General features: G+C 47.9%; 2 protein-coding genes across 2 annotated transcripts in view; both read right to left on the reverse strand.

The window, feature by feature from the left end:
* neflb (neurofilament light chain b) overlaps window positions 1–507 on the reverse strand; it is a 4,156-nt gene extending 3,649 nt beyond the window's left edge. The window contains exon 1 of the mRNA XM_060856668.1: window positions 1–507. This exon is cut by the window's left edge and continues 536 nt beyond it. Within this exon, the coding sequence (XP_060712651.1) occupies window positions 1–490 (490 nt within the window). The 5' untranslated portion in view covers window positions 491–507.
* A 43,977-nt stretch (window positions 508–44,484) lies between these two features.
* LOC132836910 (matrix metalloproteinase-21-like) lies at window positions 44,485–58,724 on the reverse strand. The gene is made up of 6 exons (XM_060856477.1): window positions 58,097–58,724; window positions 55,930–56,069; window positions 52,962–53,103; window positions 51,322–51,579; window positions 48,989–49,161; window positions 44,485–44,781 (listed from the first exon to the last, which is right to left on the reverse strand). Exons 1-6 carry the CDS (start codon window positions 58,722–58,724, stop codon window positions 44,485–44,487), a joined length of 1,638 nt encoding a protein of 545 aa, XP_060712460.1.
* Window positions 58,725–60,948: the final 2,224 nt, after the last annotated feature.

The raw sequence follows: 60,948 nt of genomic DNA on the forward strand, positions 1-60,948 counted from the left end.
TGGCCTCCAGGTGCTCCCGGTCGCTCTGCGCCGCCTGCCTCTCCTGCCGCGCGTCCTCCAGCGCCAGCCTCAGCTCCCGCAGCTCCTGCTCGTAGATGCCCTTGAGGCGGGAGGGACCCCCTTGCTTCTGGCGGAGCAGCGAGAGCTCGGCCTCCAGCACCTTGTTCTGCTGCTCCAGTTCGTGCACCCTCTCGATGAAGCTGGCGAAGCGGTCGTTCAGCTCCTGCAGCTGCGCCTTCTCCTGGGTCCGCACCGCCTTGAACTCGCTGCTCACCGCGCTCGCCTGGCTCAGGTCGAAAGTGTCCAGGGCGGACGAGACGCTGTGCGCCTTCCTGGCGGCCAAGGCCGGGCCGGAGTAAGCGCCGTACACCGCTTTCACGTTGCCCCCGAAGTTGCTCCTGAAGTGCTGGACAGCTCCATAGCTCCGGGGCCCCGCGCTGTCCCCATAGCGCCTTCGGTGGAAGTACGACTCGTAGCTGGCGGTGCTCATGGCTGGTGCTGGGGCTGTCCGCTTTCGGCTGTGCTCCGAGAGAGCTGCACGTCCCCCTATTTATACCAGACTCAAGCCCTCCTCCCTTCCCCTCCCCTCCTGATGCTGCAATACCATCCTTCCAAATCTGGCCACCCCCACTGTGCCTGGGAGGCTGCAGCTGCTCCTCGCCAACTTATCCCAGACAGTCTTCCTTTTTATTATTTTTCTTTTTTATTGTTTTTTTTCTTTCTGAAGGGGAGGGAATCTCCTGGTTCTATTTTTTTATATACTTCCCCCACACTACCACCTAACTGCAGTAGTGCTTATTTTCTTCCCCAGTACCCATGGTGTGTGTGTGTGTGTGTGTGTGTGCAGGTGTGAGACACAGTGAGAGACACAAAGTGTATGAATCTTTATTCAATTTCCACCACCAGCAAAAATAGGAAAACACCCGAGTGGCCAGTGACGAGCAGTGCCCTTCACATCAGAGGGCAATGCTGTGTGATCAAAACAGTGAAGGGGAGGGCAGGGACTAAATCAGAATAGAGTTGGAGGGGGAAATAATGCACTCCACTCCCTGCGGCGCCCACCTCTCTCTGAACAACTCCAGGGTGTTGGTGGACACCACGTGCTCCCTCTCCAAGGACATCCAGGCTCTCAGACAGTCTTCCACACAGGAGGAAGAGGCCCTTCTGTCCATCGAATCCCTACCCCACCCACCAATCCTAATAAAGGCAAATGACTGCGGATGCTGGAATCTGAAACCAAAAGAGAAAAAAATGCTGGGAAATCTCAGCAGGTCTCACCTATAAGGAGAGAAAAGAGCTGACCCTTAGTCAAAGCTTAAATACAGGGAGAAACAGGGAGGGAAGGGTCAGTGAGACTCGAAACGTCAGCTTTTTTCTCTCTTTACAGATGCTGCCAGACCTGCTGAGATTTCCCAGCATTTTCCCTTTTGTTATCAATTGTAATACTCTCTCCCAGTGCCCCCCTCCCCAAGCCTTGTCTGCCATTGGCCTTTCAAGTGGTCACTCCTTCAGGGTTCCTGCCTCTACAACTTTTTTTTAGGCAGCCCACCATCTTTTGGAGGGAAAAGTCAATGCTCCTTGCTTTCAAACGGCGCTCCTTAATTATTGACCATCCCTCCCTGACTAGGGGGAAGATGGTTCACTTCATCCACCGTGTCCCACCGTACTCTGTACACCTCAATAAAATCACTCCCCACCCTTCCTGGCCAGCCCTCTCTGCTCTATGGAAAACACCCCCAGGGTATCCCAGTCTCTCCTGGTAGCTGAATCGCTCCAGCCCTGTGCAGCATCCTGGTAAATCTCCTCTGCACCCGCTCTTATCGTGTTAAAAATCACACTAGCTACTTGGTGAAGGAGCAGTGCTCCAAAAGCTTGGACTTGCAAATAAAACTGTTGGATTATAACCTGGTGTTGTGTGATTTTGTCCAACCCAATCCAACACTGGTACCTCCAGAACATTCCCACAGTGTGGTGACCAGAACTGTCTAGGTGTGGTCTAACCAAAATCCTGGACAGCTCCAAAATAGTCTCCCTTGTTCTGAATCTATGGACCCTGGTGCTGTTTGCTGCCTGTTTCTTCTGATGAACTGACTTCTTACTTTCTTATGTTCAACTCCAAATATCTTTTGCTGGTGTTGTTTTGCAGTATTTCTTTGTTGCCTGAATGGCACTGCCATAAGTGTGCTCCTATAAGGGTAATTGCCAGGCCTTCAGAGCAGGAGGCTGTTGGTTGCTGAGTCTTAGATTCAGGAAAATTTCAACTGAGGTGTTTGAAAACCTGTAAAGAGATTCCATACACTCGTGAGAGAAAGAGTCTACTTTCTCTGTTCTGAGAGCAAGAATACTGGGACCTTAAATTCAGGAATGGGGAGATCAAGGATGAATTCGTCATAGAGAATCCATAGAAAACCAGCAATGGTCTCTCTCTCTCTCTCTCTCTCTGCCCTGAGAGGAATCTACTGGGGTCCTCCAAACTGAATAGAATCCAATTGGGTGGTGGAGGGGAGATAGATCTGAATGACAAATTACGGTCACTGCATCAAGTATCAGAGTACGGAGGTCATGTTTCAGCTATACAAGACATTTGTTAGGCCACTTTTGGAATACTGCATTCTATCTCATCATCCTTCTTTTGGAAAGATGATGTTAAACTTGAAAAGATTAACGGGTCTTTTTCCCCAAGTAGGGAGTCGAGGGAATAGTTTTAAGATGAGAGGGGAAGATTTTAAAAGGGATGTAAGGGGGCAATATTTTCACACAGACAGTGTATGGAATGAGCTGCCAGAGGAAGTGGTGGAGGCTGGTACAATTACAACATTTAAGAGGCATCTGGATGGGTATATGAATAGGAAGGGTTTGGAGGGATATGGGCCAGGTGCTGGCAAACGGTACTAGATTCATTTAGGATAGCTGGTCAGCATGGACCAGTTGGATTGAAGGGTCTGTTCCTGTGCTGTACATCTCTATGATTCTATGACAACCTAACCACAAGGTCTGGCTGATTCATGGAACAGACTGAGTGATTCTAACCCCTCCCCTCCACCCCCCATTTCCACCATTACAATAAGCTTGTGTTGTCTAATAAATATTTCAGCCATTTCCATCTTGCTGTTGGAGTTTCTGTCCTGCCAAATCAGATGCTACTTGAGAATGTTATATTGGGAATGGGGTTTGACTGCTTCATGAAAGGGCCAAACTATCCCAGGCTTCCTGAACCAATGAATTTAAAAACCTGACTCATGGCATTTCACAGAGAAAACCTGTTCCTTGCCTCCCAAATGTTGTAGAGCCCAGTGAGCAGACCAATTGACAATGTTGAGAGGTGTGGACGGCAACAGTATTGACAGGCAAGGGTTGCTGCCAGATTCCTATGGTTTGTACTACAGCAGAGATTTCAGAACCAACCTTGTGAAATGAGGGGCCTAAGAAAAGGCAGTCTGACCAGTTATAGACAATCTGATCCTGAGGATTAGATTAGATTACTTACAGTGTGGAAACAGGCCCTTCGGCCCAACAAGTCCACACCGACCCGCCGAAGCGCAACCCACCCATACCCCTACATTTACCCCTTACCTAACACTACGGGCAATTTAGCATGGCCAATTCACCTGACCCGCACATCTTTGGACTGTGGGAGGAAACCGGAGCACCCGGAGGAAACCCACGCAGACACGGGGAGAACCTGCAAACTCCACACAGTCTGTCGCCTGAGTCGGGAATTGAACCCAGGTCTCAGGTGCTGTGAGACAGCAGTGCTAACCACTGTGCCACCGTGCCGCCCACGGTGTGGCAGGGGTGTCTGGGAGAGAAGTGGAAAGACCAGGTTTGGTACACAGACTCACCAGTAATGCACAAGCCTTGTAATTCCAGGCTACTGGTCAGATCAGAAGAAGCCCAGTTCTGTGATTAGCTTATAGTTGTATTCAGAAGCGAATGAGTCAGAAGCCTCCTGTATCCAAATAGCTACTGCATCATGAGTGAGAGCTGTTGTGAATATAATTAAGGATGCATTAAACTGGACCATCAGCACTTACACTGAATGCTGATAAGCAGCTGCACTACTGGAGAGGGGCAAAGACCACTTTTACACTGGGACTCCCTTTAAACTACCAAAATCTTGATAAACTTTTAGCTGGGTGAGAATTTGCAGGGGAAAGATGAAGGGCATAAGAACTGAACCAGCTGGGGCTAGAAAAGTGTCTCAATGCCGTGTACCTTGGAGAAGGAAATGGTTGGTGCAGAGGACCAATTGTAACCCAGTCTATCCCCTCAGCCGTGTCAATCATTCACTGAGTGTGTGTAGCTAGCTTTCCACGTGCCTCTATGCTGCTTCTGCATGTTACGGCCAAACAGATTTGAGTTGACTGTCACCATCATGCGGACAATATGATTCTGGACTGAGGTTACCACTTTTATTTATTGTTGTTGGTCTTGGTTTGGCAGTGGCATTGGCTGGGCCAGCATTTATCACTCCTCTCTAATTATAGAGCCCTACAGAATGGAAACAGACCCTTCGGTCCAACTCATCCATGCTGACCAGATATCCAAAACCAAACTGCATTCCATTAGCCAGCATTTGGCGCATATCCATCTGAACCTTACCTATTTGTGTACCTGCTCAAATATCTTTTAAATGTTGGATTTGTACCCACCTCTACCACTTTCTCTGGCAGCTTGTTCCACATACACACCACTCTCTGAGTGAGAAATAAAGTTGATGATGGATTCTCCTACAGTCGCTGTGGTGTGGGAATACCCACAGAATGGTAAAGACGTGATTAGGGGTTCCAGGATTTTAGTGCAAATAGGTGTGACATTACACTGGAATCTGGTTAATCAGGAGTCAAGAGCTAATAGGAAAGGAGGAAGCTTGGCTCTGAGAGGCTTCATAAAATAGACATTGAATTAATTTAAATCTGAAGTGCAGAGGCTCTCACTGGTATGGCAGTATATCTTGGCAGCTACTATTGGAAGCAAGGGAAGTGCACTGGAATTTACAAATGTGTAAGAATTAACTGGTCTTTATCCAGTAGCACTCAATCAATGAAATACTTTGTTGAAACATTTTTGTCCCTGTGACATGTACTACGTTCCTCAATGGAAAGGAGGAATCAAGTTTCATGCATTGATGGCACTCTCAATATAGTTCTTAATACATTAAACCCCCATTACATATGGAACACAGGTTTATTTGTTCCCTTTTGGAGCTACATATCTCTGTCATGTCATCCCTTTAAGAAGAGCTCAGTAAATGTTGTGAAAGAGTCCTCGTTAGAAGTCATTCAACGTGAAGTTACATATTCAGGAGTGTTTACAATCTGCAGGTATTCTTCAGTCACTATTTCAGGGAAAATCAAAGGAGCATAAAAACACTTGTATGTTCATGCAGTGAAGGGGTGAAGTACAAACCAATTTGTCTCTTTTTTTTAACAAAAACAGAAGTTGCTGGAAAATCTCAGCAGGTCTGGCAGCATCTGTGGAGAGAAATTCGAGTTCACAATTTGGATCTGGGTGACCCTTACTCAGAACTGGAAGTCTGAGCTCTGAGGAAGGCTCACCAAATCTGAAATGTTAACTCTGATTTGTCTCCACAGATGCTGCCAGACCTGCTGAGCTTTTTCAGCAACTGTTATTTTTGATTTTGATTTACAGCATCTGCAATTCTTTTGGATTTGATTTTGTGTCATCGGGTCTTGTGTTGTCTGCTCATTATTTGCTCATGGATTTGGACACACACCAATTTCTATTTAGCCTTAACCTGAAGATTTAGAGGCCAGTATCTTGCCCATTTTCCCAGTGTGCATTGCTGCTTTGCAGTGGTTGCTGTCAATGTCATGGAGAATGGAAATCAGCAGGAGAGACAGAACTTCTCTGAGGTCATTGAGTACCAACAAGCCTGTCTCTCACCAATGAATCTCAGCACCCAATAACTTGCCGAATAAAGAGACCTTGGTGTACAGATTGATAGCTCCTTGAAGGTGGAGTCTCATGTAGACAGAGTAGTGAAAAAGACGTTTGGTATGCTTCCCTTTATTGGTCAGCGCATTGAGTACAGCAGTTGGGAGGGCATGTTGCAGCTGGACAGGACATTGGTTAGGCCAATTTCGGAATACTGCATTCAGTTCTGGTCCTGCTGCCCTATGAAAAATGTTGTTAAGCTTCAGGAAAAGATGAACAAGGATGTTGCCGAGCTGCTATTGGAAGAGGCTGAATAGGCTGGGGCTATTTTCCTTAAAGTGTCAGAGACTGAGGGGTGACCTTTTATTGGTTTATTAAATCATGATGGGTATGAACAGGGTGGAAAGCCAAGCTCTTTGTCCCAGTGTAGGGGAGCCCAAAACGAGAGGGCATAGGTTTTAAGTAAGAAAGGAAAGGTTTAAAACCGAACTAAGGGACAACTTTTTCATGCAAATGGTGTTGTGTGTATAGGATGGGCTGCCAGAGGAAGTGGTGGAGGTGGACAAAACTACAACATTTAGAAGGTGTTTGGATTGGTATATGAATAGGAAGGGTTTAGAGGGATATGGGCCAAATGCTGGTAGGATCTTGATTAGAGTGGTGCTGGAAAAGCACAGCGGTTCAGGCAGCGTCCAAGGAGCAGGAAAATCGACGTTTCAGGCAAAAGCCCTTCATCAGGAATACAGGCAGAGTGCCTCCACCTCCGAGCTTACTTTCACAATCAGGATTCCCACCCACCTTCCAAGGACCCCTTCGCCCACCTCCAACACACTGCATCCACCTGGACACCCCGCACTGGCCTATTACCCATCTTTGACCTCTTTACTTCCAACTGCCTCTGGGACATTAACCACCTCAAACTGTCTACCCCCCTCCCCCACTCCAACCTCTCACCATCCCAACACGCAGCCCTCCAATCCCTCTGCTCCAACCTCACCATCAAGCCAGCGGATAAAGGGGCCGCAGTGGTAGTCTGGCGCACTGACCTCTACACCGCTGAAGCCAAACGCCAACTCGAGGACATCTCCTCCTACCGCCCACTCGACCATGACCCCATCAACCATCATCTCCCAGACCATACAGAACCCCATCACCTCAGGAGATCTCCCACCCACAGCTTCCAACCTCATAGTCCAGGAACCCCGCACTGTCCAGTTCTACCTCCTTCCCAAGATCCACAAGCCTGACCACCCTGGCCAACCAATTGTCCCAGCATGCTCCTGCCCCACTGAACTCATCTCTATATACCTCGACACTGTCCTATTCCAGGAATGCCCCACATACGTTCGAAACACCACCCACGCCCTCCACCTCCTCCAAGACTTCCGTTTCCCCAGCCCCCAATGCCTCATCTTCCCCATGGATATCCAATTCCTCTACACCTCCATCCGCCATGACCAGGGCCTCGAAGCTCTCAGTTTCTTCCTCTCCTGATGTCCCCAACAGTACCCTTCCACCGACACTCTGATTCATTTCAATGAACTGGTCCTCACCCTTAACAATTTCTCCTTCGAATCCTCCCACTTCCTCCAGACCAAAGGCTAGCCATGGGCACCCGTATGGGCCCCAGCTATGCCTGTCTCTTTGTTGGCTACGTAGAACAGTCTATCTTCCGTAATTACATCGCCACCACTCCCCACCTCTTCCTCTGCTACATTGATGACTGTATTGGCACCACCTCGTGCTCCCGCGTGGAGGTTGAGCAATTCATCAACTTTACCAACACATTCCACCCTGACCTTAAATTTACCTGTACCATCTCTGACATCTCCCTCCCCTTCCTGGACCTCTCCATCTCCATTAATGACGACCGACTTGACACCGACATTTTTTACAAACCCACTGACTCCCACAGCTACCTGGATTACATCTCTTCCTGCCCTAACTCCTGCAAAAATGCCATCCCGTATTCCCAATTCCTCCGTCTCTGCAGTATCTGCTCCCAGGAGGACCAGTTCCATCACAGAACACAGCAGATGGCCTCCTTCTTTAGAGACTGCAATTTCCATTCCCACGTGGTTAAAGATGCCCTCCCACACATCTCGTCCACATCCCGCACCTCCGCCCTCAGACCCCACCCCTCCAACCGTAACAAGGACAGAACCCCCCTGGTGCTCACCTTCCACCCTACAAACCTTCGCATAAACCAAATCATCCGCCAACATTTCTGCCACCTCCAACCGAACCCCTACACCAGGGATATATTTTCCTCCCCACCCCTTTCCACCTTCCGCAAACATTGTTCCCTCCGTGACTACCTGGTCAGGTCCACACCCCCCCGCCCCCCCGATAACCCACCCTCCCATCCTGGCACCTTCCCCTGCCACCACAGGAATTGCAAAACCTGTGCCCACACCTCCTCCCTCACCTCCATCCAAGGCCCTAAAGGAGCATTCCACTTTCATCAAAGTTTTACCTGCACATCCACTAATATAATTTATTGTACCCGTTGCTCCAGATGCGGTCTCCTCTACATTGGGGAGAGTGGACGCCTCCTAGCAGAGCACTTAAGGGAACGTCTCTGGGACACCCGCACCAATCAACCACACTGCCCTGTGGCCCAACATTGCAACTCCTCCTCCCACTCTGCCAAGGACATGGAGGTCCTGGGCCTCCTTCACCGCCGCTCCCTCACCACCAGACACCTGGAGGAAGAACGCCTCATCTTCTGCCTCGGAACACTTCAACCCCAGGGCATCAATGTGGACTTCACCAGTTTCCTCATTTCCCCTTCCCCCACCTCACCCCAGTTCCAAACTTCCAGCTCAGCACTGTCCCCATGACTTGTCCTACCTGCCTATCTTCCTTTTTCACCTATCCACTCCACCCTCCTCCCTGACCTATCACCTTCATCCCCTCCCCCACTCACCAATTGTTCTCTATGCTACTTTCTCCCCACCCCCACCCTCCTCTCATTTATCTCTCCACCCTTCAGGCTCTCTGCCTGTATTCCTGATGAAGGGCTTTTGCCTGAAACGTCAATCTTCCTGCTCCTCGGATGCTGCCTGAACTGCTGTGCTTTTCCAGCACCACTCTAATCCAGACTCTGGTTTCCAGCATCTGCAGCCATGGTTTTTACCTAGCCAAATGCTGGCATATGGAACTAGATTAGGTTAGGATATCTGGTCAGCATGGACCAGTTGGACTGTAGAATCTGTTAACTCAGGAAGAAATAACAACAAAATAAACACTAGCAGGACACAATGATATGCCTTTCCTGGAAACAGTGATCTCTGCGTACGCATGTGCAAAACACAAGAAACCATCTTCTGTGAGCCTTTCTTTGTACACTTTATCCAGACTATAAAAACTGCTGTAGCTGTTGTTCTGCACTGAGTGTGTGCTGTGTGATTGAGACATTAAACTGAAAGCATGAATTAACCCATTGCACCTTTTTATGGTATAGTCCTGCAGTTAGAATCAGAATCACACTGCTCCTTCCAAAAGCTTTTGATTTAATAAATTTGATTGACTTGCTTCGATGTTTGAGTTTTCTCAATTTTGCGGCAACTCTGACTCTCAATCACTCAATTTGAGGGCAGCGAGAGATGGACAAGTGAAAACCTTGCCAGTGATGCCCACATCCCATTAAAAAATCAAGCAAGAATGACATAGAATAGATCACAAAAACTTCATCTGTGCTGGCTACAAAATTCCTTGGGCTTAGGCTTTCTGCACTAGGTGTGTGCTGTGTGATTGAGACATTAAACTGAAAACATGAATTAACCCACTGCACCATTTAACACAAGGATAAAAGAAGTTCTTCCAGTGTCTGATCAATCAATATGACAAGATGAAGACCCTCTCCTTTCAATGTTATTTGAAACTGGCAGATGCATTTATCTTCACTGCAGTGGTGAGGACAAAGAAGCTGGTCAGCTGGAATGGGGCTTGTCAGCATCCTGAGGTTTGCAAAGGTTTTTTTTTAACAGACTGAAGCCATTTTCATAAAGTCCTGAACAAACAGACAGCCAGAATTCAATCACTAGGACCCTTACAGATCCCTCCCAACCCCACCCCCAGCATCTCCTTCCTGTATACTCTGAGCCCAGGAGTCAGCAATTGCAGGTAACATTGTGGTGTCAGTAATACATTGTGAGACAGTCCCTGAGCTCAGCAAACCTCTCCGATTTCATGTCTGCCTATTAAGGAGCCGATGTTGCAGATTCTCCTTGTGTGTTGGAAACGGTCCAGTCTGCATGCCGAGAGGGCCTTACCAGAAGAGATCCCAGTTGTAAGTACCTGACTAATGCTGTGCCTGGGATAAATGACAGCCCCTTCACTCTCTTAACACTGCAGCAAAATCCTTTAAAGGAGACCAGCAGCTACCTGTGAACGCTGAAACCTAACAACTGCGAATTGTACGTTGTCACTAACAGTGGGAAATGCAGTGGGAATGGCTTGGTATTTGCTGGTAAAATTTCCAAGCACGTTGCCAACCTCACCGACGGATGCACTTTGTCAGCTGTTGTGAAATTGGTTGCACTCTCACACCCGAATCTTCAGTGGGTTCAAGTCTCAGGAAGCGTAAAACTGAGGCCGGTCCAGGGGCAATGGTGGTGACTCTGGCTCTGGGTTGGAATCCCGCCTGCCCTGGAAGGGTTTTACAGCCTGTTTGAATGTGATAACTTTAAAACTGCTTGCTTCAGCCAAATATTATCCCAACATTACTTGGGAGGGGGGGAAAAAAAACATTTGGCAGAACCACATTGCCATTAGTGGCATCTTGCTGTGTGCAATTTGATGACTGCATTTCCTCCACACAGCACTGAGTGCTTTCATTATACACTGTATAATATGTATGACATTTTTGGTGAAATTCTGACCAGGATCTTGGAGAATCTTTCCTGGATAGGTTTTCAAAGATGACCTTTGATGGGCTAGTTCAGGCTGTGGACAAATATGACAACTCTCTCTTCGGACATCTCAGAGCAATGCCTTGGCAAATTTGAAAGTCCTGATTAATTTGGTCGAGTTGAACTACATATTTATTGGTGGTTTCAGTTAGAAAAAGAGCTGATAAATGGAGTGAGTTTGATCACTTGGAGTAAGATTGGTCCAATTTGTCCATGCCCTGATAGTTGCACTGTTTCTGAGGAACAGGTCAGTGTTCCCTGCTTTGGTATGCAGGTATGCCAAGGACCATGATATTGTCACAGGACCATATGCTGTCTGCACTGTTATACTGCAGACACAGGCTGTGCCTAGGGGTTCCTCTCGTGTTAAATGTTACTTTTTTTGCTGTCAATAAGCAGACCAAAGATATTGAAGTAAACAAAATCCGCAGAGCTCAATTGACATGTCACAAGAATATTATCGAAACAGTGACATTGTCCTGAGGGGGGATAAAGGTCAGCCTTGTGGGGGCAAGTAACTTTTTCAATCAGAAGGATTTTGTTCATTGCTTGCTGATATTTGGCTCTGCATGTTTGTTGCCCTGATCACATGATGAATATAATTCTTCCAAGTGAAATGATTGAACAGGAAAATAACTCCAGTCAAGTGAGATCCATTCTACCTCATCTACACATTCTGTGCCTTCAGATTGGGGAGCTAAGGTGAGAGAGAGGGTGGTGGGCTTATTGTCGGCAACACTGTGAGCCCTTCCCCAAAACTTCCCTTCTCACCATCAAGAGTAAGAAGGGACCGTGGAGGGATTTTCCAGGTTAAATTGCTACATTGTCCAACTGCACAAATGATGATCTCCCTTTGAGTCCAAATCGCAGATTGTAATGCCACAGACTGTGTGGGAAAGTGTGGTGCTGGAAAAGCAGAACAGGTCAGGCAGCATCCAAGGAGCAGGAGAGTCGGGTTGAAGGGGTTACGCCCGAAATGTCGACTCCCATGCTCCTCGGAGGCTGCCTGACCTGCTGTGCTTTTCCAGCGCCACACTTTCCAACTCTGACTCTTCAGCATCTGCAGTCCTCACTTTCCCTCATGTTACAGCCTGTGACAAGAGGGTGAGGTCATGTCACTGCATTTTCCCAGGTGTACAACTCCTCATCTAACTCAACAAAAATGACAGATCATCTCTGCTGCAAAAAGCTGCATTTGTGTTGCGCCTTCTCCCATCATAATAACTGTATAACCCAGGGAATACTTGATTCCAGTTGAAAGGAGACAATATCAAGATATGGGCCAAAGACTTGGCCACAGAGGTTGGAGTGGGAGATAACTAGAGTCAGGCAGAGAATTGCAAATCTAAGGTCTGACTTGCCTGAAGCCAGTGTTGAGGTGAAAGAACTCCTAGATACAAGATACTGGAACTGAGTTCCTGGAGGGCTGTGGTCTGACAGAACAACCCTGAGAAACAAGAAGAGGAATTCTTCAACCGTTGTTTACTGTTTGCCTTATTTGAGAAAATCTGGATCTCCCTCATGATGGAGTCAACTTACTTGACCTCCAGCCTTGGACTTATCCATAAATTCTTGAGAACAGGGAAGCAGATAGTTATCCTCCATCGGTTTCTGTTGCATTTGGAGCTTGCTCTGCCTGTGTTGATCAGCTCTGGGAAATGACAACTCACATCCACCCAGACCCTTTCAGACAGCTGAGCCTTTTTCTCAAACGCGTCTGTGACCTCACCTCTTCCCATCTTGGTGATCTGCCCCTGACTAACTCCTCCAGCCCCACTACTCTCCCAGGTCACTGCACCCCAGGTTTTTAATGACTGCGTTAGGCAGCGGTGCTTTCAGCTGTTGGGGCTCTGAGCTGTGGAATTCCTTTCTTAAGTTTCTATTGAAAGAAGACAGTCTTTGCACATGGATAACTCTCTGTAGTGTTAGGGAATGTTGATGAGAGAATGGCTTGGACAGGGTGAATGTTTGCAGTTGTGTCCAGCTCCATCCAAAGTGATGTTGCACAGTCTTTAGGTGGACAATTAGACAGTTGAGCCTGAGGTCTTAATGGGGAGAGAGAGACATCTCGCCTCTGGCTCCTGATAACCTGATGTAATATGTCAAATTACTCACTATCACTTGCTCCCATTGATGTCAAACAATAATGTCGGACAAATGCAACTTCCGATTAAAACTGTGGCTGATCTTCTTCTGCCAGTGACAGTCTGACAGACCTTAGAGTCAGTATAAAAGAGTAGAAAGGAGGATTGGTGTTAGCACAATACCTCTCCCAGCAAGAGATTAATAATCCAGGGAGCAGAAATTTCTGCAATGTACATGTGTTTATCTTCATTTAATGTTACGATTGGGAGATACTGGTGTTGGACTGGGGTGTACAATGTGAAAAATCACACAACACCAGGTTATAGTCCAACAGGTTTAATCCACCTGATAAAGGAGCAGCGCACCGAAAGCTAGTGCTTCCAATTAAAGCTGTTGGAGTATAACCTGGTGTTGTGGGTTTTTTTTACTTCATTTAATGTGACCATCACTGGCTGGGCCAGCAGTTGCTACTCATCCTTAGTTGCCCCTTGAGAGGGTGAGGGTGAGCTGCCTTCACAAACAGCTGCAGTCCATGTGCTGTAGGTAGACACACAATGCCCTTAGGGAGGGACTTCCAATATTTTAACCCAGAGAAGGAATATATTGGAGATAGTGAGGAAAGTCAGAGTCATGGAGTTATAGAGATGTACAGCATGGACGTAGACCCTTCGATCCAACTCATCCATGCTGACCAGATATCCTACATTAATCTAGTCCCATTTGCCAGCATTTGGCAATGTCCCTCTAAACCCTTCCTATTCATATGCCCATCCAGATCCTTTTAAGTGTTGTAATTGTACCAGCCTCCACCACATCCTCTGGCAGCTCATTCCATACACACACCACCCTCTGCATGAAAAAGTTGCCCCTTCGGGCTCTTTTAAATCCTTCCCCTCTCGCTTTAAATTTACACCATCTACTTCTGGACTCCCCAACCGCAGGGAAAAGACCTTGTCTGTTTACCCTATCCATGCCCTTCATGGTTTTAAAACTGTCTATAGAGTCACTTCTCAGCCTCCAATGGTCCAGAGAAAACAGTCCCAGCCTGTTCAGCTCCTTCCTAGACCTGGAAAAGGGACAGAAGGTCAAGCTGCAACAAAGGAGGCGGGGAGTTGACATTTCAGGTCAAAACCTTTCATCAGGACATCGTTCCAAGTCAGGACGGTGAATGGCTTGGAGGTGAATTTGCAGGTGGTGATGCTCCTATGTATCTGCTGTCGTTGGAAGTGATTGTGAGTTTGAAAGGTGCTGTCTGAGGATCTTTGGTGAATTTCTGCAGTGCATCTTTTAGACAGTACACACTGCTGCCACTGAGTTTTGGTGGTGGAGGGAGTGAATTTTCTGGATATGCTACCAGTCAGGCTTTGTCCTGGATGGTGTTGAGCTTCTTGACTGCTGTTGGTGCTGCCCCCATCCAAGCAAGTGGGGAGTATTCCATCCCACTCCTGGCTTGTGCCTTGCAGATTGTTTTGGGGAGTCAGGAAGGGGGTTACCTGCTGTAGGATCCTTAGTTTCTGACCTGCTCTTGTAGCCACTGTACTGATATAGCCAGTCCAGTTGAGTTTCTGGTCATTGGTGACCAATGATAGTGGTGTCCTTTCAGTAAAACCGAGGGTAAGAGCAAGAGGGAATGTCCGCTCTGGTTGAGGGGGTGATTTGTTAATCAGTTATGTTCAGGTGGGTAACCCATCATTCCACCATTGGGTAACCAGGCAGAATGAGCAAGCAGCATTCTAATTTCTTGTACAAACTGCATAATAGGTTGAAACTGCTCTCCTGATCTGTTTATCCCCTCTCCATGTTATGCAGCTTTAGGGATCATTATTTAGACAGTTTTATTTGAGTTTTTAGACCAAAGTAATACACAAGGTTGGGTAAAAGAAGGAAGTAAAAAAATTTGCTCTGCTCGCGTGTGGTCCTCCACACACAGAAATTTCTCTTCTTGCAGAGCTGCTGGCAATGTTTTCCCATAATCAGTACCTGAAGGGCAGGAACAGTATCTGCAGTGCAGGGCTGACTGCAGTCCCCTCTGGGACAGCTCGGATAAAGTTGGCAAGCTGACGTCTGTGTGAACTGGGAAGCCGAGGAGTGATTGACACCATCGTTTGAGGGGACATTCCTTAGAAAGGGCCCAGAACCCCACAGAAAGCCTGATCCACAAACCATGTGAGAGCTATTGTAACTCCATGTTAACCTTGTGTTCTAATGCAGAGGAAGAGTAGGGCAGACATTAGCGTGATTACAGAAAATCCCTCAGGCTAAAATACATGTTCTTGTGTGTTTAATGATTGAGAGACTTAGACTTGTAATCCAGTACAAATTCAGATTTTTTAAATTTCTTAAGCCAGTGTGTTTAAAAGTGATCAGGAAAGTGCAGCCACTTCACACATGTCTTTCTTGGCAAAATAATGTTGACATAAACAGCTGGTCTGGAGTAACCTAACTTCAGGCCAAAGCCACATTTTCTCCTTTTATTGTTTTAGTTTTGCTCACAAGTTATGGGCATCACTTGATGGGCCAGCATTTAATGTCCATTCCACAATACCCTTGAGAAGTTATCTTCTTTAACTGCTATAACCCGTGTGCTGTCGGTAGACATGCAATGCCCTTAGGCAGGGAATTCCAGGACTTTGACCCAGTGACAGGAAAGGAATGGTGACACATTTCCGAGTCAGAATGGTGAGAGGCTTGGGAGGGGAGGGGGAGCTTGCAAGGGATGGTGTACCCATATATCTGCTGCTCTTGTCCTTCCAGATGGAAGTGGTCATGGGTTTGGAAGGTGCTGCCTGAGGAGCATTCGTGAGTTGCTGCAGCGCATTCTTGTAGATGGTACACACTACTGCTACTGAGCGTCAGTGGCAGAGGGAGTGGATGTGGTGCCACTCAAGTGGGGGCTGCTTTGTCCTGCTTGGTGTCAAGCTTCTTGACTGTTGTTGAAGCTGCCCCCATCCAGACAAGTGGGGATTATTCCATCACATTCCTGACTTGTGCCTTGTAGATGGTGGACAGGATGTGGGTTTGCTCGCTGAGCTGGAAGGTTCGTTTTCAGACACTTTGTCAGCATACTGGGTAACATCATCAGTGAGCCTCTGGATGAACACTAGTGGTATGTCCCGCTTTCTATTTACGTGCTTAGGTTTCCTTGGGTTGGTGATGCCATTTCCTGTGGTGATGTCATTTTCTGTTCCTTTTCTGAGTGAGTGGTAAATGGGATACAAGTCAATGTGTTTGTTGATAGAGTTCTGGTTGGAATGTTATGCTTCTAGGAATTCTGGTGCGTGTCTCTGTTTAGCTTGTCCTCGGATGGATGTGTTGTTCCAGTCGAAGTGGTGTCCTTCGTCATCTGTATGTAAAGATACTAATTCACTATGCTATACTCTCACTAGTATCCTTACATACAGATGACGAAGGACACCACTTCGACTGGAACAACACATCCATCCGAGGACAAGCTAAACAGAGACACGCACCAGAATTCCTAGAAGCATAACATTCCAACCAGAACTCTATCAACAAACACATTGACTTGTATCCCATTTACCACTCACTCAGAAAAGGAACAGGAAATGACATCACCACAGGAAATGGCATCACCAACCCAAGGAAACCAAAACACATAAACAGAAAATGGGCCATACCACTAGTTGATCTGGAAGCTCAGTGGTGATGTTACCTCGTATGGTGATGAAACATCTGGAAATGAACCTTACAGTTCAGTGAGCAAATCTACATCCAGAACCTCAACCTGAGCTACAACCCTTCTCAAAACATGGTGGGCAGACTTTGGGGAGTCAGGAGGTGAATTACTTGCTACAGTGTTCCTAAACTCTGACCTATTTCTGTAGGAACAGTATTGATATGAGTCTCATTCAGCTTCTGGTCAAAGGTAACCTACACATTGTTGATGATGGGGAATTCTGACATAGCCTGGCCCATCATTCAATCTGAAAGCAGCTCAGTGCAGGTTTGAATGGGCAGGAAAGAAATCTTTACCTCGCTCATGGGATTCTGACTTTTAGAATCAATGTTTTTCAAAATCACTTTGTGTTAGATGTCTGCGTTTCCCCTTTCTGTGAACCAGCTGGTCTGTGGACCACTTGACCCGCCCACAATGAACAGCAGGCAATTTAGAAGCACAATTTGTTAATGAAGACTGAACCTTGCTATTGATCACCTGAAGGAACACAGCCTCATTGTGAGAAACCTGGATTAGTTTCCGTTTGATCCTTTCCATCTTTGGTGGAAGCCGTAGCCCATGAGACAGCAGTTAACAGGCTGGCATTGAGATGGAGCCGTGGCACTCTGCAGAGGCAGTGCCATCTGGGAGTGGATTGCAGCACATTGTTGTCCATAGGAAAGGAATAAGTTGGATCCAAACAGACGTGAACCTCTTTTTATTTTTATACACAGAGGGTGGTTTGTATGTGGTATGAACTGCCAGAGGAAGTGATGGATGGAGGTACAGTGACAACATTTAAAAGACATTTGGATAAGTCCATTAATAGGAAAGGTTTGGTGGGCTATGGACCAGGAGCAGGCAGGTGGGACTAGTTCAGTTTGGGATTATGGTTGGCTTGGATGGTCTGTTTCCATGCTGTCTGACTCCCGAATGTGGAGGGTGTTACCTTTACAATGTCCTGAAAAGGGATCTGGCCTGGTTAGTGTCTGGGCCAGTCACTGCACCATGTTGAAGGCAGCAAGGAAAACATGCACAGGTTAAATGCGAAGACTGCCTGTTCTGATTTCTCTGCACTGTGGATCTGGGAGGTTTCTTTTACTGCATGCCTGTTCTTGCTGTTTGAACCTGAGCTTTTCTCTCTCCCACCCCCTTCCCTTTCTCCTGGCGATCTGAGGAGGTGACCAATCTGTGCAGAGTGTGGGACTGAGCGGATCATCTTGTCCATTCTAATTGGGCTAAATGGCACTAGCACACCAAGGAGGGTGAATTTCGAGAAGAATTGACAGAAAGTAGGTTTATGTTTCTTAGAATCTAGGAGGGGGTGGAGTGATTTTCCTGAAGTTTCACGGGATCACTGGACCAGGACAGGACAGAGACCGACTATTTCTGCTGGGTGGGGAGGTGAACACCAAGACTGTGGTTGAGAAGTCTGAGGAAGACCTGTCAGGAGTGACATTCAGGAATACTCTGGCTGCCTTGGCATGCAGAAGGTTCAGAGCTAATCCACACGAAGGCTGATTGTTGAAGGGCAAATAGTTTATGGTGAATCTGTCACATCTTAACTTTCAGCGATTAAGAGATTTGGGACAAGTGTTGGGATGTAGTCACAGCATTAATCTATTGGAATAGTAGCATAGCCTTCTCAGGGACTGAATGTCCATAAGACCATAAGATGTAGGAGCAGAAATTAGGCCATTCAGCCATCCAGTCTGCTCCGCTGTTCAATCATGGCTGATAAGTTTCTCAACTCCATTCCCCTGTAACCCTTGACCCCCTTTACAATCAAGAACCTAACTATCTCCATCTTAAATATACTCAATGACCTGGCCTCCACAGCCTTCAGTGGCAATCCACAGGTTCACCACTCTCTGGCTGAAGAGGTGTTCCCCTTACTCTAAGGCAGGTCCGAGTCCCTCCTACCAAAGGACACATCTTCCCAACATCCACTATGACCAGGCCATTCAGGATTCTGTCAATTTCCATGAGCTCTCCCTCATCCTTCTAAACTCCATCTAGTATAGACACAGAGGCCTGAAAGGTTCCTTCTCCTGATGCCTGTATTCCTTAACACTTGAACGTTCTGAGTATTCCTTGTTCAGTCTTTCTGATGCAGTGTGTTCTTCCACTGCTGAGTGAAAGGAGAGAGAATGATTCACATTTATACAACGCCGCCCCAGCTTCAGTGATCCACTGTTGTGGATTAACTGACTGATTTATGGTGGCTGCATTTCTCTTCCTGGCTTCATTCCAGAGAGAAATGAGATTTGTCAAGTGCCTTTGCTCGCGTTCAGACCTTTTTTGTTTAGTTCTGCAGAATCTTGGAGTCATTAATCTGTGCTAATGAGCTCCCAATCATTTACAAAAATGCTGCTTTCGTCATTTTCTGTTGTCACAGATACCCCCAGAGGATTCATTTTCAAAAACAAAGGGCCGATTATTGCTTTCATTAAGTTATCTTCTCCATCTGCCCATCTCTCCCTCTCTGTCTTCCTCCTGAAGACATAGAACTGCTGTGACAGCTCTGACTGCAGTGTAACTCAATATTTCTCACAACCCATTGTGATGGTTGCAGTGTTTGGAAGCAGCAGTTAGAATTGGTAAGGTCCACCTGACTGGGTCACACAGGACCAGAGGCACAGCCCTCCAGGATAATGTTTGTGAGCTGGCTGTGTGTGAATTAACTGCTGGGTTTCTGACCATTTATAACAGTGACTGGACTTCCTTGGTTGTAAAACACTTAAGGGCGTCCAATGGTCAGGAATGGCACTATATAAATGCAAACCTTTTTGCAGTGTTAAAGGGGGCAGAGAGAGAGAGACATATTTACACACCCTTTGTCTTTGATTGGGCAGTTCTGTTGGTTGGACTGCTGGTTTGCAATGCAGAGTGATGCCAATATCATGGGTCCAATTCCTGCATGGACTGAGGTCACCATGATGCGGTCTCCTTCCCAATGACTCCTCTCACTTGAGGAGTGGTGACCCTCAGGTTAAAACACCAGTAGTCATCTCTCTCGAATGGGACAATATCCCTCTGGGATTATGGTGCCTTCATCTTTCAGGTTGGGGATTTTTTCAGCGGCTGCCTACCAGGTGTGTCGGAAACCGTGAAACGGTGTGTCCTGGGGTGGGACTGGCAGACTGGTGAGGGGCCACTCCAGCTCCTTCTCATATTGGATAGAGAGTGAATGAGAAACTATTCCCTCAGTACAGCAGATAAGTACAAACACCCTGTCATTTTCAAGTGCAGTTGAAGGAATGAGAAATGGGAAAAGGCTGTTTGAGGGCTGACATCAGAGTGGAACTGCTTGTCCACAGTGGAAGCTACAATCTTGGGAACTGCTGAAGAACATTCAGATAAAATGGTGAGATGTGCTGGCAACTTGCACAGTCATCGAGGTTGACAGCATGGAAGCAGGGCCTTCAGCCCAATGTGCCTATGCTGACCCATTATCACCATTAAACTAGTGCCATTTCCCTGCATTTGGTCTATATCCCTCCATACCTGTCTTCGTGTTCCTAAAGATGATGAAATTGTACTCCTTTCCACCACTCCCTCTGGCAGCCCGTCCAGACACTCCCCACCCTCTGTGTGAAGCAATTGCCCCTCTCGACTCTTTTGTATCTCTCCCGTCTCACCTTAAACCTCTGCCCTCTGGTTTTAGACTTCCCTCCCAAAGGGATGAGCTGTCAGCTATCTTCCTTTATCTCAGCCTTTCTTGATTTTATACACTAACTCTGGAAGGCCACCCCCCCCCCCCCCAGCTTCCTACTCTCCAGTGAGAAAAGCCCCTGCCTAGTCTGACCTTCCAGTCCAGGATGCTAACCCCAGTGAATCTTTTCTGTCCTCTTTCTCAGTAGGGCCCTGTATTAGAGTCATAGAGATGTACAGCATGGAAACAGACCGTTCGGTCCAACCCATCCATGCCGATCAGATATCCCAACCCAATCTAGTCCCACCTGCCAGCACCCGGCCCATATCCCTCCAAACCCTTCCTATTCATATCCCCATCCAAATGCCTCTTAAATGTTGCAATTGTACCAGCCTCCATCACATCCTCTGGCAACTCATTCCATACCTTTACCACCCTCTGTGTGAAAAAGTTACCCCTTAGGTCTCTTTTATATCTTTCCCCTCTCGCCCTAAATCTATGCCCCTCTAGTTCTGGACTCCCCTACCCCAGGGAAAAGACTTTGCCTATTTACCCTATCCGTGCCCCTCATGATCAGTACATGGTCTGTTATCACAGCAGACGAAATGACTTGTTTTCCCCTTTTTAGATATTTATTTTTCAGTTTGGTGATAACCTGCATTTTGTTTTTTGGTTCAGAAACGCTCCCCTCCCTTCCTCCCTCCCACTCGCACAATCTCAAAGTAAGTTGCTGGAACAAGACGGGATTTGATTTTTAAGGGCTGTGGGGGAGGGGAAGGCAAGAATGACGCAGCGTTTTCTGGCAAGTTCCTCTCGCAAGGCACCGGGTGCTCTCTGCGTAGCTTTTTTTGTCTGATGTTTGAGCTTGCTAACTGGCCAAGTGCTCGGCAGAGTGGAACTGCAGTCAGTCAGTCAGTCCCCACCCCGCTGCTCTGCAGCAGACTGCAGGAGAAGCTGAACTCAATCAGAGAGGTGGGGCCCAGACTGTCTTAGCCTGGCTGCTCCCCTGTTACCTCAACACCACTGCCAGCCCCCCCTCCCATCTCTCTCTCTCTCTTGCTGGTGGTGAGGGGAGATGAGATGCTGCTTTTGCCCCCCACCCACATTTTTGAGATGGCTCTCCCATCCTCCTCTCCCCACTCCGTTCCAAACAAAAAAAGCCTGTGGGTTGAGAAATGGATTCAGCGAGCTTCTGAGGAGAACTGTGGCCCCTCATCCCCACCTCCCCCCCCGCCGCCTGTTTCAAACCACCCCATCTGTCCGCGTTTGGCCACTTGGGGAAGTGGGAGAGGGTTGAGGGGAGTGGGCAAAGCTTCCCCACCCCCACCCCCACCCACGCTTCAACTCACAGCCGAACAGCTCCTGGAGTCCCCACTACCTGCTGAGCTCTGGCACAGACCCCAGTACAAGAGCGGGCATCACTCACAAGAATATAAGTGCCCCTGCCCCTGATGTGGCAATTTCAAAACAAACACTTGCATTGACCTAGCGCCTTCCCTGATCACTGTTTGTCCCAATCTCCTTCACAGCCTTGAAGTGGCAGAGTGTGACCCAGGTACTGAAAGGTTGAATCCTGTGCTGAATGTCTATGTTTTATCCATGTTGTATATCCGAGTAAACAGCATGGTGGACAGCACACTCCCAGTAAACATCGACCAATAATGGCCAGAGACCCTCCTCTTGCAGTGTCAGTTGTGGGATAAATATTGAGCAGAGGACTAGGGATAACTGTTAGAAAGAGTGCTATGGGATCTTCCTCGTTCCCGGGAGCAGGGAGACGGGCCTCAGTTGAGCACATTGTCCAACAGTGCAGCCCCTCCAATGTGCAAACTTTCTTGGGCAGGGTACTGGAGTCCAAGGCTGGAACCTTTTGGTCACTCTGGAGGGCTATGGAAGCAGGAATCTCAGCTGCTGACTGAGCTGTGGGTACCATCCATCTCCGGCAGATTTCAGGCATGTCTCGATCCTTTCACTGCTCACCCTAACCCTGACCTCTAAACAGCCCCCAGGTGATCCCTCCCGCTGGCTGTGTACCTTGTCCAGTCTCCGGGGCATATGCTGCCTTGAAGTACACAGTTTGAAACCTGGTGGAGTGGTTTCAGGTGGAGCTGTCAGAGTTAACTCCCTTTCGGAAGGTTTGTACTTTCCCTGACCCACATCGTCTTCTGATCATCCCCTCTCCTGTTCTCCCTAATCCCTCACTCTTTCTTTTCATTGTCCTTCTTTCTCTCTCCATCTTTCTTTTTCAATCTTTCCCTGTCTTTCTTTCTGTCTCCCTCTCTCCCCCCTTTCTATCTCTCCCCCCTTTCTATCTCTCCCCCTTCTATCTCCCACCCCCCCCCCACTTGCTCTTTGGCTCTCTGTGACTGTGTGTGTGCCTGCCCCCCTTTTCCTCCTGCCTTTCCTTCCCTCTCATTGACATTATCTTTCAGCATGTGCAGTGTCTCCTTGGCACTGAGACCGTTAAACTCAATGAAACATTTTTTTTTGTCTCCGCCCTGAGACAGGAGCTGTTTCATTAGCTCATGCACTTAAGACCAAAATAAGCCCTTCCATAATTGACCACTTTTCACATTGAATGACAGGACTGCTCCCATTTAGGGGTGATGTAATTATGGGGCTTTTGAGAAAGCCTCAAACAGCACCATTCATATTCATGACCCTGACAATCCTTTCAGCAAAAATAAAAAGTTATTGCTGGTTCTCGATGCATTAAGGAAATCAGCTTTAAATGGGGGCACAGCCCTGGACGATGATGCCAGAATGCAGCAGTCAACTGGCAGACAGCAAGTTCGATATTAACCACAATGTCATGTTCAAGGTGCAGAGGGAGAGTATCTCTCAGTGCATGTTGTTGAACACAGAGTCAAAGTCACAGAACGGTACTGGCTCCTTCACATGGAGATATTCTCATCAGCCATACCCTCTGGGTACAAGCTGTAGGGTCACATCCATCTCTCCCAAGTTCCCCCATTGTAAAAATGAGGGAGTGTCACACTGTCAGAGGGTCGGTGCTGAGGGAGTGGGCACTGTCAGAGGGTCGGTGCTGAGGGAGTGCTGCACTGTCGGAGGGTCAGTGCTGAGGGAGTGCTGTACTGTCAGGTCAGTGCTGAGGGAGAGCTGCACTGTCAGGTCAGTGCTGAGGGAGTGGGCACTGTCAGAGGGTCGGTGCTGAGGGAGTGCTGCACTGTCGGAGGGTCAGTGCTGAGGGAGTGCTGTACTGTCAGGTCAGTGCTGAGGGAGAGCTGCACTGTCAGGTCAGTGCTGAGGGAGTGGGCACTGTCAGAGGGTCGGTGCTGAGGGAGTGCTGCACTGTCGGAGGGTCAGTGCTGAGGGAGTGCTGTACTGTCAGGTCAGTGCTGAGGGAGAGCTGCACTGTCAGGTCAGTGCTGAGGGAGTGGGCACTGTCAGAGGGCCGGTGCTGAGGGAGTGCTGCACTGTCGGAGGGTCAGTGCTGAGGGAGTGGGCACTGTCAGAGGGTCTATCCAAAACAAACCTCTCTGACACGTACAAGACCAATATTGACATATATCTGAGGCACTAGGAGGCTGCGATCACGAAATAGACCCCCCAGACCTTCAGCAGGAATAATTTTAATGCAAGGCCTTTGAGAGGCAATCAAACGTGAGATTTTCACTCCCCGCCCATCTTCACACTGACAATAACTGTACTGGGCAGCAAAAGAGAAGAAAACACGATTTGTTTTGTCGCATTTGCCGAGTTATTGTTTGAAATCTCCATCATCCAGATACATTCATGAAAGAGAATCGCTGAAAATTCCTGCCCGCTCCCTGCAACAGACAGTGAGGCAGCACTTGAGCGAACTGCAGACGATTGATGGGACTGTCACTGTTAGCCCGTCTCTCCCTGCCTGCCTTGCAGACTCTGGGCCAGATGTGCACTTCTCCAAATCAGCTCAGGCTTGACCTGAGAGCGGGGATAGAGATGCTGCAGCTCCCTGGGTCACTAATGGAGGTGTTGTCAGCCACTCTGGGGAATTGGAGTTTAATTTGGTGGAGTGTTCTGAAGCGGTCTGCAATCCTGTTACTCTAACAGCGTTTTCACAGCTCCCAGACAGACTCATTAGCATTCACTACTTGGCAGCAGGGACTCAGAAAGACTGCGGGAATCAGGAGGGGGAGGGGGGGAGGCTAACTTTGCTGATGAAAGAGGGGTGATGAAAAACCATTGATTTGGTGGGTCAGTTGTTGACTCTTGCACAGCGCATTTCGTGCAGGTTGGGGGAGGGGGGGGGGCGATGAGAAAGAAATAGCTCATGTTCTGTCCTTTCTAACTATAGCTTGATGAACATGATTGGAGAGACAATGAGAGAGTATCAGAGTCCATCTTCCTTTAACAATCCTGACAGTTGCAATGCCACGCCAGCTGGTGTGAGGGAGCTGGAAGGGGTGTTATCAGATACAGTGGTTAACACTGCTGCCTCACAGCACCAGGGGATGGGTCGAATGGCCGCTCTGTAAGATTCATTCAATTTACAACACGTTTGGCTTCGGTAGTTTACACTGGATTTCTCGTTTGCTCCTCGTATTTCCATTTACTCCATCATATCGGAGAACCCATTTGAGAAGTCTATTCAAAATCGCTGAAGTTGTCTTCAGCCCCCACCCCCAAGTGCCTTACACGGTGGCACAGTGGTTAGCACTGCTGCCTCACAGCGCCTGAGACCTGGGTTCAATTCCCGACTCAGGCCACTGACTGTGTGGAGTTTGCAGGTTCTCCCCGTGTCTGCGTGGGTTTCCTCCGGGTGCTCCGGTTTCCTCCCACAGTCCAAAGATGTGCGGGTCAGGTGAATTGGCCATGCTAAATTGCCCGTAGTGTTAGGTAAGGGGTAAATGTAGGGGTATGGGTGGGTTGCGCTTCGGCGGGTCGGTGTGGACTTGTTGGGCCGAAGGGCCTGTTTCCACACTGTAAGTAATCTAATCTAATCTAATCTTTACCTCCTGAAAACTCTGCAGTTAACTTGTCATAAGAGGTCGCTTGTCTTTCATCTTTCCTTCTACAAGTATCCAGTCTTCCTAAATCTAAAGCCCTGCCCTCTTTGACCAAGTCGTTGTCACAATCGATGGCCATCTCTCAAGCTTATTGAACTTTTCCCGAATTTCCATCGTGCAATAAAGTCTGCCCCATTCAGCAAACAGCCTCCTGGTGTTCGGACTCACAGTTCCTGGACCACCATAAACTAAGTAGACTCCCAGTCATGGGAGCAGGTCCAGTGACAGCCTCCTTCAGACCCACAGGTGCCACATGAATGCAGCTGAAGACAATGAGTTGGAGAAGCAATTAGACGGAAACGAAGGCAGGCCCACGCCCGCGTCACACCATCCCCCTTCCCACAGTCACCACTCACTCAAACATGGCCGTAGCAGGGTTGGTTCCAGGCCTGTACTGAGATGAAAGCTGGAGGGGTTCCCTTTGCATTGAATCCCTTGGAGCTGCACCACGTGGATTGGGTGGTTGGTTGGTTGGTTCTTTCATGAATGGGCCAGGAGATCAGGTCTTTCCCTTTTCTGCGGAATGCTTGATTCTGGTGGGCCCTTCTGATTCTTTGAGTGTGGCACTGGAAAAGCACAGCAGGTCAGGCAGCATCCGAGGAGCAGGAGAATCGAGCAGGAACCCTGAGGAAGGGCTTTTGCCCTCGCAGTCGACTCTCCTGCTCCTCAGATGCTGCCTGACCTGCTGTGCTTTCCCAGTGCCACACTCCCTCGACTCTGATCTCCAGGATCTGCACTCCTCACCTTCGCCTATTCTGACCTTTTTGCAGGGTGTGGTAATGCAGACGGTCAGGCATTTTGCAAATGGTTGATTTGAGTTATAGCAGTTGGTTTTTATCTGGTGGCTTGGGCTCAGTAAACAGCTAATAAGTTGAACAGTATCAAGCTAGGGCGTTTGATTTGAGATTGACCCTTTCTCGGAATATTAATCCCCAGGGAATTGTGTGGTTCTTCTGATCTCCAGACCAGCTTGTGGGAGCCCGAGTGTGGCACGCTGCCTTTAGCATTCTCGCTGGGGGTTTTCAGAATGCAGCCAGTGTGTCTGCTGCTCCTTTCAGCAGCACCCACCCCTATCTAAGTGTCCCTTATTTCATTCCAAAGGGGGCTTGGGACAAGAATGCTCCCACCTTTTCACAGTGCCCCACCCCCACAGTCAAAGAAACTGTCCGCCCCAAAAATGGCCTGGCCAATATTGGTTCTGCACTGCGCCCTCAAAAGTCATTTCCTGTTCTGTTTGCCTTCATCCCGGTGGCATTCATTAAAATGGATGGGAGGTAGCAATTTTACAGCGCCGAGTTCCATATCGTCTGCCTTTAATGAAAATTTACTGCAGTGTCCGGTCTCCTAGATACAGAAGGAGGTCACGTCGCCCCCTGAGCCTGGCTCATCGTTCAATTAAGTTAGGGCTCATCTGTAGCTGAACTCCATTGGTACAGTGAGCCTTAATCACCAGCCCGGAAGAAATGCAAAGGGGTCTGAATGCAGTAAAATGATATTCTCCAGGGAGGTGGTGTCTGAATTATTCCCCGTGGCTCGATTTTAAACCTGCAGTCAGTGAATTGACAGGGACAGGAATTGGGAGTCTGTCCGGATTGGCGGATTGGTTGGTGGGATTTAGCAGAGACTGCCCTGTGTGTGCTCAGTGTTGGGAGTGCCACAGCACCCCTCAGTGTTGTGCACCAGTCATTGCACCTTTCATATCCCTAGGAATTCCTGCTGGGACACCGACATGTTTCGACACCTTGTTTTGGACCCTCTGGTCTCTGACCATCATATGGTGGGTTTAGAGAAAAGGATGAGAGTATTTCAAAGGGGGGCAGAATGATTATTGAGTCGGAGGCTGATTAGATTACTTACAGTGTGGAAACAGGCCCTTCGGCCCAACAAGTCCACACCGACCCGCCGAAGCGCAACCCACCCATACCCCTACATTTACCCCTTACCTAACACTACGGGTAACTTAGCATGGCCAATTCACCTGACCCGCACATCTTTGGACTGTGGGAGGAAACCCACGCAGACACGGGGAGAACGTGCAAACTCCGCACAGTCAGTGGCCTGAGTTGGGAATTGAACCCGGGTCTCAGGCGCTGTGAGGCAGCAGTGCTAACCACTGTGTCACCGTGCCGCCCTCCTGCTTGAGACATCAGAAAGACAGCTTCTAGAAGGACATGTGTCTGAATTGTTTCAGTGTTTGAGTGTTGCTCCCTAACTGTAGGGATCAGAGGAGGCCATTCAGCCCCTCCCATTGGTACTACTCTGATGCATGGTGTGAGTTAGTAATCAAACCCCAGGAGTCACACCATAAGTGCCAATGTCCTCATGATTCATCAAAGGGGTCAATTTTCTCCATTGTTATCTAGAACAAAGGATTTGACCCAGTTTCTTCGACAAACTGAAAAAGGAACTCCCTGATTAAAACAAGCTTTTTTTTTCCCTTTTAGACAAATATCTGAAATGCTTCAGAATGGAGTTATTATTCTGAATTGAACTATATCCCCCGACTCTCAAACATACACAGGTTGACAGACGAGGAAGCCTGGCACTGCGGAGTTGTGATAGGGTTTTAATAATAAAAAAAACACTTGGTAAAACACAGCTTTGAGGCAAAGGGTCCAAGCTCAAACTACTGAACACAATGCAAGGAGTCAGCCTGTCTAGTTTAGTTCACCAGCATCAAGGTCACAACACTGACAGTTGTAGAACACGTCAGATGTTCACAGCAAAAGTCAGTTCAGACAAGATGTTGTTAGAAATCCTGAATTAACTGGGTTGTTTAGACAGATCTTCCCAGCTGCTTGTGTTTGACCATCTTGTGCAACTTCTCTGGAGAGTTGGAGTTTGGCTTTCCAACCTTGAGCTCTTTCACGAACTGCCCGACCAAGGTGTGCTAGACAGCAACAAGAGATCAGCACGGTGTTCCTTCCACCAGCTGGTCCGGCCGGGAATACTGGGGCTGGTGGAGGAGGAGATATCATGTACAAATCCGCACTGGAACCTTGTCCCATTTGGAAAGGAAGGGAGATCAGGGTAGATCAGGAAATGTCAGACCAGTCCAGCCCCACAGGGTGGTGGGCAAGTTATTCAAATGAATTCTGAAGAACAGAATGCATCTGCACTTGGGCAGAAAAAGGATGCTTCAAGAACCATCAGCAGAGATTTAGAGTCATAGATTTGTTACAGAAGGTTGTGTTTGACAGAGTTGTTTCAGGAAGTTATCAGGAGTGTTGGTGGGGGTATTGTGTTTCATAGTGTGGTTACGATGAACTTTGAGATAATCTTTAAGATAAGCTCTCTTGTAGCAGACTGGGCTCGAAATGAAAAGCCCATGGGATGCAATTCGCAGTGACATGCTGCGTCCAAAATGACCCGAGAGGTAGGAAGCAGAGTGTGATGGTGCAGGGATGTTTCTGTGACTGCAAGTCCATCTCCAGTGGGATTCCACAGGGCTCGGGTGCTGGGGTCCCTGCTGTTTGTAATGTCTGACTTGGACTTATGTCGGCAGTAGCTTCCAGGGATGTGACGGCTGGGTTGGGGTTAGCCATGGGAAATGAAGAGTTACAGGGATAGGGAAGGGGGGTGGGTATGGGTGCCTGTGGGATGCTCTATGGCAGGTCCGTGTGGACTCAGTGTGCTGACTGGCCTGCTTCCACACTGTAAGGATTCTACTCTGTGGATATGATCAAGACCTTCACAGCTGACAGGAAAATCTTTCAGCCAGTATATCATGAGGGAAGGTGCAGGAGCAGTGGTCAGCTGAGTAGACAGCAGGGGCAAATGGAACTCCATCCTGGAAAACTGTGAGATCATTCTCTTGGGGACAGCTAGCCAGGCAATGGGTTACAACATGAATGATAGGGCCCTGAAAAATCTCCTCCTGGCTTTTCAATCAAGTTAAAACGAACATTTTCTTCATAAGCAAAGAACCTTCAAACAAGTAGCAAATTGCTTACCAACTGAGCTACTCGCTGAATGAAACTATGGTCCTGTAGAAGGGCTTCTGCTGGAAGAATCTATTCTCCTGCTCCTCAGATGCTGCCTGACCTGCTGTACGTTTCCAGTGCTGCGCTTTATCAACCTGGACTCTCCAGCATCTGCAGTCCCCACTTTCTCCTGAATGAAACTAGATCCCACTTCATCCCAAACACATATACATGCAGCTCTGCAGAGCAATTACTAGTGGAACAATAGGAAGAGCCGAAATGAGTGATGTTAGAATAATAGTCACAATAAAAGAATAGTTAGATGCTTGATCTGGGCCAGCACAAACTTGAAGAGCTGAAGGACCTTTTATGTGTTATAGGCCTCTCTATGACTTGATAATGAAGTCAGTCACAGTTCCTTGCGCTTTCTTGTAGACAACATGCTGTTGCTGTTGGTCACTGAATGATGGGAAATCTTCAGATCGGATTTCAGATTCAGACCGGATTTCAGATTCAGACCGGATTGCAGATTCAGACTGAATTGCAGATTCAGACCAGATTTCAGATTCAGACTGGGTTTCAGATTCAGACTGGGTTTCAGATTCAGACTAGATTTCAGATTCAGACTGGGTTTCAGATTCAGACTGGATTTCAGATTCAGACTGAGTTTCAGATTCAGACCGGGTTTCAGATTCAGACTGGATTTCAGATTCAGACCGGATTTCAAATTCAGACTGGGTTTCAGATTCAGACCGGGTTTCAGATTCAGACCGGATTTCAGATTCAGACCGGATTTCAGATTCAGACTGGATTTCAGATTCAGACTGGATTTCAGATTCAGACTGGGTTTCAGATTCAGACCGGGTTTCAGATTCAGACCGGATTTCAGATTCAGACCGGATTTCACATTCAGACTGGATTTCAGATTCAGACCGGATTTCAGATTCAGACCGGGTTTCAGATTCAGACCAGAAAGAGTTGGGAGTCCTGATCTTTGAAACTTTTCATGTGTTTTCTCAATGTGTGTCAGTGTGAAAGAAACAAAAAATTGTGCTTTCAGTTCTAACCTCTTCAATGTGGAGAGGGAGAGAGTAAGAGACAGATGGTACAGCTGACTTGGAACCTAGGCGAAAGTGAGGACTGCAGATGCTGGAGATCAGAATCGAGAATGTGGCGCTGGAAAAGCACAGCCGGTCAGGTAGCATCCAAGGAGCAGGAGAATCAATGTTTCGGGCAAACGCTGTTCCTATCCAGCAACTGCCCAGGGTTGATGGTGGTGCTATGTGAGCCTCATTGTCCTGTGGATGGAGAAGGCTGACAATTTGGTGAAGATTCGAAATGGAAGTCCAAAGCTGGCCTCCTGAGGAGAAAGTGAAAGGACCCATGGACCCTCTGCACTGAGCAGAGCAGGATGGTCTGGGCCAGTCATTGCCACAGATTATCTGGTCATCATCATGTGATTATGAGGGGCATGGATAGGATAAATAGACAAAGTCTTTTCCCTGGGGTGGGGGTGTCCAGAACAAGTGGGCATAGGTTTAGGGGAAAGATATAAAAGGGACCTAAGGGGCAACGTTTTCACTCAGAGGGTGGTACATATATGGAATGAGCTGCCAGAGGAAGTGGTGGAAGCTGGTACAATCACAACATTTAAGAGGCAGTTGGATGGGTATTTGAATAGGAAGGGTTTGGAGGGATATGGACTGTGTGCTGGCAGGTGGGACTAGATTGGGTTGGGATATCTGGTCAGCATGGATGGGTTGGACCGAAGGGTCTGTGGACATTTATGGGATCTTGGTGTGCACACATAGGCTGCGTATCTCCTCAACAACAACTTCAGAAAGTACTTGATTGGCTTTAGGACACTGTATGGTGCTGGTAGTACTGGGAGGAATTGGAGTCTTCCCTTAGTGTGGCCCAGATGTATGTCAGTACATTGTGTCTGCCTTTCTGTTGAAATTGTTCTGTGCTGATAAGATGGTATCTCTCCTCCAGTAATTTTCCTCTCCATTTCAGGTTTCTTTTTTCAGTTTTCTTCCCTGAAGTAAATCTGGGTCCTGAAGGTCATGTTGCTGGCCAAATATTGCATGGGCAATGAAAGGGAGGAGGAGCTCTTGTCAATACATTGTTCTGCTTCTCACTTCCCAGAGAAATATTGCATTCCAATAAGAGGGAATGGGGGGAACAGAGTGTCAGGAATGGATTTTGGTTTGGGATGAGGTTCAGCTCTGAAGCAAAATGGAAATTAGGTGTGGGTAAAACTGTCTCCTCAAGCATTGATTGTGTACAAGTACAGAAAGCTTTTGATAAAGTCCCACACAGGAGGTTAGTGAGTAAACTTAGGGCGCATGGTATTGGGGGCAAAGAACTAGATTGGATTGAAAATTGGTTGGCTGATAGGAAACAAAGGGTAGTGATAAACGTCTCCATTTCGGAATGGCAGGCAGTGACCAGTGGGGTACTGCAGGGATCCGTATGTTAATGATATAGAAGATGGTATCAGCAATAACATTAGCAAATTTGCTGATGATACAAAGCTGGGTGGCAGGGTGAAATGTGATGAGGATGTTAGGAGATTACAGGGTGACCTGGACAAGTTAAGTGAGTGGGCAGATGCATGGCAGATGAGTTTAATGTGGATAAATGTATGGTTATCCACTTTGGTGGCAAGAACAGGAAGGCAGATTACTACCTCAATGGAATTAATTTAGGTAAAGGGGCAGTACAGAGAGATCTGGGTGTTCTTGTACACCAGTCAATGAAGGTAAGCATGCAGGTACAGCAGGTAGTGAAGAAGGCTAATAGCATGCTGGCCTCCATAACAAGAGGGATTGAGTATAGAAGCAAAGAGGTTCTTCTGCAGCTGTACAGGGCCCTGGTGAGACTGCACCTGGAGTACTGTGTGCAGTTCTGGTCTTCATATTTGAGGAAAGACATTCTGGCTATTGAGGGAGTACAGCATAGGTTCACGAGGTCAATTCCTGGAATGGCGGGATTACCTTACACTGAAAGACTGAAGCGACTGGGCTTGTATACCCTTGAGTTTAGAAGACTGAGAGGGGATCTGATTGAGACATATAAGATTATTAAAGGATTGGACTCTCGCGCAGCAGGAAACATGTTTCCGCTGATGGGTGAGTGCCGGACCAAAGGACACAGCTTAAAAATACGGGGTAGGCCATTTAGGACAGAGATGAGGAGAAACTTCTTCACCCAGAGAGTGGTGACTGTGTGGAATGCTCTGCCCCAGAGGGCAGTGGAGGCCAAGTCTCTGGATTCATTTAAGAAAGAGTTGGATAGAGCTCTCAAAGATAGTGGAATCAAGGGTTATAGAGGTAAGGCAGGAGGTGGATACTAATTAGGAATGATCAGCCATGATCATATTGAATGGCGGTGCAGGCTCGAAGGGCTGAATGGCCTACTCCTGCACCTATTGTCTATTGTCTACAGTACTGATTAGAATGCAGAGTGTGCTCTCAGGACAAGAACGTAGAATGATAAGCTCTCCTGCCTGCCTCCATGATATTTCTTGATGGTCAAAACCATCCTGCAATTCTCCAAAGGTAAAATGACATGCAGAATACTCCCCAGAGAATGATCTGGTTTTTTTTCTCTCTTGGTTTAAAAAGATCTAGCTGAAAGCAGGTCACACTAAGTGACATGATTGTGCCTTCCCCAGTTGCTACTGTGGGATAAACCTGCCATTGTTCTGTTTGTTCAAGGTGACGATAAAACTCTGTGTTTCTGAAACAGTCCCCTGACTCTGTATCATCAGAGACTCTGGGTCGACAGTGTACGCTTGCATCTATTGTCATGGGCTTAGATAACACAGAAAGAGACCTCTTGGTCCATCAAGTCTTTGTACAAACAGTCTCTGACCATTTGTTCATTACTCAATCAATCAAAGACCTTCCCATCTCTCTCCAACATCTTCAATTGACCCTCGAACAAGGATTGACAGGAGCCAATCACAACTTGGCTGTCATCTCCATTATCCTGAGGCCATTTAGCTGCTCAGGTCAGCTTCCCCATTTTGGATTCTGACTGATCATTTCTGTCTATGCTGTATCATGGATCTGGATTATTCCACCTGTCAGATGGGTGGGAACAGAGCCCAAAGTAAATTTCCGGGATTTACCAGGAAGGAGGAAGGAGTGCAGGTGCTGGACAAGGAGCAGGGGAGTGCCATTAATTGGCTGTAGACAAGAGCCAGCATCCATTGGATGGGCTCAATAGCCACTTGCTGTGCTGCTTCATTCTATAAGGCCAGAAAATATCAAATGTGCTCAAGCTTTGAGGAATCCCTGAGTATGGGACATCATGTCCTCAAACTGAAGGAGGGGAAGGGAAGCTGAGACGAAGGAGAGTGCTGAGCTTTCAGCATCCCCATGGCAGGATGGTCAGAGGTAGGATATCGGCTGAGTAGCACCATTGGCTGGTTCAGACATTGCCCTGAGTGACAGACCGCCATCACTCTGTCAGAATATCACACAGCAGATGCCTCAGCAGATACACTCAGAAAGGGAGCAAATACATCGAGTCCTCAGGAAACCACATTCAGCAAACCCTCACCCCCACACCCACCCTCATCCCACTCATTGCCTCATTGAGTCTTCATTTTGCTTTCTCACTTGTTCTATTTGACTTTCTGTCTTTGTGCCTGTCTCTGTCGATCCCCTTCTCTGTCTGTGTGACACTCAGTCTTTCCCTCCCTCTCTGTCTCTTTCTCTTTGTCTCTTTCTGCCTACCTCTCTCTCTCTCTCTCTCTCTCTGCATGCTGCCTTGTGCTTTGTCTCTCTGTCTCCCTGCCTGCCATTCTCTTGAGTTATCTCTGTCTCTCTGTGTGTTCTTGCAGTCTCCCTCAGTCTTTCTTTCTCTTGTAATGACTAGCTGCCTGTCAGTGCATGTCCCTATCTCCGTCCCTCCCTCTCTCTGGGTTCCTGTTTTATTGTCCACTCTGCGTTCCAAGGCCTCTCTCAACTTATGCAGCAACTCCCTCTATTGGTCACTGGCATCCAACACTTCTCCTTTCACACTGACCGGGACTAAGAACGTGTTCATGGTTCCATTTCTCCAGGCTGTTTGGTTCCACCCCTTTTCCATTGGTGCGTACTCACATTCTGAGTGACTATCTACAATGCACCAAAGACTGAAAACTGTCTGATTTGACACCAGCCTGAGAAATGATCCCATTATAATGTCTCGGGGCAAGTGCTGATTTGGTTGTTTAATGATGTTGAAGGACTGTGGTCCAGCCACATCCTTAACGACAAAAGCATGGGGGGGTTAAGCCATCCATCTAATCCTCAAATCAGTGTGAAATAATTCCTTTGAACATCTGTAACAATGCTATTTTTACGCATTGTTACTGAATCCACTCTGAACCAGGCAGAAGTTGATATCCTGAAGACTGGTTTTCCCCTTCAGGTTAATCCAGGGAGCTGGATGTGAATGAAACCCGTCTTCCCTTTCCCAACAGCTGAATTCTTCACAGCTTTATTTTTCAAAGCTCTCTTTTTAACAACTCTCAGGGGCGATTGTGATATCCTGCCAAAATACGCGATAGCTGTGATTGTGATTGTGAACCGAGCCTGTTCATTGCTCTCCATTGAGGAAAGAAATCTGTCCTACTTAGGGCCAATCTGGCTTCCACGTGACCCCTGACCTATGTGCTCGGCTCTTCACCGTCGTTGGGAATGGTCGAGCTGCCCATTCATTGGCTAAGGCCAACTGTAAAGGGAGAGCAAACCACTTCCCTCACAGGGAAAGAGTATTTCAGACATTGTCACTGAGTTGCATTGCTGTCAAGCCCTTTGCAAGGTCAGATTGGTTGCTCAATCAGGTGGTTTTTCAGGTAGACTTGGAGTTGGCACAAATGAGGTCTATTCAATGCACTCTTAGCTCTGGCTGTTGGGGTCACGTCAGGACCTGGAAGAGGAATGTAATGAACACGACATGGTGTACAATAATGTGATTTGGCTAGCAGCCAAGGAGGTGAGATCTCATGATCAGATGGCTGGTGTTTTGCCTGACAGGCCAGTTGCACATTGTTAGCTGTTCAAATCAGGTTCAGCTCACATTCCAAACCACTGATTAGGTTAGGGCTGTTTTCCCTGGAGCGTCGGAGGCTGAGGAGGTTTATAGATAGAGGTTTATAAAATCATGAGGGGCATGGGTAAGATAAATAGACAAGGTCTTTTCCTTGGGGTGAGGGAGTCAAGAACTAGACGGCATAGGTTAAGGGTGAGAGGGGAAAGATATAAAAGAGACCTAAGGGGCAACTTTTTCACACAGAGGGTGGTGCATGTATGAAATGAGCTGCCAGAGGAAGTGGTGGAGGCTGGTACAATTACAGCATTTAAAAGGCATCTGATTGGGTACATGAATGGGAAGGGTTTGGAGGGATATGGGCCAAGTGCTGGCAAATGGGACTAGATTAGGTTAGGGATAGCTGGTCGGCATGAACAACTTGGACTGAAGGGTCTGTTTCCATGCTGCACATCTCTATAACTCTATGGTTATCTTCCATCAAGCTGATCCTGCTCACTTGCTCTTCATGTGGAGAAGTGTTGGGAGAATGAACGGTCAGTCACTCTGATAAATTTGAAAGTCAATCGTTCAGCAACATCAGCAGCTGATAAGTGCATAACATTGGCTTCCCGAGTGACTTTTTGAAAAAAAATTAACAACATTATTGAAACAGATTTGTATAGTGCTGGTATTAAAGCTGATTTTCCTCATGTGGTTTTGCACGGATTTTAGTTCCTGGGAATCTGGTCATCTTCTATTTACTGTTCAGAATCACTCAAAATGCCTTCTGTTAAATCACATTGTGTGTGTGGGGGTGGGGGAGGGGGAGGTGCTGCTGTTGAGGTTAGATGGGCTAGACAGAGCAAGATGCTGCCCATTGTTTAATCCTTCCATCCTTGATCCAATTCCAATCCCAATCCCAATCCCAGTCCAGACCAATTCTTCATTTGGATGACTTGATGCTGAAGGACCCTAACGGCTTCTCCTGTTATTCCTGTCCAAGATATTTAACCTGACTTTTTTTTCTCTCAGGTTGACCCAGGGAAAACTCCCTCCCCACCACCCCCCCCACCACCACTGCCAACTCCCTCTGCCAATCCCGTTGGAGATTTGACTTGAGGACCACTCCCCTTTCACTGAGAACCAAGGGATTCATGGTTGAGTATGTGTGGGCTTTGGTGACTGACTGTTGGGAAGGCTTAGAGTTCCACCTGGCCCTGTGAGGGCTCCTCACCCTGACAGGAAGAATACAGGCAGTCCTGGGCTTGGATAGGCCAGCATCCATCCTGCCTGCCTTCCTTTTGGTGGTGTTTGCTGTTTAGCTGAGCACAGGTTTGTCGGTGGGAGGATTAGATGGGGCAGTGGTGCTAACATTCTGCTTGAAAGACACCATTCAGAAAAAGATGAATGACCCCTTTCTTCCTTGTCTGATAGCATGGGTGTGTTTAGAATAAATGGGAGGCTCCCAAATCCAAGAACCTGCTGAACAAACAGTTTCAGTCACCTCACAAAAACTGCGCAGTGTTCCGGCTGGTAATGGAACAACAGGACACTTTCCCATAGATTGTGTGTTCCAGGCGCTCAACTGTCCCATGAAACGATGCATAACCAGCCTATCATCTTCACCAATTCAAGTCTGAAACTGAATACAGAGAGAGAGAGAGAGAGAGAGAGCACTTGATCACACTCAAGTCTCATGTTCATTTTCCAATTTCTTTTAAGCGACTAATTTTAAACTTAGATCTCTGCACAGCATGAGACCACTCGCACCCTTGAGCCTACTTTGCTGTCCAACAAGATCTTCCAGCACAACTGACGTGACCTTTCACGTCCACAAATTGATCGATTTCTCTCCTGAACATGTTCGGTGCACAGCCTCTCAGGCAGAGAATGCCAAAGACTCGCCAACCATTCCACCTGAAGAGATTTCTCCTGGTCTCAGTCTCAAACGTCCAACCCTTCTTCCTAACACAGTGCTCCCACGTTCTAGGGTCTGCAGGTCAGGAGAATCATACAACGTGCCAAATCCTCACAGAGTTTGCATCATTATTGTGACATGACCCTCTCCCCCATTCCCTCAGATGTCCTGAAGGGAGTTTGCCCCATTGTTCCCGAGTTGCAGCTGAAGTTCCCTGATTCACCAATACCTCTGGGTGTGACAAGTGAACGTGACTTGGGCAGTCCATATCCCACACCCTCTCCTGTTAATGCAGGTGGAGGAAGGGGTTTCAGGTTAACATTGTCCATGTTGGAGTCCTGAGGAGCAGTGGGGCATGCCTGCTGTGTTGCACTCTGAAAGAATCTCTGGCTTTGTGTCTCAGACCAGGAGCTGATGACTACCGATGGTGTGTCCATGGCAGGGTCAAGCTGATTGGTTCCTGTAATGTCTTATTTCAGACTTGTTGTGGTCCATCAGATTTACTCTGGATATAAAGGATCCAAGGCAGTCCCAACAATAGGCTACACCCAATGGTTCTTTATTGAAGCAAGGGGCAGGATAAAACACTGCAATTTGAGGGATCTATCACATGCTTGACTGTATAATCCTTACAACATGCAAATTACCTGGAGTATGGGGACTTGTCTGCCTTAGGTCAGTTCAAAATCAGGACAGGACTTTTGCCACCCTGCAGAATGACAGCACTTCATTCCCTGAAGAAGGGCTTATGCCTGAAACGTCGATTCTCCTGCTCCTGGGATGCTGCCTGACCAGCACTACACTCTTGAATCGGAGCTCCAACATCTGCAGTCCTCACTTCCTACTCGCACTTCATTTCCACATTGACGTCTCTTCAGAAAATACACTCAACCTGAAAGACTAGCCCAGAGCTTTGTAGTGAGGAGGTGACCATCCAGCCAATGGGCCAGTTAATAGACCCAAGCTTCATACGTTCTTCACTTCAATTGGCCCAGAAAATGTACATTGAGACCGTAAAGTAGCCACCCACAGATCCTTCCCACATCCACCAATGGGAGGCGGTAAAGAGTAAGAGGGATTCCTGCTCCATCATGTGATATCATCAGGGCCTTGACAGTGACAGGCCATTGCTCCAGACAAGATCCAGATGAAAAGTGAGGGTTTTCTCAGCAACCCAGGCTCCCCATATCAACTGGAACACACCCTCGATTCCATTTCCCTCTGGTCCGCAGCATCATGTTAGTCCCACCACCGCACTATTCTGATGCCTTCTGGACTCAATATCGAGTTCAACTATTTTAGGGTTTAATGCACCTTCTCCCATGTCCTTACCTCAACCCCCACACACCAGGCCTTGTTATCACATGGTCTGCTGTTACACACAACCCACTGGTAGTCACTAACAGTCCCCATGAGCAGCTATTCACCCTCCCAGGCTGACCGTTATCCAATCCTTTGTCTGTCCAGCTGCTCTCCTCTCTCTTTGAGCTCTATCCCCACCTGTCATTTATTCCTTACTCCCTTCCACCACCCTATCTCCTGCAGAAAAATCAACCTTTTCTGCCTACTATCAGTTCTCAGGAAAGCTCACTCTGATCTTTCTCCGCAGATGCTGAGCTTTTCCAGCAATTTATGTTTTTGTTTCTGATTTCCAGCATCTGCTATTCTTTTAGTTTTTATCCACTATTCTAATGACTCTCTCCCAAGCCCAGAGATGGGGAGCCTGAGGAATTCTGTCCCACAGGAAGCGGTTGAAGCCACAACATTGAATGCTTTCAAGAAGGAATTAGATATTATCCTGAGGGGTTCAGGGATTCAAGAGTATGGGGGAGCGGGGAGGGGGGCGCGGGAATGTGGGAACAGAGTATAGAGTTGGAGAATTAGCTATGATCATATTGAATGGGGTGGAGCAGGCTGGAAAGGCCGAATGGCCTTCTCTTGCTCCTATATTCCATGTTTCTCTGTAATGACTGTGTGACTGGAAATCACTTCCCTTTAAAGTTCGGTTCCACACAGAGCATTGATTTGACATCTTGGAGAGAGAGCAAAACATGCTCAGATTGGGACCAAGGTATTTCTGTCAGGAGAGCACTGTTCCCAAGAAGATGGTGGAATTTGTTGCAGGGATTGTGGGAGCTGGGAATACTGACTCCATGTGAGGCTGATGTAGTGTGTGGACCTGCCACAAGGGAACAATCCAGGGTTGAAAGCACAAAGAGTAGGAGACATGAAAAGTGGGATGTGGCGTGCTGCAGGGAGTCTCACACACGCTGTCGGATTTGGATTTGCGATGAGCTAATGTCTGCAAGTGCTGCAGAGAATGAACTGTCTCTGTCTCCTGCCCAATTAGACAAATTTATCTTGTGCTGTGCAGAAAAATCAGCTGACACTGCAGAGTTTCCCATCTGAGTCTGAGCATCAGCATTTATCTCCCTTCATTTTAACCTCTTACCCTCTGCAACATTATGGATTTTGAAAGATGATGATTTTAGAAATGTTAACATCCGCACAGGAAAGCTCAGCTTTTTCTCTTTGCTGTTAAATGCTGGACCATCGACCCACCAGAGGTGATGTTTGACTGACAGAATCCCCTGCATTGGGGGGTGGGGGGGGAGCAGGGCAGAGCTCAGAGACTTCAACTGCTGGCTCAGATCTGACAATACCAATGTGATCTCGCCCCCAGCTCGCCCATTTCACCCCCAGCCCTGCCTGTGACTCCTCTACGCCAAGTCGAGTGCTGACTTCATGGTCGGAATCAATTAACAATTGACGTTGGCACGTGGCTGATCCCCAGCAGGCCCTCTGACTGACAGGGCTTTGTAATCGCTGGTTCCAAAGCTTTGCGAAGTTTGACAGAAGGAGGGTGACAGACTGGATCAGTCTGTGTTCACCGAGGCATCAGGAACCTCAAGGGTATCCTCAGCAATGCCTGCAAAACCCTGCAAAATCCTCCTGACAAAGCTGGGGTTGTTGGGGAAGCTGTCCTGGTCACACTCCTGACAGACCATGTCCTTAGACACCATCAGGGTAGGTCCTGTCCAATTGGCCCACCCCTTGATGGGTGGATCAATTCTCCACAATGTTGAGCGTATCTCGGAACAATATGGTGGCACAGACCATCTTCAAGGCACAAGTCAGGGGTGGGATGGAAGACTCCCCACTTGCCCCTGGATGGGGGCAGCTCCAACAACACTCAAGAAGCTTGACACCATCCAGGACAAAGCCCCCACTTGATTGGCACCACATCCACAAACATCACTCCCTCCACCACCGACCCTCAGTAGCAGCAGTGTGTCCCATCTACAAGATGCACTGCATAACGTCACCCAAGATCCTCAGACAGCACCTTCCAAACCCACGACCACTTCCATCTCAAAGGACAAGGGCAGCAGATACATGGGAACACCACCCCCTGCAAGTTCTCCTCCCAGCCCCTCACCATCCTGACTTGGAAATATATCGCCGTTCCTTCAGTGTCACTGGGTCTGAATCAGTGATTTCTAACCTTAACTCCTATTAGTGTTCCTGCTCGCCCCAAGCAACACAGAAGATGAAGACCACAGATCATCGACATTGCTGTCTCAAAGGCAAGTCAGGGTTGGTAATTAAGGCTGGGATGCCTACATTCTGTGAATGAATATAAGTAAAAAGCCATCCGACTGAAACATTGGAGACTGTTGTGCAGACATACCCACTGATGACACTGTATGAGCTGCTGTGATTCATGGTGTGATTTACTGACACCACCCCCTTCAAGTGAGGAAACTCAAGGGTTTGTTCGTTTGAGTGTTGGAGGGGAAACCATCTCATTGCAGGGGTCTGCCGTCATTGACAAGATCTGGAACAAGAGATCTTTAAAGCTGATAATCTCTGTGACCATAGGCTGTCTTCACAGTGGGTAGTCCTTCCAATCCTGACGGTAGTAACCCTGACAGACCCATCCAGAGCAGCGATCTCTGGTAGAGGGTGGCCTGACTGTGTTGTGGACAGTGGACAAACCACTCTTTATTGGGGTAAGTATTGGGAACATGGTGCATGCTGAGGCATGATGGGCCAAATGGCCTCTTTCGGTGATGGTACCATTTTTTGATGGTAAAGCAATCTAAAGGCAGAAGACAGCATGCTCCTGTGAAGGTCAAGGTGTGTAAACCAGACGTGTAGACCAAAACTGGACAGAACAGTTTTGCAAATGCTGTGTCTGCAGTGATATTGGTTTCAGGCTATCAGCACATTTTTCAGTGAGGTCCTATCTGCTTACTCAATCCTTCATTCACCACCCCCTGCCCAACCCCACCAACCCCCACCCACCAAAAGGAAATCTGCCATCCTTACCCAGTCTTCCTGACATGTGACTCCAGTCTCTCAGCAATGTGCTTCACTCTGAACTGTCCTCTGGTCAATAGTAATGGTTGAGCAATGAGTGTTGGCCCAGTCAATGTTGCCCACCCACGTTGCATGAAGGAATTGCGACAAATTTAAAAGATGAAACTGAGCAAAAATCTGTTGTGTTTTGTTTGGTGTGACTGGTTGGATCTAGAGCTGGAATGTAGCTGGAAAAATGGAATTAGGAAAAAGTTGAAGCCTGATTTCATTGAATGTTGGAATGGCCTCAGAAGGGCTGAATGGCCTCTTCCTCTGGCAATGTTTTTCACTGGCCTTGCCTTTGAAGGAGGCAGTTGCCTGTCTGCTGTGAGTTGCACATGGGTTGTGCCAGGGAGTGTGTGTTCAGTCGGTGTGTGACTTACTCCAGGTCAAAGCCAGACATACAAGAGGGTGGTAGAACGGACCCTCAGCCTGCCTGTGTGTGGTGAGTTGGGCAGGGCTGAGACAGCAGCCTTGCTCCCAGGGTGCCAGACGATGTGGTGACCCTCCCCCAGAGCAATGGGCTGGACTGTGTTGTCTGGGGTAGGTGGGAGGTGAGGCAGGGTGCTGGAGGTTGGTTGCACTTTGCAGAGACAGTGTCTGGAGCGTGGCCGCTGTGTGTCATTATGAGGCAAATGGTGTTCACGGTACAGGCTGGGAGGTTGGTGGGGCAAGTGTAACGTTAGTAAAATCCCGAGGTGGGGGTGGGATGGAAGGGGTGACAATGGACAACTGTTTGGTTTTGTCTCTGCAATGCAGACAGCTCAGCCGTGTCCCCCTTTCACTGCTCGAAAACATTGTGCAGATTGTCTTGGAGAGCACACACTGAGGTCTTTGGAGAGTTGACAGTGATCTTGCTCATTACCCATGGAGAAGTCATCTTGCTGCACAGAGACCAGGGACCAGACAGCGTGCATCCCTGCTTCCCTCCCCCTCTCTCTGTCTGTCTGTCTCCCTCTCATTAATGGGAATCAAGCAGATCAGATTGCACCTTGAGACCTGACTTCTTCATGTCAGGATAGAGTTACATAGGCTTCCGGTTTCACTTCAGCTGCTTCATAATTAATAATCTTGATTTTTTTTTGTAAAAAATCAGCACGTTACCATGGAAGGAAAATTAACTGACCTTGAATTGCCTGAGGTAGCTGCTTAGGCTCAGGTTTTCAATGAGACTGCAATGGGAATGAAAACTAAGAGAAACAGACGCGAGCTTCAGAAAGAGATAGTCACCGTGATGTGTGTGTTTTTTGAAAAGCCGTGGTTGTAAAAGTCTGTGTCAATTTCTCAGCTTCGGCTCTGTTCTGTTTGCAATAATTGTTAAGGGAAAGATGTTATATGAGGTTGTAGTTCTGAAATAGCTCATCCCCCATTTGGCGTTGGCACGAACAATTTTCAAGGTATCACCCACAGTCTGAGGGGAGAGGTAAGGAGTTTTACTCCAGCTTTCAGAGGGAGCAGGTGGTTCTGGAGCAGCTCCCAAAAGTCCTCTGGGTGATGCCTGAACAAAACCAGTTGTATTTATTGCTGTCTTGCAGGAACCCTTTTCATTACTCTCGAAGCCCAGAGTTTCATTTGCAGATACTCTACAGTGCTGTGTTCTCTCCCACTCATCACGAGATAGGGCCAAGTCAGAGAGGGCAAAGTCTGCTCTCCCTTTGAGACATACGTGATGAGCACTTGCAATGTCATCACATTCAAGGTTATGGGCCAAGTGCTGGAAAAAGGGACTGGTGCCAAGAGGCCAACGTAGATGTGATGGGCTGAAGGGCCTTTTCTCTGTTCTGTGTCTTTAGGATAAAGTTAAAAGAAGAACTGGTGGCTGAAACGACCTGAAACAATCCTTAGCCAGTAGCACATGCTTGGAAAGGTGACAAATACCACATGATTTTTTTTTGGAAAATACAACAGTCGGTGGTGATGCAGAGTCAATGGACTGAATGTCCATCTTCTGCTTCTCCATCCTGGAGTATATCAGACCATAAGATCAGATCAAACCTGCTGCGTTTCTCCAACATTATTTATTTCAGATTTCCAGAATCCACATGATTATATTTTTATTGAAATATAACATGCCGATGAAGACTCTATCATACCAAAGTAGAGTTTAGTCACTGACCTGAACTGCATAGCTCACTCTTTGCAATACTGTAGGCTGGGGACATACGTTTGTTCAGATCCGGGTAAAATTACAGGCATTTTAATCCCTGTTACAGTGTTGTATATCTTCAGATTTTTACAATTAAGATGCAAATATTCCACTTCCCAATCATAAACAGCTTCCACTGAGTCAGCATAAAACATTACTAGAGAAAAGAAATTTCACAGACAATCACCATTACAATACAATTGGACTGACGACAGCAGAGCACAGGAATCATGTTAATCTGTGGGATTTCTGCTTGTTATATATGTTCTGTTACAAATTTAGAATGCCCTGACTAATCCAGTGAAAAATCATGTGATCAAAAAGGATTAAATGCTAAAGATTCTTGGAAGGATAACCGTGTAATCAGTTGGCAATCACATGAACACGCGAGGTTCCTCAACTCCACAATATACAATTGTAAGACTGTTAGGGACATAAACCACCTTGGAGGGGAGGAGATATCAGAGTGGGTGGATGCTGCTGGGCATTGGAGTGTGAAATGACAAGTCACATCTTCATTGTGTGTGGTTTTCTTTCTTAAAAAGGAGGGTGATTGCTTTATACATTGCAGGTCCAGTGGATCGGGACATGGACAGGATTCGTTTTCCAATCAACCTGTGCAGATATGCTATTATGCATCACTGGAGCAGGTGGGATCGAACCTGGGCCTCCTGACTTAGAGGGAGGGATGTAGAAACTGGATGGTTTGGAGCACAGAGAGGTCAGGGCAAAGCGCAAAACAAATCATCTACCCCAGTCCCCCTCAAAGTTGAGTCTTTCTGTTTTTCGTGATGTTCCTGCCTCCCCTCTCCCCATCTCGGAGTCTCCCTCCTGGAACTTGAGAGGGGGTCCTTCTGCCAGCCTTAGGCCATGGCAGAGGGGTGCACATTACAGATGTCCAGCCACTGCTCACTGACCTTGCGCTTGGCTTGCAGCCCGTTGTAAGGCAGGTGGGGGTTGCTGAGCCGGTCATGTCTGTTGACCACCCTCCAGAAGTAAAGGCCCTTGAACAGGAAGGTAGTTCTGTGGGTGGCGGAATAGTAGACTGCATCTAGGTTGCTGACTGGGTGATCTCCGGGGAACAGGGCTGGGAAGACGTCGGTAATCCTCCTCGGATACCCAGGGACCCTCATGTTGGTGTTGACATTGAAGGCTGTCACCTGTGGGAGACCACAGTGATTGGGAAAGATACACATGAAAGAAATGCTGGAGGTGAGGATACATGGCAAGCCCACATTCACAAACAGTCAGGCTCCATCCAAAATGGAAAAAAAGCTGCAGAAAGGGACTTGGGGATTCATGGAGATATATAGCACACAAACAGACCATTCGGTCCAACCCATCCATGCCGACCAGATATCCCAACCTAATGTAGTCTCATTTTCCAGGACTTGGTCCATATCCCTCCAAACCCTTCCTATTCAAATACCCATCCAGATGCCTTTTAAATGCTGTAATTGTACCAGCTTCCATCACTTCCTCTGGCAGCTCATTCCATACACGCACACCCTCTGTGTGAAAAAGTTACCTCTCAAGTCCCTTTTAAGTCTTTCCCCTCTTAGCTAAAACATCTTTCCCCACCCCAGGGAAAAGACCTTGACTATTCACCCTGTCCATGCCCCTCATGACTTTATAAACTTCTATAAGGTCACCCCTCAGCTATTCAACCTCTTCCTGTAGTTCAATCTTCCAACCCTAGCAACATCCTTGTAAATCTTTACTGAACCCTTTCAAGTTTCACAACATCTTTCCGATAGGAAGGAGACCAGAATTGCGCACAATATTCCAACAGTGGCCTAACCAATGTCCTGTACAGCTGCAACATGACCTCCCAGCTCCTGTACTCAATACTCTGACCAATAAAGGAAAGCATACCAAATGCCGCCTTCACTGTCCTATCTCCCTGCAACTCTACTGACAACGACCTGTGCACTTTGTACCCAAAACACACAAAGTCAGCACATGGACAACAGGTAATTAGGAAGTGCTAATGGGATGTTGGCCCTTATTTGAAGGGGGTTGGAGTATAAGTGAAGGGAAGTCTGATTGCAATGACACAAGGGGCTGGTGAGACTACAACTGGAGTACTGTGGGCAGTTTTGATCCCATTACTGAAGGAATGATGTCATTTCATTGGAGGCAGTTCAGGAAAGGTTCACTTGGATGGTCCCTGGGATAGAGAGATTATCTAATGAGCAAAGATTAAATAGGTTGGGGCTCTCCTCACTGGAGTCTGGAAGAATGAAAGGTGATCTCACTGAAACAAAGAGGATTATTCTGAGGCTTGATGGGGTAAATACTGAGAGGATGCTTCCCTCCGAATGAAAGAGTGCCAATTTAAAACTGAAATGATGAGCAATTTCTTTTCTGAGAGGGTCCAGAGTCTTGAAACTCTGTGCGATATAAATATATGGGGACAGAGCCCTTGTCTATATTTAAGGCAGAAATGGATTCTTGATCAGTCAAGGAATTCCAGTTATGAGGGGAAGAGGCAAAAGAGTGATCCTTTTAAATGGGAGGGGTTCAGGATGTCATTTCCATGGAAAATTGTGGGAAAAGGTCAAGTTTGGGGGGAGGGCTCAGCAGGAGTTATTAAAGATCCCAAAACCAGTAATAGGACAGCATATGGAAAGGATCAGGAATCTAACATCAGGGACAACAAACAGGGGAAGATGAATGAGAACAGGGACATTGAACACAGGACTGAAGGTGCTGTACTTAAACTGTAAATGAGCTGGGAAGCACAGATTGAAATTGGTAGGAATGATGTTGTGGGTAACCCAGAGGTGTGGCCGTATGGGGATCTGGGCTGTGAACTAAATATCCAAGGATGTTCTTTCAAAAGGACAGGGAGGTGGGTGATGGTGGTGGTGATGGTGGTGGTTGGGGTGGGGGGGGGAGGGGGGGGGGGTTGCTTTGTTAGTAAGAAATGAGATTAAACTGACAGTAAAAAGTGACAGGGTCAGAAGGCCTGGGGGTTGGGTTGAGGAACCACTAAGGGTAAAAGACCCTATTAGGAGTTTTATCCAGCCTCCCAGCAGTGCTCAGGAGGTGGGGGAGGAAATAAATCAGGAGATAGAAAAGGCCAAGGAAGAAAGGCACTATTACAGCAACGATGGGGGAACTTCAATATGCAGGTGGACTGGGAATATCAGGTTGGTACCAAATCCGAAGAAAAGGATTTAGCGGAATGTCTATGACTGGGCAGTTAGGAAGGCAAGTGCAATGTTCACATTCATTTCAAGTGGGCTGGAATACAAGAGCAGGGATTTACTGCCGGGACTATCAGCTTCTGGTCAGATCACGTTTGGAACATTGTTAACAATTTTAGATCCTGCATCAAAGGATGGATGTCCTATTGTTGGAGCGAGTCCAGAGGAAATTCACGTGAATGATCCCAGGGATGAAGGGCTTGTCAGATGAAGAGTGATTGTGGACTCGAGGTCTGTACTTGATGGTGAAGGAGTCACTTGATGGAAATGGACATGGAGAGGCCCAGGATGGAGAGGAAATGAGGAAGGGAAGGATCTTTACACATTTGGCTGGGATATTCCCGCACATCCATACACTTTGTCTACTGTGCCTGTTGCTCTCTTGTGGTCTCGTCTACACTGGGGAGACAGGACACCAACTCATGGAATGTTTCAGGGAATATCTCTGGGACACACACACCAAACAACCACACTGCCCTGTGGCTGGCCACTTCAACTCCCCCTCCCACCCACCCAAGAACATGCAAGGCCTCGGCCTCCTTCACTGCCCAATCGAAGCCACCTGACACCTAGAGGAAGAACGCCTTATCTTCGACCTTGGGACCCTCCAACCGCATGGGATCAATGCCGATTTCACCAGTTTCCTCATCTCCCCTCCCCCACCTCATCCCAGATCCAACTCTCCAACTCAGCACCACCCTCATGACCTGTCCTACCTGTCCATCTTCCTTCCCACCTATCACCATCACCCTCCACCTTCATCTGCCTAATGCATTCCCAGCTACTGTTCCCCCCCAGACCCACCCCCCCTCCCATTTATTTGGCAGCCCCTTTGGGCCACCCTCCCCCATCATTCCTGATGAAGAACTTATGCTTGAAATGTTGACCCTCCTGCTCCTCAGATGCTGCCTGACCGCCTGTGCTTTTCCAGCACCACACGTTTTGACTCTGCACTTGCTGGTGTTCAGAAGGAAGGGATGACTTCCAATGGAAACTGACAGGATACCGAGAGGCCGAGATAGAGTGAATGTGGAGATGTTTCCACCAGTAGCAGAGACTGGTACCCAATGGCACAGCCTCAGAGTGAAGGGACCACCCTTTCGAACTGAGATGTGGGGGAGTTTCTTCAGCCAGAGGGTGGGGAATCTGTGGAACTCATTGCCACAGAGAGATGTGGAGGCAAAGTCTGTATTTAGTCAGAGATAGAGAGGTTCCTGATGACTAAGGGGTTCAAGGGTCATGGGGAGAAAGCAGGAGAATGGGGTTGAGAAACTTATCAGCCATGATGGGATGATGAAGCTAATTAGATTAGATTACTTACAGTGTGGAAACAGGCCCTTCGGCCCAACACGTCCACACCGACCCGCTGAAGCGCAACACACCCATTCCCCTACATTTACCCCTTACCTAACACTATGGGCAATTCAGCATGGCCAATTCACCCTGACCCACACATCTTTGGACTGTGGGAGGAAACCGGAGCACCCGGAGGAAACCCACGCAGACACGGGGAGAATGTGCAAACCCCACACAGTCAGTCGCCTGAGCCGGGAAGTGAACCCGGGTTTCTGGCACTGTGCCACCGTGCCACCCACCTAACTTGATGGGTCGAATGGTCTTGTTCTGCTCCTCTATCTTATGGTCTTATTGGTATGCATGAATACTCCCTGCTGCCTCTCAGCCCAAGGCCAGGTGGTGCTGCATTGTGGGAATTGTGTTAGCTGCTTCTTCCTTGACCTCAGCACCAATCAGCTGAAAGGATGGGGAAAGGGTTTTCTGAATTGTCTTCCAGCGGTGCAAGTAATTGTATCTCTTGAGGTGCTATTTGTTTTTCCTTTCGATGGAGATCTCCAATGGTACACATTGACACGTGTGCTGAACACAGCATACGGGTCAGCTTGGATTTCACCCAGCTCAGTCTGTTGCTTGGAATGTGAAAAACACACATGCACCCTCAATCCAACAAAATTTATTTTCCCAAAATAATTACTCGGTCACAAGGATGACACAGAAGTGTCGGCACAATCCATACTAAGTTTTCTGGGAATTTAGCAAACAGCTTCGGAATAGGGATGGAAGGAGGGGTCACCTTTCCTGATAATAGATGGTGAAGCAGTGTGTGCATGCCACTACTGTACAGGTAAGGGACACTCACCTGGCTCTCCTTGAAGAAGTAGATGCATTGGTCACGTCTGTCAAAGAAGGCTGTGTTGATGGGTCCAGAAATACCTGGGAATCCACTGGAGATGAGCTTGGGATATCTGACACCCCGAGAATCCTCTGTGTATGCACGGTCATTGAAATTGTCATATCTCCAGTAGCGGGTGCCTACCAGACAATGCAATGACATGATTAACGTCTGTGTTTGTCGACGTTTACAAAGACATTAAAAGGGATGCACTCTTCTTGTCACCAAAACTGACTCGTTTCCTGTCCGTCAGTGTCAGCACATCCCATCCCCTCTGTCATCCAGCAGTCCAACCTCTGGCCACAGAACGTGTGCACACTGAGTTACTGAATGGAGTTGAAAGCTGGAGGGCATAGGTTTAAGTTGGGGGGGGGGGGGGTAAGTAATTTAAGAGGGGCAATGTCTTCACACAGAGGGTGGTACGTGTACAGAATGAGCTGCCAGAGGAAGTGGTGGAAGCTGGTACAATTACAACATTTAAAAACATTTGGATAGGGACATGAGGATGGGAAGGGTTGAGAAAGATAGGACCAAATATGGGCAGTTGGAACTCTCTGCGTGGACAGCACAGAGCAGTTTGGGCCCAAGGGCCTGTTTCCATGCTGTGTTACTCTATGATTCCATGGTTTAGATTAGATTAGATTCACTACAGTGTGGAAACAGGCCCTTCGGCCCAACAAGTCCACACCGACCCTCCAAAGACGAACCCACCCAGATCCATTTCTCTCTGACTAGTGCACCTAACACTACGGGCAATTTAGCATGGCCAATTCACCTGAGCCGCACATCTTTGTGACTGCGGGAGGAAACCATAGCACCCGGAGGAAACCCACGCAGACACGGGGAGAATGTGCAAACTCCACACAGACAGTCACCTGAGGCTGGAGTCGAACCTGGGTCCCTGATGCTGTGAGGCAGCAGTGCTAACCACTGAGCCACCGTGTTGTTTCAGAAGGAAGGATGGGTTGCAGTGATAGATTTTCCTGTCTTCACTCTATCATGTTTGGAGAACTGCTCATTCAGGGAGCCAGTGTGAACATGCTGGGTGAAGTGGCCTCACACTGAATTGTGACTGTTCTGTAATGAGTAAGAAAACTGGTCTGTTTATATTTCTATCCTGAAAGTGAGCTGCAAACCGAGCAGGTGTGAGGTGAGAACAAATCTAATTAGGGTATCGAATGCACTGCCTGATAACGTGGGAGGGGGATAATGTTCAATGGGGGCATTGGATGGTTATTTAGATGGTAATGGTATGTAGGGATATGGGGAAAAGGCAGGAGATTGACATGAGGTGATAGCATGGACGATGGGCCAAACTGCCTCCTTCTGCACAGAATCAATTCTGAGTCCTTGATCTTGAAATCATTTAAAATCTGATTACACATTCACTGGTGGTGGGTTCATTGCTGACATTTTTCCTTGGAACAAGCTTATTTTCACCAATAATTTGTCCAATCTGCCACACACATAAGCAACTCAAGCAAGTTGTTTCTTGGCACCTTACCATTTCTTTTGTGTGTGTTTTAAAAAGTACTTTTTCAGAAGCTGCCTGGTTGTGTTGTGACAAAGCTGCTCCTTTATCAAGGTTATGCAGTCCTTGGAGTTATTTTTCAGAGAGGTTGTAAAAGACACAGAATCCGTAAACTCTAAGTTGAAAGGTTTTAGGGACAGTTTGAGTATAGCTAACAGATACTGCCTCAGGAAAAAGGCTTTCAAGTTTAAAATAAAATGCACGTGTACAATGAAAGGGGATTGGCCAGTTCTCCCAGTTCAGCCTTTCTCTGGTTTGGTTTAGTTTCTAGCAACAGTGTGGAGAAGCTGCTGGACCCAAAGAAGCAGGTCCATGTTGACCTTACCACTCTCTGACATCTCTCCTGTGAGACCCTGGGTTTGGTTTTACCTTGTGTGTCAAGGGGTGTTTATGGGAGATTGTTGCAAGTATTTGGAACAGCATCATTAAGTTGAGATGACCTGTTGAGTTTTTGGAGAGGTTAAGTTATTCTATATTCTGGACACACTTTTGATGGTGTTTCATTTGGTACTCTGTAAATAAATTCTGGTTTGTTTAAAACTAAGTGGTTTGACCAGCTGCATCCCTCCTGGAATATCCACTTTCCACCTGCTTAAAACAACCAGCAAAGTTAGGGTCTGGGCTACTTTGCTGAAATGCTTTGAGGGGGGGGTCTGGCCTGGTCCATAACAATGTTGCTTGTGTGTGGCATGTAGCCAGTTTGTAAAGGAAACCAACATTGAAGGCACACTCTGAAATTCACAAGCAACTGCTTTGCACTGTCCGCTACCTTTGAAGAAGTAAGCAGCGTCTTTAGACCAGGTACAGACGTGGACGAAGGCATCAATCCTTGCGGTGGGAATGCCGTGCCAGCCACTGTAGATAGGCAGTGGGTCACCGTACCGCGTGCGGTTGTTCCGGTTCTCGTACATCCAGTACCAGGTGCCTCGGAAGAAGTAGGTGTTGAAGCCCAGCACCAGCCTCCCGTCCTCACCCCTCTCACGTCGAACCCAGTCAAACACAGTGTCGAACGGACCCTCGCAGACCCCTGTCCACAAAAAGGGAGAGCTAAAGCCAAGCGGGGGAAAGAAGAGGAAAATCTCTGACAACCAGCGTGTGGGAGCACAGGGAATAATCCCCGAATGAGGAGGAATCTCTCATCTTTGGAGAGAGATGAGGAATTCCTTGTCAGAGGGCAGTCAACATGTGGAATCCTTGACCACAGAACTGGTCATTCCATGTCATCATAGTCATGTCACTGGATTAGCATTCCAGAACCCCAGGTCAATATTCCACGGATCCAACCTCGAATCCCCTGAGTCAGATGAGGAAACTCAAACTGAGTGAAAATCTGGAACGGACAGCTGCCCGATAGATGGTTGTTGTAAAAACCCATCTCAATCACTCAGGTGCACTGTCAGGAAAGGAAATCTCTCATCCTTATCCAGTCTGGATTTGATTCCAGACACCACAGCAAAGTCTTTGACTCTAAACTGTCCTCTGGGCAATAAATGTTTGTCCAGCCAGCAACTGTCTTGGCCCGGGAATGGTTTTTAAATTTAATCTGCCTGCCTTGATTAATCCAGAAGGGCATTGGGAGTCTTGGGGACAGGGCAGGAAGGTGGAGTTGAGGTTTATCAGATTAGCCACCATCTTATTGAATGGCTGAGCACGCTGGATGGGCCGAATGGCTGACATCTCATGGTTTGTACATCTTGTGGTCTCAGGAACTGGGGTGGGGGGAATCGGTTTTGATTCCAGATCCAGAAATGGTTGAGAGATAGAGATCAGTGGACTTGAACCTTCAAGTCTGGGAATCTATTGAGCTCCCCACACATCATCATTTATTTTTGTCCCCAATTTCCCCCTCCTACCCTCGAACCCAAAACCATTCTGCCCTTTTCTGAAGGGATGCCAGACACCTGACGAGTGAAGAAACAATGTTGGTGGCATCCAATATGGGGTTAACTGAGTGAGAATCAGTCGAGTAGTTATAGGGAGCTCCAAATCAGTGAGAATTAGGAACTGTGGTCAACTGAACTAACTTAAAGTGCAGTGTCAGGGAATCACAAACTGTGTGCCCTTGAACCAGTGGGGTGAACTTCTCATGACCAACCTCAGAGAGTGTCAGACTGTCTCCTCTGTGTATTTTTTAAACCTGACAAAGCCATCTCTCCCAGTGATGTGACCCTTGTGGTTTCTCACCCCTGTAGGGAGAACCTTCACCACCAGGGGCAGCAGTGGTCCTGTCACCCTTTGGGGAGGGGAGGGCACCAGAGAGGTGAGCAATGAACACTGGTCTCACCAGCAATGCAGGAACACTGAGAATCGATATTTTAATACCGATAGTGAAGTATCATTTCTGGACCCAGAATCCACAGCATGGACCAGGTTTACCAAAGGTGCCCCAGACGCAAGGGAGCTGCTTACCGTACAGTTGCTGAATGGCCCTTCTGTCCGTCCAGGCTAGCTCGGTGTCCCTGCCCTCTGTGCTGTAGTTGGGCTGCATCATTGAGCCCATGCCGTACATGTGAGGCAAGCCCAGGACATGGCCCACTTCATGTACAGCCACCTGTAAGTGGGGAGAACGAACAGACCCACGTCAGTCCACGTCACCTTCGGAACCTGTGCTTAGAATTTACAAACCACTCAGCACAGGTGAGCGCTCCTCAGGAGTCCCACTCTCCTGTTCCTCAGATGCGTTTGTTCGGTAGTTGTACAATGGCCTTTTGGAAGCTCCTGTTGAGGCTGTTCATGTGACAGTGGTTTCTCGATCACCAGCAGTGTGTTTATCCTGGTGGGGAGGGGAGGGACACACGTTCGTCTACACCTTGTCATTTTCTTTGATTACCAAGGTTTGGTTCCCCCAATAAGCAAACTGCTCCCAGAACAACTTCCTCCCAACTGACTCCATCAAGCCCTTTATCATTTGAACTCCTTGACTGAATCTCTTCCTACGTTTCGTTGCTTTGAGGAGATGAGCCTCAGCTCCCCCCCCTTGCCTGCCCACACAATGGAAATTCTTCTCATCTGCTCTTTTTTGGGTGAATCCATCGCCCCCCCCAAGCCCATCGCTCGCACCCCACCCCCTATCTGTCTTGTCCAATCTCCTTCCAAGAGGTTGTGCCCTTTCACCTTGCTGAGATTTGCGTTGTGGGTGCAATACAGTATTCCAAACCCCAGCAGTGAGGATGAACAGATGCTGCTGGGTCTGTTCAGTTCAGACAGAAATGTCAGATTTGTTTTTGAGCATGGGCTTGGTAAAATATCAGTTCGGACTACAGCCACAGACCATTCGGCCAATCGTGTCTGTGTTGGTTGGGGTGAAAACAGGGCAGCGACCCATTCTGAGGCTATTCCCCATAGCCTGGTCGATAGCCTTCCACATTCCAGTGTTTCAGGGGCGGATCTGGGCTCTTTTCCAATGGGTTGAGGGCTTTCACCTCCATCACCATGTGTGTTTGCCACCTCCTTTGATGAAGCTAGTGCTTCCAATTAAACCTGTTGGACTATAACCTGGTGTTGTGTGATTTTTAACTTTGTACACCCCAGTCCAACACCGGCATCTCCAAATCATGACCACCAAACTGGGCAGTGAATTCCAAATACCTCTCATAGTTCCTCTTGACCGTCAACCGATTCCCCCGAAACTGAATGTACCCTGATAGTTGACCCCTCTGCTAGGTCTTTCCTGTCTCCCCTATCGAGCCCCTTCATCATTTCTACACCTCAGAACTATCACCCTTCAGCCTCCTCTGTTCTGAGTAAAACAACTCCAGCCTATCCAATCCTTCTTCACACCTACAGCTTTCAAGCCCTCACAACATTCCTGTAACTCTCTGCTGTTGTCTATCTCAAGAGACAGCGAGAGGGAGCAACTCTGTCCTCCCCATAATGTGGAGACTAGAAGTGTCACCAAAACTCTGGTGGATAAACAGGCAAAGAAGACTTGCTTTTTCAGAATACGTTCCAGATTTTGGGATGCTTTACAAAAATCCTTTCCAGCCAATGAAGGATTTTTGTGGTGTAGGACTATGGTGAGCCACAGAACGCACAGTAACGGTGAGCCAGCAGATTTCCACATCTGACCCTTGGCCAGCCCCATGCATTGGAAGGTGAGTAGGGGAAGGGCTCCTGACTGCTTTCCAGAGGCCAGACTGAGAGGAGTACGGTAATCTCAGAGGGATGTGGGGCTGCGGGAGATGCCTGAGATCGGGACGGATGGGATGGATGTGAATTTTAAAATTAAACATGGTTTGGGTGAAGGGAGTCACTATCGGTAGTGAGCACTGTGGGTGATAGGAAAACAGGACTCGTTGCCAGTTCAGATTTCTGCCATCATCATGGCTCAAAGTTTGTGCGAAGATTGTTGCTGCTCGTTGTTGTGGTTCTGTTCACCGAGCTGGAAGTTTTTGTTGCAAACGTTTCGTCCCCTGGCTAGGCGACATCATCAGTGCAAAACTAATGTAGTTTACAAAATACCATGCAAGGACTGCACAAAACACTATATAGGACAAACAGGAAGACAGCTAACAATCCGCATACATGAACATCAACTAGCCACGAAACGACACGACCAGCTATCCCTAGTAGCCACACACGCAGACAACAAGCAACATGAATTCGACTGGGACAACACTACTATCATAGGGCAAGCCAGACAGAAAACAGCCAGGGAATTCCTACAGGCATGGCATTCACCCACAAACTCCATCAACAAACACATCGACCTGGACCCAATATACCAACCACTACAGCGGACAGCTGAAACTGACACCCGGAAGCGGCAAGGACAGACCACTATAAATATCGGAAGAAACATCAAAGAAGCGCTTCGCAGGAGGCTCCAAAGCACTGATGATGTCGCCTAGCCAAGAGACGAAACGATTGCAACAAAAACTTCCAGCTCAGCGAACAGAACCACAACATCATCATGGCTCTGCAGAGGTCGGAAATTCTTCAGGAAGATGTGCTCAGTCCTGAGGAAAGTGAGGGATGATGGTGGGTTTTAGCAGTAGATGAGTTGAGATGGCATGGGATTGAGCTCTGTTACATGGGGAGTAATGAGTTGATTTATGGATACGAGATGGGAAGTTCATCTCAGGGACAAATGTGACGCCAAGTTTGGGAGCCCACTAGATTAATGTTGGACTGTTGCCAGGGAGATGGATGGAGTTGCTCACTGGGCGTCAATGGCTCATCAATGGCTTGAACCATGAGACTTACAGTGTGACCTTCTGCTGCTCAGCCTCTTCCTTCATCCTCTGTGACAAGGTTTGGGAGGTGGCTGCGGGGGGGACAGGGTGGGGTCTCAGTGTCAGACTAGAGGCAGTGTCAGCAAACTTGCTTTCTGTCCTGTCTTCCCACCAATCCCCTGCGTCTGACCCCAGCAGCTTACCCTGAGCAGGCTGATGCCCTGGTCACTGTTGACTGCTGTGAAATGTTCATCGTCATCAAAGTGAATGGCTCTGTTCTGCCAGGAGTGTGCCACCTCTTGTCCAGCTCCATCAAACGCCTGAGAGCAGCCCAAGTGCCGTCCTGAGGAGGAATTCGAGGTGTGATTCCATTCACTGAAACAAAAAGCTTCCTGAAACTTGCAATTCAGTGGTGACAGGTTGCTCTTCTTGGCATGACTGTGCACAAGGAGGCCGTTCAGCCCATCCTGCCTATCCCAGCTGTGTTACCTTGTCCAATCCAGAGCCAGTGTCCTACCTCTTGTCTGCATCTCCCTGCACTACCTTACTACTCTAAATAAAACCTCAATCCCCATGATCAATGCCCCAGTTGAATCTGCCTTCACCATATTTCCCTTCCGGACCCTAACGAGTCACTGTGTGACAAGAGTGGACTCGATGGGCCGAATGACCTTACTTCCACTCCTATGTCTTATGGTCTAAGCGGATGTTATTGCTCGGATCACCACTGCTTCATGTGCACATCACTTTAGATCTATGTCCCATCATTCTTGTTCCTTTTGCGAGCGGACATAATGTTGAGGTTATTGTGTGGCAGCTGAGGAAGATTCCCCATTGACCACACTTCACCTTGGCTGTGTACAGGGCAGTTAAGAAGGTGTTAGCACACTTGCCTTCATTGCTCAGCCTTTTGAGTGTCAGAGTTGGGATGTCATGTTGCAGTTTTACAGGACATTGGTGAGGCCTCTTCTGGAAGACTGTGTGATAGGGAACGATATTATTCAGCTAGAGAGGGTTCAGAAGAGATTTACCAGAATGTTGCCAAGACTGGAGGGTTTGAGTTATAAGGAGAGGCTGAAAACACTGAGATAGTTTTCACTGGAGTGGAGGAGGTTGATGGGTGACCTTAGAGAGCTTTATAAAATCATGTGAGGCATAGATAGGGTGAACAGATAGGTATCTTTTCCTGGGTTTGGGCATTTCAGAGCTAGGGAGAATATTTTTAAAGTGAGGATGGAAATATTTTGAAAAAGACATGAGGAGTAATTTGTTTTCACACAGAGACTGTGTGGAATGAACTTCCAGAGGAAGTAATGGATGCAGATACAGTTAGAACATTTAAAATGCTTTTGGATAAATTCATGAGAACTAAATGTTTGGAGGGATATGGGCCAGATGCAGGGACTAATTCGGTTTGGTATCCCGGTCAGCACAGACTGGTTGGACCGAAGGGTCTGTTTCTGTGCTCTGTCAGTCTGTAACTCAAACTACAGACAGACAATTAATGTTGATCTAGCCAGCAACAGACAGATCCTGTGAAGGAATTTCATTTTAAAATCTCATGAATTCCTTTCAATTAACTGGCCAGTTCACATCAGCCAACTCTCCTTTTGCGTCCTCTTATTTCTGTTTAAAATACAGCTTTTGGATGCATTCCTCTCTCTCCTCCACCTCACAGAAAACACAGCTCAGATAAACTGTCCTGACAACATTCTGCCACTCATCTCATTGCTGAATGGCTGTCAGTTGAGAGAGGTGGGGAACATTCAGCCAGGTCTGGGTGGAAGTGGGCAGGTGCAGCAGGTAATACAGAAGGTGAACAGAGTGCTGGCCTTCATTGGGAGAGGATCCAAGTACAGGAACAAGGATTTCTTGCTGCAACTGTCGAGGCCATCCCTGGAATACTGTGTGCCCCTTGGCCTCAGTCTCAGAGGAAGAATGCTCTTGCTGTAGAGGGAGCACAGCGAAATTGGATTACTATGGTGACAGGACTGACGCAGGAGGAGAGATTGAGTCTGTGAGGATTGGATTCACTGAAGATTCAGAAGAATGAGGAAGGGCCTCAGTGGTACCTCTAAAATTCGAAGAGGACTAGACAGTCCAGAAGCAGGAAGGATGTTCCGAATGGAACAGGGAAATCAGAACCGTGGTGATAGTTTAAGGGGAAGCGACACACCTTTTTGGACCAAGATGTGGAGAAATTTCTTGGACATTGGCAGGGGTGGGGTGGGAATGAGATTAGGGTATTGAGTTCAATGATTGGTCATGACCATGTTGAATGGCAAAGCAGGGCAGAATGGCCCACTCCTGCTCCTATTTCTAAAAAAAAAGCCTATCTCAGCTAGCTTGGCCAACACTGCCAAGGGTTACCGGTTCCAAACGCCAGTGTGATGTCCAGCAGCGAGACAGGGGAGCTCAGATCCTCCTCAAAGTCAATGGGTGTGACCTCACTCCACAGCCTGAAGGCCAGGTGAATGGCTGCTCTCTGCTCCAGCACTGGTAACTGAGAGCTGTAACCCTCCGTCAGCAGGCGCCACCTCAGGCTTCGTTTGCGGAACACCAGGCCAGAGACATTACCGTCTGCGACCTCCCTTCTCCTCCCTCGGGCCCTCAGGTGGTGGAGGAGGAGGTGATGGGAGAACTTCTTGGTGCGGACCAGACCTTGATCTAATGCAGCCCGCCTGCCCTTGACCTCCATGGTGGCCAGGGGCGACGGTACACCGGGATGCCACCCCTGGTCAGGCACCCCACACCGGGGGCTGTTCATGGCCTCTCTTGTGGCTGGGTCGAAGGTCCCAGTGACCGCCAGTCCGGTTATTCCCTGGAATGCCTTCAGAGCGTGCCGAAAGGCCGGACTCTCCACCTTCTGGTCGGCAGGACCCTCTGTCTGTTTTGAGACCTCGATGTCCTCCTGGATGGGGCTGCTCATGTCTGGGGGAACGGGATCTTCATGAGCTGGGTCTGGCTGCTGGGAGTCCTCCCAATCGACTGACCCCATCCATCCGTATTTGGTGAGGAATTTCTGAAGGAAAACACAAAGCTGGTGAGTGCTGGGGAGCACAGCAGTGAGCTACCCTTCCCTTCTGCTACAATATCCAGCTGCTTTCCCAAGGGGTCTGGGCCCAGGCCTTCAAGAATGGGAGCTGCTGGGATGGGGGGGATGTCTTGTCTTGAAATTAACCTTTGGCAGCATGGTATCACTGGCTCTTGGAGCCCCTGATGACCTGGTATTCCTCCTTCTACACTCCAACAACAAGGTCACAAAGTATGTGTCCTACCCACAAACGTCAGCAACACGGGCTGCTGGAGGCAGATGGAGAACTGTCTAATTTGGATAGATTGGCCATACAAAACAAAAATCTCCCTGCAGCACCCAGGGATGTGCTGTCTAGGTGGGATTGCCAGGATTATAAAAACCCCATGCGGGATGACAGGGATGGGCTGGGTCTGGTTCGGATACTGTTCAGAGGGTCAGTGCAGACTGAATGGGCTGAATGGCCATCACCTGCATTGTCAGGGTTCTATAATTCTATGACTCTATGACTTTGAGGCTGCCTGGTTTTTTTTAAATTTCTGATCGAGGGTCACTGAACTGGAAACCTTCACACTGCATTCTCTCTCTCTCTCTCCCTCTCTCCCCCTCCACAAATGCTGAATTTCTACAGCAATTTCTGTTGGTGTTTCAGATTTCCAGCATCCCCTCGCCCCCTCCAGTTCTTTGCTAAGTTTTTCCAAGTAGCTCCCCTCGAATTCTGAACGACTACGAATTTTCTAGCGTTTGGCCGAATTCATTCATTTATTGGATTGACTGCAGGCGGTCACTGTGCTTCTGAATCTGAGCTTTGCAGGCAGTTACAGTATTGAAACCTTCACCTTTAAACCCACCAGTTGATCTTGCCCAGAACTGATCAACAGGATGAGAAGAGAACGCACCTCACTTCTGTTCCCTTTGCTGCACAACTCTATGACTCTCTGATCTCTCCAAAGTGGAGATTACTCAGGGCGGTCCTTTACCTGGGCGGATTGCTCGGTGTTGATGGTGGGAGCTTGATGAGGAGCCTGTTTAATATCAGAGTGATCCCTCCTGTGAAAGATTCTCTCCGGTGTGCTCCAGCGACAGAAGACGCAGGCCAGCAGAGCAGAGAGAGAGAGGAGCTGCATTGTTGTACCTGTGAACGAGGTAGCCTTTCACCTCCCTCTGCCCCCTTTTATAGATCGAGCCCGCTGCTGTGGTGCAGTCAGTGCTGAACCGCTGGTGTGACCCGACACGCTCCACTTCCAACAGCTCCTGCAAGCTTGGCTGAGCTTCTCAAATTGCAACCAGGCTTGTCATCTCCAGTGGGCAATCCTGGGGGAAAAAATAAAAGCCTTTTGTTTTTTTGCCGTGGGCGGGCAAAACGTTTCCCTAACATCCCGCGAGGAAATGGCCAAAAGTAGAAAGATTGAGCGAGAGCATCTCGATATTGAGAGATCTCAGACATAAATACCTGCCAGTGGGGGAGAATATCAGGGCCATCATTCTGAAGCATGGAGGGGAGGGGAGAGACAGACAGGAAGAGGTTGGGAGAGGCAGTTTGAGAGCTCAGGACTTAGTGACACACAACTCAGTAAAACTGCTGCAAGGGGTTGTCAGTCTGCTGGAGATCGATGGAAGGTTGAGAGATTGTCCAGAGAGAGTTGAATGTACAAACTTCTGAATTTGGAGCAGATGTAGACCCCACAGTCCACTCAGCACCTTGCATCCACCCTGCTATTCACAAAGATCAGAACTGATCTGTTTGTGTTCTGAACTGCACCTTCCCATCTCTGTACCCTCCATCCCTACCCATGAGCTTTGATTGTTCTCCCTGGGGAGATTGCATCCATTGCTCCCTGTTATTCCCTGAAACTGAATTGAATTGAATTTATTGTCACATGTATTGAGGCACAGTGAAAAGCTTTGTCTTGTGAGCAATGCAGGCAGATCACAGAGTTAAGTAGCATAAATAAGTTAATAATAGGTAAACTCGACTCAGGCGACTGACTGTGTGGAGTTTGCACGTTCTCCCCGTGTCTGCGTGCGTTTCCTCTGGGTGCTCCGGTTTCCTCCCACAGTCCAAAGATGTGCGGGTCAGGTAAATTGGCCATGCTAAATTGCCCGTAGTGTTAGGTAAGGGGTAAAATGTAGGGGTATGGGTGGGTTGCGCTTCGGCGTGTCGGTGTGGACTTGTTGGGCCGAAGGG

Source organism: Hemiscyllium ocellatum, chromosome 48 (assembly GCF_020745735.1).
Source record: "Hemiscyllium ocellatum isolate sHemOce1 chromosome 48, sHemOce1.pat.X.cur, whole genome shotgun sequence".
NCBI lineage: Eukaryota > Metazoa > Chordata > Chondrichthyes > Orectolobiformes > Hemiscylliidae > Hemiscyllium > Hemiscyllium ocellatum.

Coding starts and splice junctions, on each gene's coding strand:
- LOC132836910 (XM_060856477.1), bottom strand. CDS start 58,724: ATGGGGTCAGTCGATTGGGAGGACTCCCAGCAGCCAGACCCAGCTCAT. Junction 56,070..58,096: donor CACACTGGCGTTTGGAACCG/GTAACCCTTGGC, acceptor ATTCCTCCTCAG/GACGGCACTTGGGCTGCTCT. Junction 53,104..55,929: donor AGGGCATCAGCCTGCTCAGG/GTAAGCTGCTGG, acceptor CCCCACTTACAG/GTGGCTGTACATGAAGTGGG.